General features: G+C 41.8%; 1 protein-coding gene across 2 annotated transcripts; it reads left to right on the top strand.

The window, feature by feature from the left end:
• The first annotated feature begins 29,250 nt into the window (after positions 1–29,250).
• On the top strand, positions 29,251–44,106 carry GMFB (glia maturation factor beta). 2 transcript variants are annotated; one of them, XM_015143719.3, is made up of 7 exons: positions 29,251–29,351; positions 34,527–34,623; positions 36,112–36,161; positions 37,168–37,217; positions 37,672–37,754; positions 38,770–38,843; positions 40,428–44,106. In XM_015143719.3, exons 1-7 carry the CDS (start codon positions 29,349–29,351, stop codon positions 40,497–40,499), a joined length of 429 nt encoding a protein of 142 aa, XP_014999205.1. In that variant the 5' UTR covers positions 29,251–29,348; the 3' UTR covers positions 40,500–44,106. The 2 variants fall into 2 exon arrangements, with proteins under 2 accessions (XP_014999205.1, XP_077797161.1); XM_077941035.1 differs by lacking the exon at positions 29,251–29,351 and adding an exon at positions 29,428–29,661.
• The last annotated feature ends 13,150 nt before the right edge of the window (positions 44,107–57,256 follow it).

The raw sequence follows: 57,256 nt of genomic DNA, 5'->3' as shown, positions 1-57,256 counted from the left end.
ACCATCACCAAGTCGTGAGCACCATCGGACCGCTTTCGCTTGCTGTTCTGTCCTATTTTTCCTTAGAATTCGGGGGCTAAATACCGGGCACCTGTCGGCCAGTTAAAAGCGACTAGCGTGGCCGTGGTACTAAAGACATGGGTATCAGGCATTATGGGAAAGGGCTCTCTAACTACCCCTGTGACCATGAGCAGAACTCTGAAAGTCATGTTGCCCAATCCAGACTGGCCCATCTATGGTATCTATCCTGACCCTTGCCTCGTGGGTCCTAATGCCTGTCAGACAAACTTCGCATTGCCTCTTCTCCAAGGCTAGTCCTGCTTCTAAAAACCATTCCCTGTCTCTGGTGATTTTCTAGTTTCTCCTATAAGAATGATTTCTAGTATAAACTTCAGGACTCTGTTACCTTCTTTAGGCACCCAGGCTTGCCAATCAGAAAGACATAATTTTTGCCCAAAGCCCCATTGTAGGTGGGACTATCTGGAATTTTAGGATCCCTCCTCAGACAAGCAGGCCTAACAAAAGCTATTCCTAAAGCTAGGATATGGGGAGCCTCCAAAATTGTATACTTCGTATTCATATAAGTGAGGACAAAAGGCATCACTCTTCCAACATCAGAGATTCCTTCCCTCCCTCAGGGTATGGCCCTCCACTTCATTTTTGGGGCATAACATCTTTTTTTTTTTTTTTTTGAGACGGAGTCTTGCTCTGTCACCCAGGCTGGAGTGCAGTGGCAGGATCTCAGCTCACTGCAAGCTCCGCCTCCCGGGTTTACGCCGTTCTCCTGCCTCAGCCTCCCGAGTAGCTGGGACTACAGGCGCCCGCCACCTCGCCCGGCTAGTTTTTTTTTTGTATTTTTTAGTAGAGGCGGGGTTTCACCGTGTTAGCCGGGATCGTCTCTCGATCTCCTGGCCTCGTGATCCGCCCGTCTCGGCCTCCCAAAGTGCTGGGATTACAGGCTTGAGCCACCGCGCCCGGCCGGGCATAACATCTTTATAGGACACGGGTAAAGTCCCAATACTAACAGGAGAATGCTTAGGACTCTAACAGGTTTTCGAGAATGCGTTGGTAAGGGCCACTAAATGCGATTTTTCTTGGTCCTCCTTGTGGTCTAGGGTTCTTGGGCAGGGGAAGAAATAAACAAAGCAAAACCACAGGCGGTTTTGTCTTTCAGATGGGAAACACTCAGGCATCAACAGGTGCACCCTTGAAATGCATCCTAAGCCACTGGGACCAATATGACCCGAAAACCCCGAAAAAAAAAGTGGCTCGTTTTTTTTTCTGCACTACGGCTTGGCCCCAATATTCTTTCTCTGATGGGGAAAAATGGCCATATGAGGGAAGTATAAATTACAATACTATCCTGCAGCTTGACCTTTTCTGTAAGAAGGAAGGCAAATGGAGTGAAATACCTTATGTCCAAACTTTCTTTTCATTGAAGGAGAACACAGCTATGCAAAGCTTGCAATTTACATCCCACAGGAGGACCTCTCAGCTTACCCCCATATCCTAGCATCTCTATAGCTCTCATTCCTGTTAATGATAAGCCTCCTCCAGTCTCCCCCACCCACAAGGAAATAAGCAAAAAAATCTCCAAAGGACCACAAAACCCCCCCCCCCCCCGCTATCGGTTATGTCCCCTTCAAGCTGTAGGGGCAGGGGAATTTGGCCCAACCATGTACGTGTCCCTTTCTCCCTCTCTGATTTAAAGCAGACCAAGGCAGACCTGGGGAAGTTTTCAGATGATCCTGATAGGTACATAGATGTCCTGCAGGGTCTAGGGCAAACCTTCGATCTCACTTGGAGAGATGTCATGCTATTGTTAAGTCAAACCCTGGCCTTTAATGAAAAGAATGTGGTTTTAGCTGCAGCCCGAGAGTTTGGAGATACCTGGTGTCTTTTTTTTTTTTTTTTTTTGAGACGCAGTCTCGCTCTGTTGCCCAGGCTGGAGTGCAGTGGCCAGATCTCGGCTCACTGCAAGCTCCGCCTCCCGGGTTCACGCCATTCTCCTGCCTCAGCCTCCCGAGTAGCTGGGACTACAGGCGCCCACAACCGCGCCCGGCTAATTTTTTGTATTTTTAGTAGAGACGGGGTTTCACCATGGTCTCGATCTCCTGACCTTGTGATCCGCCCGCCTCGGCCTCCCAAAGTGCTGGGATTACAGGCGTGAGCCACTGCGCCCGGCCTTACCTGGTGTCTTAAGTAAATGATAGAATGACAGCTGAAGAAAGGGACAAATTCCCTACCAGTCAGCAAGCCGTCCCCAGTATGGATACCCACTGGGACCTCAACTCAGATCATGGGGACTGGAGTCGTAAACGGCTGTTAACCTGTGTTCTAGAAGGACTAAGGAGAATTAGGAAAAAGCCCATGAATTATTCAATGATATCTGTCATAACTCAGGGAAAGGAAGAAAATCCTTCTGCCTTCCTTGAGCAGCTATGGGAGGCCTTAAGAAAACATACTCCCCTGTCACCCAACTCACTAGAGGGTCAATTGATCCTAAAAGATAAGTTTATTACCCAAGCAGCCGCAGATATCAGGAGAAAGCTCCAAAAGCAAGCCCTGGGCCCTGAACAAAATCTGGAGGCATTATTAAACCTAGCAACCTCGGTGTTCTATAATAGGGACCAAGAGGAACAGGCCCAAAAGGAAAGGCAAGATCAGGAAAAGGCCGCAGCCTTAGTCATGGCGCTCAGACGAACAAACCTTGGTGGTTCAGAGAGGACAGAAAATGGAGCAGGCCAATCACCGGGTCGGGCTTGTTATCAGTGTGGTTTGCAAGGACACTTTTAAAAAGACAAGATACAAGCTGCCCCCTTGTCCATGTCTGCTATGCCGAGGCAATCACTGGAAGGTGCACTGCCCTACAGTGCAATGGTTCTCTGGGTCAGAAACCCCCAACCAGATGATCCAACAACAGGACTGAGGGTGCCTGGGGCAAGCGCCAGCTCATGTCATCACCCTCACTGAGCCCCGAGTACGTTTAACCATTGAAGGCCAGGAAATTGACTTCCTCCTGGACACTGGCGCGGCCTTCTCAGTGTTAATCTCCTGTCCCGGATGACTGTCCTCAAGGTCTATTACCATCTGAGGAATCCTGGGACAGCCTGTAACCAGGTATTTCTCCCACCACCTCAGTTGTAATTGGGAGACTTTGCTCTTTCCACATGCCTTTCTTGTTATGCCTGAAAGTCCCACACCCTTATTAGGGAGGGACATATTAGCCAAAGCTTGAGCTATTATCTACATGAATATGGGGAACAAGTTACCCATTTGTTGTCCCCTACTGGAAGAGGGAATCAACCGTGAAGTCTGGGCACTGGAGGGAACAAACTCAAGCTCCGGCCTTAAGCCTTCCCATAGGATGAAACTTTTCTTTGTATGTCACAGAGAGCAGGGATAGCTCTTGGAGTCCTTACTCAGACTCGCAGGACAACCCCACAACCAGTGGCATACATAAGCAAGGAAACTGATGTGGTAGCAAAAGGCTGGCCTCACTGTTTAAGGGTAGTTGCGACAGTGTCCGTCTTACTGTCAGAGGCAATCAAAATAGTACAAGGAAATGATCTCGATCTCTGGACTACTCATGATGTAAATGGCATACTAGGTGCCAAAGGAAGTTTAGGGGACTGGTGCTTCAAATACGCATGTGCATGGCCCTCAACCCTGCCACTTTTCTCCCAGAGGATGGGGAACCAATCAAGCATGTCTGCCAACAAATTATAGCAGACTTATGCCACTTGAGATGATCTCTTAGAAGTCCCCTTAGCTAATCCTGACCTTAAGCTATCTACCGATGGAAGTTGATTTGTGGAGAATGGGATACAAAGGGCAGGTTATGCTGTAGTTAGTGATGTAACCGTACTTGAAAGTAAGCTTCTTTCCCCAGGGCCAAGTGCCCAGTTACCAGAACTAGTGGTGCTTACCCAAGCCTTAGAACTGGGAAAAGGAAAAAGAATAAATGTGTGTACAGATAGCAAGTATGCTTATCTTGTCCTACATGCCCATGCTGCAGTATGGAAAGAAAGGGAGTTCCTAACCTCTGGGGGAACCCCCACTAAATACCACAAGGAAATCACGGAGTTATTGCACTCGGTGCAAAAACCCAAGGAGGTGGCAGTCTTACACTGCCAAAGCCATCAGAAAGGGGAAGGAGAGGGGAGAACAGCAGCATAAGCAGCTAGCAGAGGCAGGGAAAGACCAGCAGAAAGGAAAGAGACAGAGACAAAGAGGGAGTCAGAAAGAGGGAGGCAAAGAAGTCAGAGAAAGAGATGGAAGTAGTAAAGAAAAAAGTATACCCTATTCCCTTAAAAGCCAGGGTAAATTTAAAACCTATAATTGATCATTGAAGATCTTCTACATGACCCTATAACACTCCAATACCCCCTTGTCAGTGTGAACAAGGGCATAGCCCAGAAGCACTGAGGCCACTGACAACCCATAGCCTTCTTACCAAAAATCCTTAACCCAGCATGTTTCCTAACAGGGGATCTAAATCTTAATTACCATATAAAGGTTTGACCACTTCTAGGAGGAACTCCCTTCAGGACAGGACGATAGATGCTTCCTCCTAGGCGATTAAGGAGAAAAAAAAACAAGACACAATGGGTATTTAGTAAGTGATAAGGGAACACTTGTAGAAGCAGTTAGGAAAATTGCCTAATAATTGGTCTGCTCAAATGTGGGAGTTGTTTGCACTCAGCCAAATCTTAAAGTACTTACAGAATCAGGAAGGAGCCATCTATACCAATTCTAAGTTAATATGTACTGAATGAAGTTTTATTAATAGCAAAGAAAAATTAAAATCCCAAACTTACAAGGTTTTCAACTAAAGTAAAGTTTGCTAAAAGTTAACAGTGTAACATATATTATCACACTACCACACACTCTCAAAGGGTTTCTCAGTTTGCAAGAAATAACAAAATGTATCCAGTAAGGATAGTAACATAGACTCTTTGGAAGGAGTGACTCTCCAAAACCACCTAGGCCTAGACCTCCTCACTGCTGAAAAAGGAGGATTTTGCACCTTCTTAGGGGAAGGTTGCTTTTACACTAACCAGTCAGGGATAGTACGAGATGCCGCCCAGCATTTACAGGAAAAGCCTTCTGAAATCAGACAATGCCTTTCAAACTCTTTTTTTTTTTTTTTTTGAGACAGAGTCTCGCTCTGTCGCCCAGGCTGGAGTGCAGTGGCCGGATCTCAGCTCACTGCAAGCTCCGCCTCCCGGGTTTACGCCATTCTCCTGCCTCAGCCTCCCAAGTAGCTGGGACTACAGGCGCCCGCCACCTCGCCCGGCTAGTTTTTTGTATTTTTAGTAGAGACGGGGTTTCACCATGTTAGCCAGGATGGTCTCGATCTCCTGACCTTGTGATCCGCCCGTCTCAAACTCTTATACAAACCTCTGGAGTTGGGCAACATGGCTTCTCCCCTTTCTAAGTCCCGTAACAGCCATTTTGCTATTACTCACCTTTGGGCCCTGTATTTTTAACCTCCTTGTCAAATTTGTTTATTCTAGAATCGAGGCCATCAAGCTACAGATGGTCTTACAAATGGAACCCCAAATGAGCTCAACTAACAACTTCTACCGAGGACCCCTGGACCCACCCGCTGGCCCTTTCACTGGCCTAAAGAGTTCCCCTCTGGAGGACACTATAACAGCAGTGGCCCTTTTTCACCCCATCCAGCAGGATGTAGCTAGAGCAGTCATTGCCCAATTCCTAACAGCAGTTGGGTTGTCCTGTTTAGAGGGGGGATTGAGAGGTGAAGCAGGCTGGACTTCTGGGTCAGGTGGGGACTTGGAGAACTTTGCTGTCTAGCTAGAGGATTGTAAACGTACCAATCAGCACTCTGTGTCTAGCTAAAGGTTTGTAAACATACCAATCGGCACTCTGTAAAATGGACCAATCGGCAGGATGTGGGCGGGGCCAAATAAGGGAATAAAAGCTGGCCACCCAAGCCAGCAGCGACAACCCGCTCTTGTCCCCTTCCACACTGTGGAGGCTTTGTTCTTTTGCTCTTCACAGTAAATCTTGCAGCTGCTCACTTTTTGTGTCTGTACTACCTTTATGAGCTGTAACATTCACAGTGAGGGTCTGCAGATTCATTCCTGAAGTCAGTGAGACCATGAACCCACCGGGAGGAACAAACAACTCCAGACACGCCACCTTTAAGGGCTGTAACACTAACTGCGAAGGTCTGTGGCTTCACTCCTGAAGTCAGCAAGACCATGAACCCCCATCAGAATGAAGAAACTCTGGATGCATCTGAACATCTGAAGGAACAAACGCCAGACACACCATCTTTTAGAACTGTAACACCACAAGGGTCTGCGGCTTCATTCTTGAAGTCAGTGAGACCAAGAACCCACCGGAAAGAACCAATTCTGGACACAGAACTATGGTTTAAAAAAAAAAAAATGTGTGTTTTAAAGACTTTGTAGAGATACTGCTCTCCAGAAATGTACCAATTTGTATTCCACTCTTTCATCCACAGTTTTGCCATCATTTGATATTATCACTTAACAAAAATATTGGCCAATCTGAAAGGTAGTTTTATGATAACAATGAAGAAAAATACCCAAAGTTTTTATAATGAAATGAAAATGTAGGAATTTCCAAGTTAAAGTGGCATTAAACACATACATTTAATTTTTCTTCCTCCTCAAGTCCACTAAAACTACAGTAAAGAGATTAAAAACATAAATCTACAAAAACAAGAACAGGAAATATAGCAACATATTGGGATGATGAATAGGGATAATTCACTAACCAATACATGAAAGCCAAATCCCAAACCCTCTGTGGAGAAAACTGAGACCCAAACTGATTTACTTTGAATAATTCTCAAAAAGAACAAGACCTAATACAAACTTAACTAGAGTCTTTATCATTTCCCACTGGGATATCTGCTATGGCCACTGAAATTTGTCTCTCTAGTTCCAGCATAGATTTTCCAATGTATTCTTCACAGTGATACACAAAAATGATTTTTCCACAGCATGTACTTTACTCCATTCCCAAAACCCCTGATTGTCATGTTTTATTTCCTTGAGGACAAAGTTCCCAAGGTCCTTGTTTGGTATACTTGCTTCTTCATGACTCAACTTCTAATTTTCCCTCATTTACTCAGAAAATGTTTGAGTGTCAGATATGTGCCAGACACTCTAGAATACAATTAGGGATACAATAATAATCAGAAAATGACATATCCCTGTTTTTATGGAGCTTAGTATCTGAGGGAAGAGATAAATGTTAACCAAAGAATCGTGAACAAAATATAAAGACAGAATTATGACAAGTGTTTTTTAAAAGAGAAACATGGGCAGCCAGGCATGATGGCTCACGCCAGTAATCCCAGCACTTTGCGACACTGAGGCAGGCTGATCACTTGAAGCCAGAGTTCGAGACCAGCCTGGGGAACATGGCAAAAACCCTGTCTCTACTAAAAATACAAAAATTAGCTGGGTGTGGTGGTGCACACCTGTAGTTACAACTACTTGGGTGGCTGAGGCTCGAGAACTGCTTGAACCTGGGAGGTGGAGGTTGGAGTGAGCTGAGACTCGCTGCACCACTGCACTCCAGCCTGGGCGACAGAGTGAGACTCTGTCTCAGAGAGAGAGAGAGAGAAATATGGAGCTCTGAGAGCATATAATGGGGAGAATGAGGAGGATGTAATGTAGAACAAGGAAACCTTCCCTGAAGAACAGATAGTTGAGATGAGGTCTGATGGAGAGAGGCAAAGGAACAGGAGGGGAGGAAGAGCATTTAGGGCAAAAGCTGCAGCACATGCAAAGGTCCTGAGGTGAGAAACTGAAAGACTAGTATGGCTAAAGCATAGTGAGTGAGAAGGAACAGGGTATGTGATGAAGATGGAGAGATAGGTAGGGCCCAGACCATACAGGAGTCATGCCATTTTGACTACATAAATTTATACTAAGAACAATGAGAATCCAGTGACAAGATTGAAGGGTTCATGTGTGGCAATTTATTTGCATTTTGTAGCAATCACTTTGGCTATTGTATAAAAAACTAATTGGAAAGAGGCTGAGGCAGATATGAGTGAATATAGGGACATCAATTAATAGATTCTTTCAAAAGGTCAGGCAAGAAATATTACTAACTCTGATTGGCAAAGTCATCAGGACTTGCAGCAAAGTGAATTATTAATTAGAAATGGTTTCATTTGTGAGTTACAGAAAACAATAATAGTATCTTAATGAAAATAAAAGTGTGTTTCTCTCTCAAGTGAAAGTCCACAAGTAGGCAATACAGGGCCAGTATAGTGCTCCACAGTGCAAGGGACCCAGGCTTCTATTTTGCTCTACCACGCGCAGCTCCCATTCCTAAGATCACCTCATGATCCAAGATGGCTGCTCCAGCTCCAGCCATCAGGTTCATATTCCTGTTAGCAGGGAGGTGGAAGGGGAGGGAAAATAAGACACCATTTCCATTTAAGGATGATACTCTAGGGACACACCGTATATCCGAACTCCACATCTTACCCGCATTTAACTGCAAGCGAGGCTGGAAAACACAGTCTTTGTTCAAGATGGTCATGTGCGTGGCTACACTAGAGAGTCCTATTACTGATAGATGGAGGAAAAAATTTAAAAGGGAAATAGGAGTCTCTGTCATAGAAGTATATAAGATTTCATGCTTGATTGGACATGGCATATGGGATAGAGGCAGGAGTTGAGGTTTCTGGCTTCTTTCCCAAGATGTCCCAATGGATGTCTATCTTTCACTAAAACTGGATTCTAAATCTCCAGTGTCTCACCATTCATCCTTGTTCCCCTTCCTGCATCCTCTCCTCCTTATTACAAACACTAACTTTAGCCCAACTGAATTACCAGTCTTCTAAAACACTAGAGATATTGCAGATGTAGATTTTCAAGGCCTGAAACTCATACCATTTGGGGGACCCATTCCAAGAAGGTGAACATAAAATTACAATTACAAAATTAAGCATAAGGCCTTGGAAAGGCCCCAGGCAAATGAGGGGCCCCCAAACTTAAATAAACTTCATTCACACTAGGATATTTTAAGCTGCATCTTTACTTTATCACCAAGATTAAACATTTTAAGATGGATTTTTAGGTGCATCCTGACTTCAGAGAAGTTAAAATTTGGGGGGTGGGGATGGGAAGAGGACACCAATCTTTAACTTAGTGAATTAAGCCATTTGTGGATCCCAGAATTGGCCATGCATATTTCTTCCCATGTCTGGAAAGCCCTTCTTCTTTCCTCCCCTTCCTTCTCCTGGCTACCTTTTAGTTACCTTTAAGGACTCAGTTCTGAAGCTCCCTTCTCCAGCAAGCCTTCCTGGATGCTTCCAAACCCTTGAGGAGATGCCTCTCCCAGAGGACCCAGTATGTAACTGTATGGGAGCCCTCTTATTTCTGGGTGAGCATCTGCTCATTAGTGTATTTAGCCTGCTAGGTACCCAGTTCTATGAGCACAGGAATGACACCTAATTGATGTTTGTGCCACCGGTACCTAGCATATGTTGGGTAGTCACATTACCGAATTAATAAATGAAATAAGCTTTTCTCCATGAGATTACTTGGAAGCACAAAGTATCTATATTAGGTTGTTTTTTTTTTTTTTTTTTTTTAAAGTTTGACTCAGATGAACAGGAAGAATGGCTGTTCTTTGTTATCTATAACTGATCTAATTTAGCTTGAAACCCCACTCTAGACCCAGCATGGTGGCTCATGCCTGTAATGCCAGCACTTTGGGAGATCAAGGCAGGGAGATGGCTTGAGCCCAGGAATTGAGATCAGCGTGAGCAACATAGTGGGACCCTGTCTCTACAAAAAATTAAAAAGCCTGTAGTCCCAGTTACTTGGGAGGCTGAGGCAGGAGAATGGCGTAAACCCGGGAGGCGGAGCTTGCAGTGAGCTGAGATCTGGCCACTGCACTCCAGCCCGGGCAACAGAGCGAGACTCCGTCTCAAAAAAAAAAAAAAAAATTAAAAAGTTAACTGGGTGAGGCAGGAGGATTGCTTGAGCAAGGGAGGTTGAGGCTGCAGTGAGCCATGATTGTGCTGCTACACTCCAGCCTGAGTGACACAGCAAGATGCTGTCTCAAAAAGAAGAAAAAAAAAAAAAAGCAAAGCAAGACCCTGTCTCAAAAAAGAAGTAAAAGAAAGAAGCCCCACCCTACTATTAGATGGGGTAAAAAGAGAAGACAATGTGAGCTTAAATTTATCAATAAAAAGTATCTTACGCCTGGCATGGTGGCTCACATCTGTAATCCCAGCACTTTGGGAGGCCGAGGCGGGCAGAGAACTGAGGTCAGGAGTTCGAGACCAGCCTGGCCAACATGGCAAAACCCTGTCTCTACTAAAAATACAAAAATTAGCCCAGCGTGATGGCAGGCGCCTGTAATCCTAGCTATTTGGGAGGCTGAGGCAGGAGAATTGCTTGAACCTGGGAGGTGGAGATTGCAGTGGGCTGAAATTATGTAACTGCTCTCCAGCCTGGCCAATAGAGTGAGATTCCGGCTCAAAAAAAAAAAAAAAAAAAACTATCTTAGACTCTTCAAGTTTAATTGTGCCTTTTAGGAAGCTGGTCTCCTTTAGGAAAATGTTTAGTCTCTTCTCTCTCTTATGATTCTTCCCAAGACAATATCTGATTGTACAAGGTGTTCATATGACCTGATGGTGGAGGTCAGGAAAATGAGACCTCAGCTCTGCATGACACCTGTAGGTTCTCACTAAGGTGAAGCGGGTTTCATCTGGCTTTTTATGGTACCAGGCCAGCCCTCGATGCAGAGATCCAGGGTTCCAGCCATTTACCTCTGGTTGTAAAACCCTCATAAGCTATGGCTCCTTAGCTCTACTAGTTCACCAGACTGCTCACCATCTCCAGTGTTACTTACAGGGGCAGTATGTAAACATGTAGATTCTCGCATACGTCACATGCAGGCTACTGAGAAGCAGTGATCTCAGGATGCCCAATCAGGCTACCTCTTCTACTGAAGGCCATTGCTCTAGCACCATGGTGAAGGTGGTGCGAAGCCAAATGCAAGGCCTTTCCTCCTTTCCTAGAGGGAAAGTGGACTACCAGCTCCAATCTCTTCAGTTTCTCCAGTACCCTATTTCTTTTTTTCTTTTTTTCTTTTTTTGGAGATGGAGGCTCGTTCTGTCACCCAGGCTGGTGTGCAGTGGGGCAATCTTGGCTCACTGCAACCTCCACCTCCTGGGTTCAAGTGATTCTCCTGCCTCAGCCTCCCAAGTAGCTGGGACTACAGGCACCCACCATCATGCCCGGCTAATTTTTGTATTTTTAGTAGAAACGGGGTTTCACCACGTTGGCCAGGCTAGTCTCAAACTCCTGACCTCAAGTGATCTGCCTGCCTTGGCCTCCCAAAGTGCTGGGATTACAGGTGTGAGCCACTGCACCTGGCCCCAATACCCCACCTATTTGGATGCTTCCACTACAACCACCTGCTTCCCTGAGATTCTAGCTTGGAGGGATGTGGGGACAAAACTGTCTTTATTTTATTTTAATTTTTGAGACAAGGTCTCACTCTTTCTTTTTTTTTTTTTTTTTTTTTTTTTTGAGACAGAGTCTCGCTTAGTCGCCCAGGCTGGAGTGCAATGGCGCGATCTCGGCTCACTGCAAGCTCCGCCTCCCGGGTTCACGCCATTCTCCTGCCTCAGCCTCCCCAGTAGCTGGGACTACAGGCGCCCGCCGCCTCGCCCGGCTAATTTTTTGCATTTTTAGTAGAGACGGGGTTTCACCGTGTTAGCCAGGATGGTCTCGATCTCCTGACCTCGTGATCCGCCTGCCTCGGCCTCCCAAAGTGCTGGGATTACAGGCGTGAGCCACCGCGCCCGGCCAGGTCTCACTCTTTCACCCAGGCTGGATACAGTGGCGTGATCATGGCTCACTGCAGCCTCAACCTTCTGGGCTCAAGTGATTCTCCTGCCACTGCCTCTCAAAGTGCTGGGATTACAGAGGTGATTACCACGCCCAGCCAAGTGACTTTATTTTAAATGCTAATCTGCCATGTAACTTCTGACTAACCCTGAGTCGGGAATGCCTTCCAAATGGGTCTGGTTGATGTATTACTCTTTATGTAGAAACATTGCTGGAAAACCCAGACCCCAAGAGCGAGTTCTTGGATCTCGTGTAGGAAAGATTTTGAGGTGAGTCAGAGAGAACAGTGAAATAAGCAAGTTTTTTGGAAACTACTCTGTTACAAAGTAGGAGTCTTCAGCAGAAGGAACATTCCATCCTTTGTTAGTGCCTCTATACTTATACCAAACTACAAGGATCAATAATAAACTTGAAACATGCAGATATGCTCACTAAAGTAGGGGCTATTGGTGTTACAGATGACCATTAATCCTTCAACCTAAGGCTCCTAGTTAATGGTATCTTTAAATAAAGTAGGCTGCACTCTTAGGACATCTGGACATTTGGAAGGTTTGGTGGGAGATGTATGGTTATAAATACTCTGCATTTATAAGTGGTGGTCGCTTGGGATGTGACTATTTTGAGACCAGAAGTATTAACCTTATAGGTGCCTTGTGAGTGCTTAGTTACTCACTCAAGATGGAGTCCCTCTGTTCATGCTTTATTAAACCAGAGGCCTGAAAAGCAGGGGTTTCTCTAACAGGAACACCTATTCATTGTAAGTTTCCTCCAAAACAACCCGCGTTGTTGCAGATATCACAGGCTCTGCTCTGACACCCATAGCCACCTATACATTCCTTCAAGAACACATATGCTCTTTTCCCAAGATATAAGCCCTGGGTCTGGGGTGTTGTAGTGCAGAGATCTAATTGTCTTGCGGCTGCCCAAGACAACATTTCTATCTGTAAGTTTCCCTAATAAATCACACAAAACAAACAAACTCGATTTGTCTGCCTCCTTTGGTTTCTCTGCTCCTTCGGCTTTTGGGAGCTGCTTTACCTATACGGCCATTTCACGGAACAAGGCAGAAACCAGAATGGGTGGATATGATGCAGCACCTGCTCTAGCCCTTTCTCCTCCCCACACTCAGCAGATCACAAGCAGAAGACTTTCCTTCCCTCCCACCCAGCAGGTACTTTCCTTGTGTCATAGCCTCACTTTCCCTGCCGTATGGCATACATTAAATACCACTCTTACTGTTGCCAAGGTCTCGATTTTGAAATGTTAACTGAACTTTAAAAGTTTATAAAGCCTTTCCTTCTTGGTAGTGTCGGGCTTTTTCAAGATGACTGTGTTTCTCAAGATCCAAACATCTTATTTTAGAAGTCAAAAGCCGCTTTTTTTTTTTTTTTTTTTTTTTTTTTTGAGACAGTCTTGCTCTGTCACCCAGGCTGGAGTACAGTGGCATGATCTCAGCTCACTGCAATCTCTGCCTCCTGGGTTCAAGAGATTCTCCTCCCTCAGCCTCCCAAGTAGCTGGGACTACAGGCGCCCGCCACCATGTCCAGCTAATTTTTGTATTTTTAGTAGAGACGGGGTTTCACCATATTGACCAGGCTGGTCTGGAACTCCTAACCTTGTGATCCGCCCACCTCAGCCTCCCAAAGTGCTGGGATTACAGTGATGAACCACCACGCCCAGCCTAGCTTTTTCTTTTTAATTTCTGACATCACAGTTCTATTTATCCTTTGATGCTGACAGATACTTCTGACTGACCAAGGAGAAGGTCTCATAAGAGAAATACAAATATATATATATATATATTTTGAGACGGAGTCTCTCTCTGTCACCCAGGCTGGAGTGCAGTGGTACGATCTCGGCTCACCACAACTTCTGCCTCTCAGGTTCAAGCGATTCTCCTGCCTCAGCTTCCCAAGTAGCTGGGGCTACAGGTGCGAGCCACCATGCCCGGCTAATTTTTGTATTTTTTGTAGAGGTGGGGTTTTACCATGTTGGCCAGGCTGGTGTCAAACTCCTGACCTCAGGTGATCCACCCGCCTTGGCCTTCCAAAATGCTGGGATTACAGGTGTGAGTCACCAGGCCCAGCTAAGAAATGCAAAAATATTAACATGTTTTTGAAAGTTATAATCCGCCTTATGTATTTGTCTTGGAGCTGCCAACCCTTTCATTCATATTGTCTTTCTATAGTCCATATGCTTTCCTGGAAGGTCAGATTTATCTCAATTTGGAAATATAAATAGGTAGGAATATAAATAATAAGTGTCCTAATTTTGAGTTTCAAACTTGAGAAACTGGCAAACGGAACTGAATGTGCAATTTTGATATGAGGTCATAGATAACAGGAATTGTGAAAAATCTTATAGTACTTTGGCAGAACCTAACAGCTTAACTCTTTATAGCCCATTGAACTTCCAAGTTCCTGAAACTCTCATGGTTTCAGATGTTGGGCTTCTATTGTGTATACATACTAAGTGGTAGGAGGCTACCTAAAGCCTGCTCCAACTGAGCTGACACTGATGATTAATGTGGTATTTAGTCTATGGCCCAAAGCTTAGGACATTCATCTAGAACAGTGGTTCTCAACTGGAAGTGTTCCTCCCTACCACTTCAACATTTGGCAATGTCTGGAGACATTTTTGTTTGTCACAACCAAGAAGTTGCTACTGGCCTCTAGTGGGTAGAGGTCAGGAATGCTGCTAAACATTCTACAATGCACAGTGCCGCCTACTCACAACAAAAAATTATCCAATTATCCAACGTCAATGTTGCTGAGGTTGAGAAACCCTGGTACAGAAAATTCTATTGACCCTGGGCACTTCTCACCAAATCACTGTTTCCACCTTGGTCCAGGCCATGTCTTTTCCTGGGTTACCACAGTAGCCTCCTGAATAGTGTCCCTCTTTCGCCTCTGCTCTCCACAGTCTATTCTTTTTCTTTCTAAAAAGTACTTATTTAAGGCCAGGCATGGTGGCTCATGCCTGTAATCACAGCACTTTGGGAGGCCGAGGTGGGTGGATCATGAGGTGGGTGGATCATGAGGTCAGGAGTTCGAGACCAGCCGGGACAATATGGTGAAACCCCGTCTCTACTAAAAATACAAAAATTAGCCAGTCGTGGTGGTGCGTGCCTGTAATCCCAGCTACTCAGGAGGCTGAAGCCAGAGAATCGCTTGAACCTGGGAGGCGGAGCTCGCAGTGAGCTGAGATCACGCCACTGCACTCCAGCCTGGGTGACAGAGCAAGACTCCGTCTCAAAAAAACAACAAAAATACTTATTTAAAATTTAATTTTTCATTTATATACAGTAATGTTCACCATGTTTGGTGTACAGATCTATGAGTTTTCACAGATGTATAGAGGTCGTGTAACTGTAATCACAATCAAGATACAGAAGGGCAGCTCAGTTTTCAGTCTCTACTCTGCTGAGTCAGCTTCTCTGATTCAGCCTGCTTAGGTCAGAATCAGACAGTAAAGGAGAAAAAAATAACTAGAAAATTTGGGTGTCATTCTAGTCATTCTGCAAGTTTTTACTTCCTGTGGTGCAAGTCCTGAAGTTAAGATCTAATATTATGTGCTATCTTCATATCTGGTAAAATTGGGAAAGGCTTAACCTCAAGTTCCTTTCCCTACTCTGCTCCCATGGATAAAGTCCCTAGCCAAACAGCCATCCTTATCAGGAGGACCAGGCACAGTGCCTGTTTATCCCTGAGTAGTGGGTTTCAGTTCCCTGCCAGCCCACGGGATTATTCAAACAAGCCCATCACATCCTACTGCAGGAACCAAAGAGCTGCAGGGGAGGGAAAAATAGCTTCCCTTTACCTTCTAGGTTCTTTGGCTGGCCTCAAATTAAATTGACATGCAACAGATTAACAGGTTAACAGATTAATATGACATTATTAAATATCATATTTAATAATGGATGTATGCATGGAATCCCACAAAATATGAGACTCGAAGAAGAGTCAGATGATTGAAGCTTATATAGCGTCCTGAGCTACAGAAAGGAATAGTGGGTTGGGGCTTCTGAGGGGTGATGTTGATATAAGTTATGGAAAAGTGAGGGGAGGAAATTTTGCTGAATAAAAGTTGTCTTGTTATACAGATAAAAAGTCCCTTGCGCAATAAAAGTTGTCTTAAAGCAGCCTTCAAAAAAATAGGTGATAATCTGTCTGAGCATGGGTCAACCTCTAGTCTCCTCCCCTGTAATCCAAGTTTATCTTCCCTGGTTGATATGGTTAATAAGATTCCCAGAAAGGGGATTCATGACAATCAAATTCCCTTTGGAGGATTCATCTTCAGGCAGATTGGGGGATGCTCAGAGAAAGCCTCTGCCTGCAACGCTTGTTCCCCACGTGTCCTCAGTTCAAAGTAATCAGCATACCAAGGCATCATATTTGGGGGTGGCATTCCCTGAACTCCTTTGGAGTATCCCGCCCTCTTGAGTATCCCACACACTTCAAAGCCTGCCTTCCACAGCTCCTGATTGTTCATTCTGTTCCCAAGTGCAGCACTCTTGGACCATGCTGTGTCCTCGTCCCCCGTGCTGGAAGTACATAAGACCAATAAACTGCTGTTGATCTCACCTGTCCAGCGTCAGGTAGGGTGTGTTCAGCCATCCCCATAACCATAGGATGGGCAAAGTCCTTGTGATCACTTAAGGAGGCCCTACATGATCCAGCCCTCCAATCCCAATATGACCTCATGTCCTACAGCTCATCTCCAGCTCATTCCGCTCCAGTCATTTGACTACCTTCTTATTCTCTAAAATATACATGCTTCTGCCTCATGGCCTTTGCAGTGCAGTTCCCTCTGCATAGGACGTTCCTCCAGATATCCACATGGCTAATTACCCCAGTTTCAAAATCTCTCTCTTTTAAAAAATTTTTTTTTTTAATTTTTGAGACAGGATCTTTCTCTGTCACTCAGGCTGGAGTGCAGTGGCACAGTCTTGGCTCACTGCAAGCAGCCTCGACCTCCTGGGGCCAAGCAGTTCTCCCACCTCAGCCTTCTGAGTAGCTGGAACTACTATGCTCAGATAATTCTGTTCTTTTTTTGTAGGGACAGAGTCTAACAATGTTGCCCAGGCTGATCTCAAACACCTGGACTCAAGGGATCCTGCTGCCCTGGCCTCCCTAAGTGCTGGGATTACAGGTATGAACCATTGCACCCAGTCCCCCCTTTTTTATTCTCAGTTTCAAATATTTGCTCAGACATAACCTTCCTGGTGAGGACTACAACTATCCTATTTAAAATCACAAATCCCTCCTTCTTTGCACTCCCAACCTCCCTTTTCCTATTTTTTCTCCCATAGCACTAATCACCTTCTAACATACAATATTGTTTACTATGCTCTTGTCTATCACTTCCTCATTTCCACTAGAATGTTACTTCCAGGAGAAAAGGACTTTGGACCTTAGCATCCAGGATGGATACATAATGGGCCCTCAAAAACTATTTGTTGGCCAGGCGCGGTGGCTCATGCCTGCAATCCCAGCACTTTGGGAGGCCAAGGCAAGTTGATCACTTGAGCTCACGAGTTAGAGACCAGCCTAAGCAACATGGTGAAACCCTGTCTCTACTAAAAATACAAAAAAATTAGCCGGGAGTGGTGGCACACGCCTATAATCTCAGCTACTCAGGAGGTTGAGGTGGGAGGATCACTTGAGTCCAGGAGGCGAAGGTTGCAGTGAGCTGAGATCACGCCACTGCACTCCAGCCTGTGCAACAAAGCCAGACCTTGTCTCAAAACAAAACAAAATCAAAATCAAAAACAAAACAAAACAAAAAAACTATTTGTTGAACTAATGAATGTGTGGGAATATGTAAAGAAAACTGAAAAGAAAAGAAAATTTCAGGACTTTCCAAATTTATTATGCCAAAGGGAAAAACTCAGCCCTGGAAACTGAGTCACATAACATGCTGTTTTTCTTCTTTAGTGCATGACTGTTGCTTCCTAACCTTTGTGTTGGATTGTTATATATTAACCAGAATCCCTATTCTGCATTCAAACCTAGACTAAATGACGTTGGAGATAGACACCTTTGTGATTGTTACCTCTTTCCAATAGAATGTTAAGGAACCCCTTTAGAGAGTAATCAGTAGTAGCCAATCAAATCTTATGTCTGTATGCTAGCCTTTTTATGGAACATGTTATAATTCTGTTCAGCACATCCTTTTTTGCCTAAGCAAACAATCTTCACTTTCCCCCACATAGGAGCACTAATCACCATTCTTCGGTGTCTGTGTGCCCATGGCCAGCCTGCTACCCTCACATCTTGCGCTTGAATAAACTCTTAACCAGATCCTGATCTTTCAAATTATTTTAGGTTGATAATACAAACATACAAGCAAGGCTGCTAATTCAGAGAATGAAGAACTTAGAAAAATCCAAGCCAGAAATGATTAATCTAATTCTGATCTTTCCCCAGTTTTTAATGAGAATACTCCTTTCTTTCTACCCTGATCTTGTCTTACATCAAATCTTTTCGTAGATAAAGCACATTTCGGTGACCTTGACGTAGCTTAATACTGTTGGATTCTTGAGTTTGTTACAGAGGTGACCTAGGGCTCTTTCCATGGCAGAAAAGTGCTGGAAAACATTCTGGAACTTGCTCCTTACCCTACAATAACCCAAGCCAGAATGACATTCCCTAACCTCATTGTAAATAGAAATATTGTTTTTCTGATTAAATATATTCTATAGACTGAGTTCAAATAGTCTATATTCATTTCACACCTCTCATACACTAAATCACATTTTCATCAATTTGGCCTCCTTGTCAGTATATCAGTCTCTGAAACCTGTTTCGGGTCTGTATGAGACCAGACATTTTATAGCTTATACTGTTAGGAAAACTTTTTTTTTTTTTTGAGATGGAGTCTTGCTCTGTCGCCCAGGCTGGGGTACAGTGGTGCGATCTCGGCTCACTGCAAGCTCCACCTCCTGGGTTCATGCCATTCTCCTACTTTAGCCTCCTGAGTAGCTGGGACTACAGGCGCCCGCTACTGCACCTGGCTAATTTTTTGTATTTTTAGTAGAGATGGGGTTTCACTGTATTAGCCAGGATGGTCTTGATCTCCTGACCTCATGATCCGCCCACCTCGGCCTCCCAAAGTATTGGGATTACAGGCATGAGCCACGGCACCTGGCCTGGAAAACATTTAAAAAAAAAAAGAAAAAAAACAACCAAAAAACTGAAGGAAAAGGGTGTTTGAGCCAAGGGGAAACTTCCCCTTTGCCCTCTGAAGTTTTGCTGAAAAATCAACTGACAAAAGGCAAATTAATTGGAGATAGGCTATATAAACGTATTTAGTATTGCCTAGTAAAAAAAACTCTACCAGCTCTTTTCAGAGGTTGAGTCAGGAAATTCTCTGTCTTGTGCTGCCTCTATTATGCCTGAGCATAAACTCCAATGAAGCCTTGTCTGAGGAAACTATTTTGGCCTCATGTCAATTCCTATTGCATTGAAAGCCCCAAAACTCGTGGTCAGTAACATATTCTTTGGGGACTCATCCAAGATCACAGGATGTGGAGAGCCTTTCTCTATCTGAGAGGGTGACTTGTGAGGTGACAGGACTGCTGGAAAAGATCCCCTTATGGCTGACAAGCGGCTGCCTGAAGTTTTGATTCAGTGTCACCACGATGGGTGAGTCTTTCTCCTGCCTCCTGGAACTCCTTGCCTTCCCCACACAGACAATGCCTTTCTCCCTTACCTTTTCTCCCTCTGTCTTCTTTCCTCTTCCTGTCTTTTCTGTCACTCAGGGTGCTTTGCCTCTCCTCTCCTAATCCTTAGTGGTTTGGGTTGCTTGAATAAACATCTGTGAGGGACAGGTTGAAACGGCCTCCCTATTTTACTGGTCTGGGTCACCTGAATAGACATCCATGCAGGAAGGATAAAAACAGTTGACTATCCAGGTCTGATCAACTCAGCAGGCACTGGGACAGGTCACACCTCTCCCCTGGCCTAAGTTGTTGTGAGTTCAAATCCCAAGAAAAAAATTCTCTTTCTCTGTTTTCCTCTCTCCCTCTCTGGCATCCTGAACTTTGATCTTGTAACTATTTGAAACCCCTCATTATGTCACTTCCCTAGGCTTGTTATCTTTTAGAATGTCTGCCTGTACAAATGTGTAGTCCTACTGGTTTGGGGACACTGCCTGAAACAGTGCTGGGGACACCTATCTAGCCTTCAGGAAGGCACCAGGGATGCCTGGGTGCAACTGCCAGTATTGATTCTCTGCATAATAGGAAAAGTTCAGAGCTCAAATGGTTAACCTGCAACTATAGAGATAAGTAAAATTAACTCCATAAATTTAAATTCAAGAGGCTTTTGCCTATGGTTCCATAAAACAGAAAAGATGATTTTCTTTCATAGGCACCTTGGCCCCCACAGGTATGGCACAGAGAGCAGGGTCACCTGAGTCATTCAGAGAAAGATAACCCAAACCTCTGGCATGCCAGTAAAAGGGTAAGGATTCCTGACTAGCCAGGCCTCTGGCCTCCCTCTCTCTGTGCAAACCAGTTAAGTGAATAGTGAAAATCACCATTTGTCTTCTCTGCAAGGTTTTAATTAATGGGAACAGGGATTTGTGTGACAAGTTTTAGATTGTAGTGAATCTGGTGTTCTTTGTGCTATGAATTTGTCTTTCTATGTCATTCTGTCAAGGAGAAGGATACCACAGGATAGAACGCAGGCTTAGAACTTAGAAAAGCCCGCTGCTTTCAGCACCCTGGCAAACTGGTTAGTTACAAACTTTGCTGTGGATCCCTGAACCAAAAAGTGGATGAAGTTTCTCTCTCATCTCGTTTTATGTCCTTGGGAGCAGGACCTTGTGACCATGTGGGGGTACTCTCTTGTGGTCTCTTCCATCCAGAGGGCAGGAATTTTTGGGTTCATGTCAGGAGGCCAGTCTGAAAGGACCGGGAGTTTGAGATGAGTCAGCACACTCTTGGTCCAAAAGTGTCAAGCCCTGGGGTGAGTTTTGTCTTAAAATGTCCCATCCATATGGGACTTTTGTCATCTTTTGCTATCTTAAGCTCATTTCTGAGAGTGAATTGTTGGGGACCATGAAGATGCCTCCTTTACCGTCTCTCTAGAAATACCTTTTGCTTATATGATTTAAAAAAAAAAAAACAAAAACTGAAAGATTACCATCTGGGCTCTAAAAGGCTTTTGGATTGAGCCTCTATCGGAACTAAGTATACCATTCAGAGAAAAAGGACTTCAGAGATCGCGTATTCTCAACAATTTTTCAAAAAGATTTAAATTAAAAGAAGAATACATAATAATGTCATGATTAGCCTTAAAAATCATGTCAACCAGTGGCCGGGCACGGTGACTCACGCCTGTAATCCCAGCACTTTGGGAGGCTGAGGGGGACGGATCACGAGTTCAGGAGATCGAGACCATCCTGGCTAATATGGTGAAACCCCGTCTCTACTAAAAAATACAAAAATATTAGCTGGGCGTGGTGGCGGGTGCCTGTAGTCCCAGCTACTGGGGAGGCTGAGGCAGGAGAATGGCGTGAACCAGGGAGGCGGAGCTTGCCGTAAGCCGAGATCGTGCCACTGCACTCCAGCCTGGGGGACAGAGCAAGACTCTGTTCAAAAACAACAACAACAAAAAATCCTGTCAAGCAGTTAAAATCCTATGTAGGCTTGAAAATGATTGCTCTAGGCTCCTTCAGAGAAGAGCATGGTAACTACCCCATGCGTTAGCTCAGTAGCTAAGGCTTTCCCCCTTCACAGGGGCCGCTTGGGCTCAATTCCCAGGGAATGAGTCCTTTCTGGTTTGTTATTTGTCTGATCTTTGCTATTTATTGATTCTTTTCCCCTCCATAAACAACTTCTGACTTTGTGTCTTGAATTTTCCTTTCTCTAAGCTACCTTTGGGGTGATTCTAGATAATGTAAAAAACCACTTGACATCTCTTTGAAGACTCCTCATACACTCATGGTTAAGTCATAGCTTTAGTTAAGGCTTATTGGTTTCACTAGGGAAAATACCTTTGCAGGGACTGGAGAAGGGGGAGTAGGGGCTGGGAGACATATACATATATATAAAAGGTTTAAAAGACAGAGATGACCGGGCACAGTGGCTCACACCTGTAATCCCAGCACTTTGGGAGGCCAAGGTGGGTGGATCACTTGAGGCCAGGAGTTCCAGACCAGCCTGACCAACATGGCAAAACCCCATCTCTACAAAAATACAGAAACTTAGCCGGGTGTGGTGATGTGCACCTGTAATCTCAGCTACTCAGGAGGCTGAGGCAGGAGAATCGCTTGAACCCAGGCGGCAGAGATTGCAGTGAGCCAAGATCACGCCACTGTACTCCAGCCTGGGCGACAGAGTGAGACTCCTTCTCAAAAAATATAAGTATATTTTTAAATCTTTGTTATCTAGGACAAACAGCTGATACCTCTGGCATTTTTTGTTTTGTTTTTTAAGACAGAGTCTCACTCTGTCACCCAGTCTGGAATGCAATAGCATGATCTCTGCTCACTGCAATCTAAGTCTCCTGGGTTCAAGTGATTCTTCTGCCTCATTTTCCTGAGTAGCTGGGACTAAATGTGCACGCCACCATGTCCAGGTAATTTTTGTATTTTTAGTAGAGACAGGGTGTTGCCACGTTGGCCAGGCTGGTCTCCAACTCCTGGGCTCAAGTGATGGGCCCGTCTGGGCTTCCCAAAGTGCTGGGATTACAGTCATCAGCCACCACACCTGGCCAAGTTTTTTGTTTTGTTTTGTTCTTAAGAGTTCTATGGTTAAAAGTCAGCTTAATTTTATAAGGCTTTTAGGCTTTTTTCTCTTCTTGGGTCTTGTTTTTTGGAAAAAACAATGTAGTTTTTCTTTTCAGTTGACTGAATCGTTTCTCCATTTACTTCTGTCTTCTTGCCACCCTGTATATCCACATGAGAGGACCTAAGGTAATTTCTGACAGCCTGGGACTCCTTGGGAAAAACATGAGAGGTGCCACAGACCCTGTTTTGGGAGAAAATTTTTTGTCTTCGTGGAACCTCAAGAATTGTAAACAGACAGGTTCCTCTTAAAATCGAAGGCTTTGCTCTGTTTTGCATTGTGTTACCTGATCTGTTTTACCGTTGGGGGCATCAAAAATTATTTTGCTTTATGAGAAAACTTTTGTATGTAATAGGTAGGAAATACACTTTTAGGGATGGCTAATGACAGTTGCTTACAGTGAACAATTATTATTACAGGGTAATACCCCTTTCTTTGCACATTTCGATGAGAAAAACAGGCTCTTGTGCACCTGAAAGGTATGGAATGTGACATGGCCTGATTGCAGAGCTGGCTGATAGGTATTTGGTTGTCCAGCAGCTTCAGAAAATGTCCTTACAATGAAATACACTGTGGGCTGGGTATGGTGGCTTACGCCTGTAATCCCAGCACTTTGGGAGGCTGAGGTGGGTGGATCACTTGAGGTCAGGAGTTGACGAGCCTAGCCTACATGGTGAAACCTCACCTCTACTAAAAATACAAAAAAGTTAGCCGAGCATGGTGGTATGTGCCTGTAATCCCAGTTACTAGGGAGGTTGAGGCAGGAGAATTGCTTGAACCTGGGAAGTGGAGGTTGCAGTGATCCAAGATTGTGCCACTGCACTCCAGCCTGGGAACAGAGGGAGACTCCATCTCAAAACAAACAAACAAAACAAAACAAAACAAAAAACAATGAAATACGCTGTGAAAGCATTACACTATCACATCCTGTAGTGGTTTCTTCTTTTTGAGAACCCAAAATTTGGTATAAAAATGAGCTCCTTGGTTTCTGGGGTTCTGTTCTGCCTTTCAGCTGTGCTCACCTATTAGTCTTAGAAACTGCATGCTTTCTTGGCCCTGTTCCTTAAAAGGCTCCACTCTAAATCCAGTAATCCAACTTTCAAAATTTACATCTTTAAGGAAATCTCGATGTGTAAGAATGTCTGCTTTTCTTGGCCATCTTAACTTTTACTCATGCCATTTTTTCTTGGTTTGAGTAAAAGGTGAATTCTGTATCTTGTTTCACCTAAGAATTGTCTTTTGAAAAATGCAAATTTAGGGTTGCCTAGCTGACAATTGTTTAAGGCAGAAAACAGGTAATCAAGAGACTGATAGTCTAAAATGGGAAAGAAAAACTTAAACTGGCAAATGAAAAATGTATAACCCTACTAGACCTGCGTCTGTCTGTGTCTGTGCTTATATGTGGTGTGTGTAATGTTTATATAAAAGAGCTCTAATCAATTGGCTTAAAGAAAATTTAGTGCTTAAATAAAATGTTTGGTCAAAAAAATAAAAGCTTTAATGCATTTTAGTCCACATTATTTTAGTAATCGATGGTAAATACAGACAGTTTTGCAAATTATTAATAAAATAAAAACATCTTCAAAATTTAGGCATTTGGTCTAAATTAGGCAGATCAGACACTGTCTTTACTAGATGCTTTAAAGTCATGAACTCCTTCTATTGTTACAGGTAGTTAGACCGGCATGGGTGGGGCAGGAGAGGGCTCTCCCCCACCCACTAGGAACTTGGAGTGATGGTTTGACAATTATCACATTGCCTCTTAAAAGTGATAAATTGGGCGCTGATGCCAGGGAGAGACTATTTCCTAATGGTCCACACTGTTCCACTAAAGTGTTAATTGAATGCAGGCGCCAGGGAGAAACAACTTCTTAGGCATGCCCATTACAAGACAAAATGGCGGCCAGGCGCGGGCAGCTCACGCCGGTAATCCCAGCACTTTGGGAGGCCAAGGCAGGCGGATCAGGAGGTCAGGAGATTGAGACCATCCTCGCCAACATGGTGGAACCCTGTCTCTACTAAAAGTACAAAAATTAACTGGGTGTGGTGGTGCATGCCGTAATCACAACTACTCCAGAGGCTGAGGCAGGAGAACTGCTTGAACCAGGCAGTTGGAGGTTGCAGTGAGCTGAGATGGCGCCACTGCACTTCTGCCTGGCAACAGAGCCAGACTCCATCTCAAAAAAAAAAAAAAAGAAAAACGAGACAAAATGTTAGAGTATTACTTTGTATTACTTTGGGAGGAGGGGGGACTCCACCGGAAAAAAGAAGAAAGCCTCAGATGGGCATGCATACAACATCCTAAACACACCATGTGTGTGCACTTCCCGGGGTAAGGGGAACACTGCGGGTGTAGACAGCCCACCCTAAAGGAAGAATCGTGGGAAAGGAGCCAGCCTATAAAGGCCCTAGGATCAAAGTTAGATGCTGCCCTTGGTTTCTCAAGGTGCCTGCTTGGCCCTTTTCCAAGTTGTACGTGCCTTCTTTTCTTTCCTTTTCTCACTGTTCTAAAGGTTTTTAATAAAATTTCACTCCTGCTCTGAAACTTGCCTTGGTCTCTACTTCTGCCTCTGCCCCTCAGTTGAATTCTTTCTTCTGGTCTTGGCCTCCCAAAGTGCTGCAAGTACAGGCTTGAGCCACCTCACTTGGCCTGTTATCTTGTTTTGATCCTTTTCAAAAGGCAGTTTATAATCAGCTATAAGACTGATGGATACTCTTAAATATGGTTCTCCGATAACTTTGGAGACTGGGTCATTAGAATAGAGGGAAAAACTTCCAAGGCTCTCATGGAGAGCTAAGGTGTCAAATATCAAGAACAGAAGTTAATTACGTGGACGGAACTAATAAAAGATTAAAACAATCATTTTATGAGTTTTTGCTTGAACTGTTGCTGATCCTTTTTGTTTTGTGGAGTCAAGAAAACTTTTTTTTTCTTTTGAGCTTTTTACGGCTTTTAACAATTGAGTAAGGTATAATCCTGTGAACAAAAATTGGAGCACTTTTTTTTTTTTTTTTTTTTGGAGATGGAGTCTCACTCTGTCGCCCAGGCTGGAGTGCAATGGCACAATCTTGGCTCACTGCAAGCTCCGCCTCCCGGGTTCACGCCATTCTCCTGCCTCAGCCTCCCCAGTAGCTGGGACTACAGGCACCCGCCACCACGCCCAAGCATATTTCTTTCTATCTGACTTCTCCAGAATTTGGAAACTATTCCTGAGTATTCTTAACTTATGGCAATATAGTTATTTGCATAATTGCAATAAGAATCTGTTTCTTTGATAACAGAACACAATTGGAAACACTGGTTGTTTTACCAAGGTTTTCACTGAAATGACATGCTTTCAAATATAAATAGACTAGGGAATCAAAGTTGACGTATAGAGCCCATAGGAGTCCGTTAGGAAAACTGGCCTCATAGTCTATGCAGTCCCTATACAGAGTTCCCAATCTGTGGTATGTACAGAATGTCACCTTCTTTTTATTTTTTATTATATTTATTTTGAGACAGGGGATCTTACTCTGTCACCCAGTTACTGCAACCTCTGCATCCCAGGCTCATGCAGTTCTCCCACTTCAGTCTCCTGAGTAGCTGGGACCACAGGTGCACACCACCATGCTCCACTATTTTTTTTTTGTAATTTTTGTAGAGACAAGGTTTCACCATGTTGCCCATGCTGGTCCCGAATTCCTGGGCTCAAGTGATCTGTCTGCTTCGGCCTCCCAAAGTGCTGGGATTACAAGTGTGAGTCACTGCACCCATCCAATAATGTCACTTTCTAACAGGCCCAGAAGCTCCAAGTAATCTTAGGATGTCCAGAGGAGAGGAATGCACCCAGTTTATACAGGTATTTGCAGCCCAGCCTGCTCAAGGCTTTAAAAAGTCTCATCTGAGATTCCTCATGGAAAAAGTTCCAACAAAGTCAATTTAAAAGAGAGCCTGTATGGCAAATAATTATTCTTGCTGCACTTTATACAAATAATAAGGCCAAGTATAATAAAACTAAAACTTATTTTACAAATTGGTCCTACCTTGATTTGTCTCTGATAAAAATGAGAGACTGAAGAGAGAAATATTATAATACACCTGCCGGTAGACTCTAGTCTTGTCTGTTGTTTTTGAGTATTTTTAAAATACTATTTTCTGCTGGGTGTGTGTAGGGAAAGAAAGAGAGATTAGACTGTTACTGTGTCTATGTAGAAAGGGAAGACATAAGAAACTCCATTTTGACCTGTACCTTGAACAATTGCTTTGCTGAGATGCTGTTAATTTGTAACTTTGCCCCAGCCACTTTGCCCCAAATTTGAGTTCACAAAAACATGTGTTGTATGGAATCAAGGTTTAAGGGGATCTAGGGCTGTGCAGGATGTGCCTTGTTAACAAAATGTTTACAAGCAGTATGCTTGGTAAAAGTCATCGCCATTCTCTAGTCTCAATAAACCAGGGGCATAATGCACTGCAAAAAGCCACAGGGACCTCTGCCCTGGAAAGCCGGTTATTGTCCAAGGTTTCCCCCATGTGATAGCCTGAAATATGGCCTCGTGGGATGAGAAAGACCTGACCGTCCCCAAGCCTGACACCAGTAAAGGGTCTGTGCTGAGGTGGATTAGTGAAAGGGGAAAGCCTCTTGCAGTTGAGATAGAGGAAGGCCACTGTCTTCTGCCTGCCCCTGGGAACTGAATGTCTTGGTATAAAACCCGATTGTACATTTGTTCAATTCTGAGATAGGAGAAAAACCGCCCTATGGCGGGATGTGAGACATATTGGCAGCAATGCTGCTTTGTTACTCTTTACTCCACTGAGATGTTTGGGTGGAGAGAAGTATAAATCTGGCCTATGTGCACATCCAGGCATAGTACCTTCTCTTGAACTTATTCGTGACACAGATTCCTTTGCTCACATGTTTTCTTGCTGACCTTCTCCCCACTATCACCCTGCTCTCCTGATGCATTCCTCTTGCTGATATAGTGAAAATAGTAATCCATAAATACTGAGGAAACTCAGAGACCGGTGCTGGTGCAGGTCCTTGGTATGCTGAGTGCCGGTGTCCTGGGCCCAGTGTTCTTTCTCTATACTTTGTGTCTTATTTCTTTTCTCAGTCTCTCGTCCCACCTGGTGAGATATACCCACAGGTGTGGAGGGGCAGGCCACCCCATCAGTGTGGTGGCTCATGCCTCTAATCTGGTTGTTGCACTAAGTCTGCTTCTGGTACAGAGACTTCTTGATGTTTACTTAGGCAGTGGCCCATAAGAGTGTTCATTGAAGCACCAATCATCATTCATTCATACTTTAATAAATAACTTGTACGGAGAAAAGAGGCTGGGCATGGTGGCTGACACCTGTGATCCCAGCGCTTTGGGAGGCGCGCAGGAAGACTGTTTGTGGCCAGGTGTTCAAGATCAGCTTGGGCAATATAGGGAGACTCTATCTCTACAAAAAAATTTTAAAAACAGCCGGGTGTGTGGTGGCACACGGCTGTAGTCCCAGCTACTCAGGAGGCTGAGGTAGGAGGATTGCTTGAGTCCAGGAGTTTGAGGCTGCTGTGAGCTATAATTGTGCCACCACACTCCAGCCTGGGCAACAGAACAAGACGAGAGAGAGAGAGAGAGAGAGAGAGAGAGAGAGAGAGAGAAGAAATGTGTGTGAGAGAAAGAGAGAAAGGGGGAGGGAGAGAGAGAGAGAATGGGAGAAGGAATGGCGGGAGAAAGAGAGAGAGTGGGAGAGGGAAGGAGAGGGAGAGAGAGAGATATTAACTAAGTCCTGGAAGGCAGCAATGGTCAGAGGTGGGGTTCTGGAGAGGGTGGGAGGAAAGGAGTTGTGCCTAGATTTGAGGGAGATCAAATTTGGAAGGTAGGCTGCGGTCAGTACACACATTTACCATTGAAAACATTGATGTCACCAGGAACATGCTCTCAGAGCTTGAAGACTGTTACTAAGGTCCGGAGAACTGGCATGACTTTTTTTTTTTTTTTTTTTGAGACGGAGTCTTGCTCTGTCACCCAGGCTGGAGTGCAGTGGCCGGATCTCGGCTCACTGCAAGCTCCGCCCATGACTTTTAAGTATGCACCTTGGATTTGTTTCTCACTTGCAGCCAGGCAGAGCATCCTCCTGTAGAGGGCGCAGGGAGAAAAAAAAAAAAAAAAAAAAAAAATCAGGCGCTCGCATTCTGGCTAATTTTTTTTTTTTTTTTTTTTTTTTTTTTTTTGAGACGGAGTCTGGCTCTGTCGCCCGGGCTGGAGTGCAGTGGCCGGATCTCAGCTCACAGCAAGCTCCGCCCCCCGGGTTTATGCCATTCTCCTGCCTCAGCCTCCCGAGTAGCTGGGACTACAGGCGCCCGCCGCCTCGCCCGGCTAGTTTTTTGTATTTTTTAGTAGAGACGGGGTTTCACCGTGTTCGCCAGGATGGTCTCGATCTCCTGACCTCGTGATCCGCCCGTCTCGGCCTCCCAAAGTGCTGGGATTACAGGCTTGAGCCACCGCGCCCGGCCGCGCATTCTGGCTAATTTTGAGCCGCGCCTCCTGCCGTCCGTCGTCACGTGCCGGCCCGCTGAGGCCGCGTTGATAGGTGGGGGCGACTGGGCCAGGCGCCGGGGCAGGAAGGGAGGCGGCCGCCGTGCCATTCTTAAAGGCGCCTGAGTGAAGGCGACAGGCTGCTGACGGCCGGAAGGAAAATGGTGAGTTGCCGCTGGGAGGGCGGGGGCCGGAGGGCTGGGCGAGCCGACCTGCTGGGCTTTCCGGGTTTCCGGAGCCGGCGGCGGCGGGCAGCGCCCGGGAGGGCTCGGCAGCCGCTTCCGCCCCAGCGGCTGGCCACTGCCCACAGCCAGAGTACTTGGCTTCCGCCGCCGCGCCTCAGGGCAGCATCCTCCAGCCAGGCCCGGGGTGGACCCGCCCAGGGGGCCATGGGACTAGGGTGCTTCCGCGAGCAGGGGGGTTGGGGAGGCCCCTCGAAGGCCCTTCGGGATGGAGGGCTTCAGCTTCTGAGCTGTAGGTTGGAGGGAAAGGAGTCTGCCCCATCGGAGGGCTCCCCCAAATCCCGCTTTCCCTGCCAGGGCCGTGGCCAGGTTCCAGGGGTTGGTGGGCCTCGAGCATCTTCCACCTGGCGGCGTTTTGGGGGAGGACTCGAATTCTGATTGAATTCTCTCGGCCTCACCTTAGCTTCTTTCTGTCTGCTCCTTTCCCTAGCCTCCTACAGAGGATTTCTCCTTATCTTTGCTTTCTTGTGGCAGTTGGAAACCTTTCGACCCAAAGCTTTGGCACTGGGCTTAAAGTAATTGTCAAAAGCTTTAGTTTTGTTGGTTCTGGGGGCTCTGGCTTCTGTTCTTACATGGGATGGACCCCAAGCATAAAAATAAAGTGGAGAATTAAATAAATCGCCATCAAGGATCTTTTGGATGCATCCCATTAGGTTTTTTAATATGCGTAAATTTCATTAGAAACAACAAAACACTGCTCTCTCTGCCCATCCACTCAATTCTGAACCCACTTTCATCGAATAGATCTTGTCATGGTCACTGAATCGAATGGATTCTTTTCAGTTTTCATCTTCTCTGACCTTTCAGCTGCATTCCAGAGTGTTACACTCTCTTGTTTTTGAAGCATTCCCTTCCTTCATTCTTCCCCCTTGGCTTCTGGGATACAGAGCTCCTCCTACTTCTCCTGTTGGTCCGTCTATTTCCCTTGCAGACCATTCTCCTTTCCCTGGACAATGCTCGAAGGAGTCCCTGGTTTCATCCTAATCCTTCATTTTCCATTATGTATTCTTTATCCTAAACTATGGCTTCAGTTAACACCTATATTCAGATGACTTGTGAATTTACAGCTCAGAAGACCTTGCTTCTGAGATCCAATCCAGATCTGTATGTACTTTTTTGTTTGTTTGTTTTTCTGAGACAGAGTTTCACTCTTGTTGCCCAGGCTGGAGTGCAATGGCGCGATCTCGGCCGTTGCAACCTCCGCCTCCCGGGTTCAAGCGATTGTCCTATCTCAGCCTCCCAAGTAGCTGGGATTACAGGCATGTGCCACCACGCCCAGCTAATTTTGTTTTGTTTTTGTTTGTTTTTTTGAGATGGAGTCTCGCTCTGTCGCCCATGCTAGAATATAGTGGCGCGATCTCGGTTCACTGCAAACTCCTCCTGGGTTCACGCCATTCTCCCGCCTCAGCTCCCAAGTAACTGGGACTACAGGCTCCCGCCACCACGCCCGGCTAATTTTGTTTTTGTATTTTTAGTAGAGACAGGGTTTCACCTTGTTAGCCAGGATGGTCTCGATCTCCTGACCTCGTGATCCGCCCACCTCGGCCTCCCAAAGTGCTGGGATTACAGGTGTAAACCACCTCGCCCGGCCCTAATTTTGTATTTTTAGTAGAAACGGGGTTTCACCATGTTGGCCAAGCTGGTCTGGAACTCCTGACCTCAAGTGATCCACCTGCCTTGTCCTCCCAAAGTGTTGAGATTACAGATGTGAGCCACCGCACCCGGCCCCAGATCTATATATTAATATTTCAAGATTTAGTTACCATTCCCTGGGAAGCTTTTCCTCCACTTGGGCGCTTCAAAGCCACCTCAGTTTGTCCAAAGTAGGACTCATGCCCTTTCTCCTCAAACCTGGTCTTCTGTGTGTTATACAAGACAATTTGTTATACAAGCCAGAAGCCTAGGAGTTATCTTGGTAACCCTTTTTTTTTTTTTTTTTTTTTTTTTTTTTTTTTTTTTTTTTTTTTTTTTTGCTTACTCACACCCCACCCCCAGCCCCAGTATCCAATCTGTCACCACCTCCTTTGTAGTGGTTAAGAGAGTGAGTTAAGATAGGCTGCCTGGGTTGAATCCTGGCTCCACTAGCTATGTAATTGGGGAAAGATACTTAACCTCTGTAAACCTTAGTTTCTTGCAAAATGGGAGTAATAATAGTATCTGTTTGGTGAGATTGTTTTGAGCATAAAGGGAAATCTATGTAAAGGATATAACAGTGTTACTCTCATAGGGTTTGATACATGTTAACTATTATTAGGACTAAATGGGGATTTTTTGCTATTGAGTTGTTTGAGATCCTTACATATTCTGGTTATTAATCCCTTGTTGAGTGGAGAATTTGCAGATATTTTCTCCCATTCTGTAGGTTGTCTCTTCACTCTGTTTGTTTTCTTTCCTCTCAGAAGCTTTTTAGCTTGATATGATCTCATTTGTCTGCTTTGCTTTAATTGTCTGTGCTTTTGAGGTTTTACTCAAAAAAATCTGCTCAGACCAGTGTTCTGAAGCAATTGCCCAGTGTTTTTTTTCTAGTGGTTTTGTGGTTTCAGGTCTTACATTTAAGTCTTTAACCCATTTTGATTTGATTTTTATGTATGCTGAGAGTTGCAGTCTGTTTGTTTCTGTTTTTTTGTTTTTGTTTTTGAGATGGAGTCTCGCTCTGTCTCCAGGCTGGAGTGCAGTGGTACGATCTCCACTCACTGCAACCTCCGCCTCCCGGTTTCAAGCGATTCTCTGGCCTCAGCCTCCCAAGTAGCTGGGATTACAGGCGCCAGCCACCACACCCAGCTAATTTTTGTATTTTTAGTAGACACGGGGTTTCACCATGTTAGCCAGGCTGGTCTCGAACTCCTGACCTCATGATCTGCCCGCCTCGACCTCCGAGCCCAGCCTGAGGTCTTTTTTTCCCAGCACCATTTATTGGAGAGAGTGTCCTTTCCCCAGTGTTTGTTTTTGGTATCTCTGTCCAAAATCAGTTGGCTATAAATGTGTGGATTTACTTCTGAGTTCTCTATTCTGTTTCATTGGCCTGTGTGTGTGGTTTTATGCCAGGAGCATGCTGTTTTGGTAACTACTGTTTTGTAGTATATTTTGAAGTACTGCAATGCTTCCAGCTTTGTTCTTTTTGCTCAGGATTACTTTGGTTATTCCCAGTCTTTTGTGTTTTCTTAAAAATTTTAGGATCTTTTCTCTCTTTCTGTTAAGAATGTCATTGCTATTTTGATGGGGATTGCCTTGAATCTGTAGATCACTTTGGGTTAGTATGGACATTTTAACAATATTATGTCTTGTAATCCATGAGCTTGGAATATCTTTCCATTTTTGTATGTTCTCTTCAATTTCTTTCATCAGTGTTTTATAATTTTCATTGTAGAGATCTGTCACTTCTTTGGTTAAATTTATTCCTAGCTCTTTTATAGCTATTGTAAATGAGATTGCTTTCTTGATTTCTTTTTCAGATTGTTTCCTGTTGTTGTATATAAATGCTACTGATTTTTGTATGTTGATTTTGTATCCTAAACTTTACTGAATTCATTTATCAGCTCTAACAGTTTTTTTTTTTAATGGAATCTTTAGCTTTTTCTAAATATAAGATCATGTTTTCGTAAACAAGGATAATTTGACTTCTTTTTTTCTAACTTGGATGTCTTTTATTTCTTTCTCATCCCTAACTGCTCTGGCTAGGACTCCCAGTACTATGTTGAATAAAAGTGGTACAATTGGGCATCCTTGTCTTACTCCAGAACTTAGAGGAAAGGCTTTCAGTTTTTCCCCATTTAGTGTGCTGTGCAGTCAGCTGTGGCTTTGTCATATATGGACTTTATTGTTTTGAGGTGTGTTCTTTCTATACCCAATTTGTTTAGGGTTTTTATCATGAAAGGATGTTGAATTTTGTCAAATGCTTTTTCAGCATCTCTTGAAATGATATGATTTTTCTTATTCTGTTAATGTAATATATCACATTTATTGATTTGCCCATGTTAAACCATTCTTACATCCCTGGGACAAATTCCACTTGATTATGGTGAATGATCTTTTTAATGTGTTGTTGAATCTGGTTTTCTAGTGTTTTGTTAAGGATTTTTGTATCTATGTTCATCAAGGATATTTACCTATAGTTTTCTTTTTTTGTTGTATACTTCTCTGGTTGTGTTATCAGGGTAATGGTGTTCTTGTAGAATGAGCTTGGAGGTATGTTCTCCCCTTCAGTTTTTTTGAATAGTTGAGTAGAAGTGGTGTTTTAAATCTTTGGTAGAATTCAGCAGTGAAGCTGTCAGATACCGAGTTTTTCTTTGATGGGAGACTTTATTGCTGTTTCAGTCTCGTTACTCATTATTGGTTTGTTCAGGTTTTCTATTTCTTCATGGTTCAGTCTTGGTAGATTGTGTGTGTCCAAGAATTTATCCATTGCTTCCAGGTTTTCCATTTTGTTGGAGTGTAGTGTTCATAATGGTCTCTAATGATTCTTTGTATTTCTGTGGTATCAATTGCAATGTTTCTTTTTGTCTCTGCTTTTATTTCTTATGCACATTCTTAGTAGCTCCTTTTTATATCTCCATAATCATTTAATTATAATATAAAATATTATTGGTCTTTACTCTTATGGGGTTTTTAACACTTACGTTGCTTGAATTGTTTTTTTCCCCTGTAATTGTGAGGACAAAAAATAATTTATTAATTCTAAGTATAATCAGATTATTTTCTTGTTCTTCCTTCACTGTATAAAAATAGTATGCTTGACTTCCTTTCTAACAGCAGACAGTGATTCTTGACTTTCCTCATATTCTTCTCTTCCTCTCCAATTCTGATGACATTGCACATTATTATGTGTCTGGTTTTTGAGACATTCATTAGCCAAAGAGAAAGTTAAAGTGTACCTTACATATATGAGATGAACAGATGTGTAGGATTAAGCAGTGTAGATCCAAAGGTTGGTTGATTTTAAAGTTTTTTTAAGTGTTCATGTATTTCACTTTAATGCTTTCACTTAATTGACATTTGTGAATGTCAGTATGCATTATAAAGGTATTAGGTTTCATAACTTTAACATGTACTTATATTGAAGTCATGGCATTTTATATGTGTTTTTTTTTTCTTTTATAGAGCGAGTCTTTGGTTGTTTGTGATGTTGCTGAAGATTTAGTGGAAAAGCTGAGAAAGTTTCGTTTTCGCAAAGAAACGAACAATGCTGCTATTATAAGTAAGCTAAAAGTGATTGCCTCAAAGTTACATGGTCTTAATTTGTTTTCAATCTTGTAGCTACATTGCATGAACTGCACCGTTAGAAAGCAATGTTACTTCCTCTATTTCATTTCCCCACCACCACCTTTAGATCACTTTAAAAAATAAGTAACAGCTAATTCTAATGTCACAGAACAGAGGTGGATTGTCCCACCTCCCCCATAGTCCTTTTCTCAGCTGCTTGTACAGCTCTGGAGAAGGCGGTCGTCTTGGTCTTTGGGAAATGAGGATTCCCATTTGCAGTGACCTATCCAACCCATCCTTCTTGGGGGACTAAAAATAGCGTGGCCATTCATCCTCAAAAGAAACCTTTGCCTACACCTAAAATGACAAAGTTCAGCATTGTGTGCAGAGTGACTTTGGGCATTATTCCAGTTGTAGACTTGAACTCCGGTTTCAGGAAGAGTACTTTTAAGTGGCACTGGCACTGTCTTCTGAAAATGGAAAGAGTGATTTGCATATTGCTTCTCCCACTGTGAGCTATATCTGACATTATGCAGATTTCCCTTGTATTCATAGGCAGTATTTAATATGTAGGTAGTGATTTAGAAAGATGAGGAAAGGATGAGGGGGTGAAAATGTAAAACTCTAGAGACCATGCTTAACAGAGATGCATCTGGCAGATCTGATATAATCAGAGGTCATGACAACTTGTCATGAATTCTGATTTCATTACAAATAAATACTACAATGTCGACATATGGTTCTTAAAAGTGAAAAAAAAAACAGTGAAAATGTGTGTTAGTGCTATTTTACTGTAAAAGCTGAAACTATTTGAGATTATATTATATCTCACAAGATTTACTATGAAATTCGTGCAAAACCAAACACAGTCAACTTTGCCAGACCAACAGGAAAGAATAGAGGCATAGAGTATCTAAACTTATTTTGATTTAGCTTTGGATTACATTAGATATATTTGAATATATCTATCACTTCTATTTGGTTATTCACTTTCTCAGAATAATGATACTGTGCCATGAAATCCTGACCTTGGAGAAGCCAGGAATTTTGAGGTTTCTCTATTTTAATCCCTGATTAGGCACTTTTTCCCTTGCAGTTCTGACCATGTTGCATATCATGGTCTCAGTTACAGTTACCCTTTCAGGCTTGCAGTTCTGACCATGTTGCATATAGACCTTATTATCTAGAAGTTGCATTTGAGTTACAAAGTTCTTCATATACACAGGAAATGTAAGAAACTGACATAAAGTTCTAAATAAGCAAATTAGGTACTGGGAATTATGGGTAAAAGCTTTTAAAAGCTGACTGCTTGAAAAGCAAAGCTAGCTAATAAACCGTATACTAAAACTGTGAATGAGTTTTATGCTTGTGTTTCTTGATGTTTTAATTTTAGATGTCTGAAAAAAAGGCTGAGATTGTGTGGGTTGGGTGGATCAAGGTCACATTAGAATTCCAGCTTATTCATAATTGATTTTTATTTTAGTGAAGATTGACAAGGATAAACGCCTGGTGGTACTGGATGAGGAGCTTGAGGTTTGTTCAATGAACTAAATACAATTTTCTAGTTAAGTAATTATTATTTCTCAAAAGATGCTATATTAGTTACATGTGCTTCTAAAACGAGTTTTGAACCTCCTTTAAATACATGCTCATTATGCATAAAAGCATGTGCTAATTGTGTAGTATGTTATATTGCTAATTTAACTACCTTCTTTAAAAGCATTAGTGAAGTCCGGTGTAATAAGTGGTATAAGGGCCGGGTGCGGTGGCTCAAGCCTGTAATCCCAGCACTTTGGGAGGCCGAGACTGGCGGATCACGAGGTCAGGAGATTGAGACAATCCTGGCTAACACGGTGAAACCCCATGTCTACTAAAAATACAAAAAACTAGCCGGGCGAGGTGGCGGCGCCTGTAGTCCCAGCTACTCGGGAGGCTGAGGCAGGAGAATGGCGTAAACCCAGGAAGCGGAGCTTGCAGTGAGCTGAGATCCGGCCACTGCACTCCAGCCTGGGCGACAGAGCGAGACTCCGTCTCAAAAAAAAAAAAAAAAAAATAAGTGGTATAAGTTGGGGTTGTATACCGAGTAAGAAGTGAATCAACTTTATAAGTTGCTTCTAAGTTGCTTGACTAGTACATAAAACCTGAAACCCTACAATTTAAATATCTAGTTTGTCAAATTAAGTAACTAGAGTAAAAAGAATTGAGTTCTTTCTTTTGAAATCAGACATTGTTTCTTGCTGCTAAGATACTGGCTTATGTCATTCTGTATTTCCTGACAGCTGGAACATAAGCATACAATCTGTGCCTCCCAGCCCCATATTTAGTTAATAAATGGAGCTAGACCAAGTGGGCAGAAGGAGGCTTTGATTGGATTGAGAATTTAGTAACCCGAGTTTATGTATAATTTAGTAAGATAAAATTTTATTTTGTAGCATGTGGTAATAAATGTATAACTGTTAGTAGAATGGGTGCTTGGTGTATCTCTTAAGGACTTATGGGTAAGAAAATGTTTAAAAGTTGCTTTTCTCTGTGGTGCCAGGGCATTTCACCAGATGAACTTAAAGATGAACTACCTGAACGACAACCTCGATATCCTTTTCTTCGTGCTTTAAAAGATTTATTCTTTAGTGGTCAGACCTGTTTGTGAACTCATTTGTTAAAAATCTGAAAGTATCCTTCTGTGTCATGATCACAGCCAAATTAAAATATGTATGCGTATACTAGACTAGGAAAAACGAAAAGTTGGTTTATTCATGGGATGAATAATTTTCTTTTTTAAACTATTTCCTTTATTATAACATGTGTACAATAAAAATTGAGAAGAAAATAATCTGTATTAAACCAGTACTTTAAAAAGTTATTTTTTTGAGAGATTATGTGATTTTATAACTTATCCTTGGGACCCATTTAATTTTGTGGAAAGATAGTAATAAAGATGTGGCCTAAAAGAATAGGACAGAAACTTGCAGCTCAGTAGCTCCCCAGGTGTTGGTAAATACCTGTCTCAGAGCAGTAACTTTAGTTTCTTTAACTTGAGAAAAACCTTCATTGTGTATAGTTATAAATATCAACATGATGATGGAAGAGTTTCATATCCTCTGTGCTTTATTTTCTCCAGTCCTGTTGGTAAGTGAATTTCTTTAAATAACATATATTTGGCTTAGATCCGATTAAGCCATTTTATACTAGACAAATTTTATGCTGTTTTTAAAGATGGACAGTGTCGAATAACCTAAATTGAGGAGGGTCTGTGTCTGTGTATGTCCATGTGCCTGTGTGCATGCATCCCTAGAAAGAATGAAGCATCATCTCTTAGAACTTATTTTCTTAGGATAAATTTCTAGACATGTAATTGTTGACTCAAATCACACATATATTTTAAGGATTTTGAAACGTGATGACATTTTAATATATCAGAAGTATTTTCTTTTTATATTTTAATCTTATAAAAATGTGAACTTCACATATAATTGTATGTATTTGTGTTTCTTTTAAATAGTAGTTAACAGTGATATGCTTATAATATTGAGAATGGTCCTAGAGTAATTTACATTGGGTATTAAAATAGGTTACTGGTATTTAAGGAATTCATTATCACCAGAACTTCTGTCACCACTGTTCAGGCCCACAATAAAAGCTGCACTCACTGAGCTATTCTCCAAACTTTATAATTTGCATCATTTACTTAGCACTCAAAATACACTGCAGTATATTTTTAACTTAATATATCAGCAGAGAGAAGCTTTTGTCAGAGCAGATCTCCCTGCCCTACTGGTCCACTACCATCCCAAAACCTCGTGTATTTTAGTCATCCATAAAATTTATCTTGATATTTAGTGTCAAAGTTAAGATAGTGCAGAAAGTTTTTAATTGTTTGCAAGGCTCTGAAAGTCAGGATCTACAAATGTCTAGAATCTTTATTTTTGCCAACCTGTAGACTTGTTCTTGTTTATTTATAACTTAACTATCTCTTTCTGTAGGCAGTGTGCAATGTAAGACTCAAAATGCAACCCATACACATTCTGTAAACTCAATAGCAAAGGAAATCCTAAATGTGTCATTTTAAAAAAATGAAAATAATGATAACCCATAACTTTCTCAAAATCTGTGTCTCATTTCTGCACTAATCTCTCTTTTCCAGGATGTAAGCCTGAACAACAGATGATGTATGCTGGGAGTAAGAATAAGCTAGTCCAGACGGCTGAACTAACCAAGGTGGTATTTATAGTTGACTTGTTGAGACAATATTTTCCTTTAGACTATAAAGCAATAGCTAAAATAGTCTAAAGGAGTATTTTTTATGCAGGTGAAGGTTATTTAGACCAGATTAGTAAGTTAGCCAAAGCTTTTTGTTAACTGGAAATAGAACAAGATAGAAGCATTTGAACCAAAGTGTATTTTTTGAGTAAGTTGATTGGAAGAAATCACATTCAAAATATAGGCAGTTTTAGAAAGCCACTGTAACTGTTAAATCTATTGAAAGTTATTTTATCTGCCATAAGATAATTTCTAATAGATAAAGGTCAACATTGAAGTTTCTCAGAACCCTTTACCATAGTCTAAAATGAACCGCGTTCTGTGCTGGAATTCAGTATTATGCAGTTACTTGTATTTTTCCAAATATAAAATTGTTAAGAATATTAATAAAGTTAGAACATTCTGTTTTATATGAGAACTTGCTTTAAGATTTAATATGTCCCTATTTTATGGTATTTTTGAAAGTTAAAGGTAAGAGAGGTACTTGGCTCTCAGACTTTATTTAACTTCCACATATTAGTTTGAGTTAAAAAGGTATATGCACGTAAGGTTTTGAAATAGAATATTATATTGCTAAAACTGTGTCAGACAATATTTCAAGTTTTATTTTAAGAACAGCATCAGTATTTTCCCTTTGGGTGCTTAATAATCAACTCTGGAATGCCTTTAAGTGCCCTCTGCTGTTTCCCCTTAGCCCATGTGATTGTTACCACTGCTTTATAGACATTACTTTTTCCTAATTTGTAACACAGGAGCACTGGAGTTGCTCTAACGGTTTGGGCAGTTAAGAAGGAGCTGTTACCAGCCTTGAGTCCGTTCTAATCCTGGGAATGCCCTACAGTGCTGAAGTTGAGACAGTACAGTTTACAAGTTACTTTTACAGATAATCTCATTGAATCCTTACAACAGCCCTGTGAGGTATTCTGTAGATAGGAAAACAGACCTAGCGGATGAATGACTTGCTCAGGATCTATCTAGGACTTAGGATTCACATCTGGCTCCAAATCCCGTCCTTTCTGCTGTAATACATTGCTTTTCTATAGGCATTATACTTTCTGGGCCTGATTCAGATTCTTGATAGAGATTTGTGACTGATCTCCATCCGATATTTCCATTTGACATTCAGACTCCGGAATACCAGCGTATGTTCCTCAGTTCCTCACTAGATTGATTTTAGTTGTGTATACTTGGGATGTCTTCCAGGAAATAAGATTTACAGAACTGCTCTTTTAGACTATTTGTAGATTTGTGCTTTTGAGAGAGTTTTGGTTTAATGCTGTCTTGATGGCTGTACTTTGATAACTGAGTACTTAGCATTTAAAAGAAGTGAAGTACTACCTAAAAGGTATATCTGATTTATACAGGTTAAGTCATAAACAATGAAAGCAAGCAGAATTTGGTGTTTAATACTCAAATATATAACCAAAAATAATTTGGGATATAATACTCAAATATAAAATTTTTTTTAATATATAAAAAATCCTCAGATATTTGCCTTTTGTTTTGGAATGTCAAAGTATGACCTAATTTTTTTTTTTAAAGGTGTTTGAAATAAGAAATACTGAAGACCTAACTGAAGAATGGTTACGTGAGAAACTTGGATTTTTCCACTAATGTGAACTTCTGTGTTTCTAAAGTATTTATGTATTAACCTGACCGTACTGGAACCAGACATAAATACTTATTTATGCCTAAAAATGCACTGTTACTTACAGTTTGTTTCCTGCAGTAAAGAAAAATTCTTCATTTGTGCAAAGTTTGAACAAAGAGGAAATCATCTTCATAGTAATGAAACTTTGTAAAGTGTTTCCTTATATTGGTAATTGTTAGGTGGACTACTTTTCTCCAGGGACTTTTTGCACTCTTGTGACTAATTTCTATAACTTACGGTTCAGCATTTGTTACTATTTACAGACACCATTGGAAAGTGGATATATTAGATTGTGAGAGACAACAGTTGCCTCCTTTTGACAAATACTGGATATTAGCAGTTTATTTATGAAAATAGCATATTATCACTTGTCAAATCATTGAAATTCATTTGGGGTCAAAGACTTGAGTGACCCAGTATTGAGCCATGAAATAATTTCGTGTAACCTGCATTACAAGTACGTTCATGAATTCTGTATCTTCTTTGGTTTCCTGTGTCTTTTTAATCAAGTCTAGAAACTGTGTTCATCAATCACTCAGTTTTAAGGTTGGGGAGTTAGATTTTAAGATAGAATTATGACTGTTAGCTTTTCTCCTTATGGAAAATAGCATCTTAGTCTTAGAAATCAGTGGTTTGTAATAATCAAGGGCTTCATTCCTTTTATGTCATTTCTAGACAGTTTTGAATCTAGGTTAATAACACTTTATTTATAAAGCACCTCTTAATGTCCTGTGAACACTAATTATTTTAAATGTGTTAATGCTGTGCCTTTGATTTGTTAGCTTTAAAGTTAGTTTAAGACTTTTACACTGCCAGTATTCCAGATTTGGTGAAAATAATACTTTTTTAAAGGGTCCAAATAAAATAATTTTCTAATGTGTATATCTGAAATTTGTAATAAAATCAACTTCATATTTTAAAAATTCCAACTATCTGCTTGCATTGATGAATATATGGCAGTCGAGAGTTATAATTTTGGGTATACTCGTGATTAGTTTTGTGCCATAGGAAAAAATTATCTTAAAACTTTGGCCATAGTTAATAACATTAACACTTCAATAGCAATCACATCTTATATCCTAAATGTCAGAAGATATTCTGAACTGGATCCCTGAATAGTTAACTAAACCAGTCTTGTTAGATGATGGTACTCTTGGCATAAAGCAAGGATTCTGATATTTGGCATACTTGTAAAAACAAATACATAAGTAACCACTGAACATGAATTTGATAATAGGTCTAGAAACTCTAAAGACTAACCAAACTTGGTGCGTGTATTCTTATATTAAGAATATCTTAGTCATCTCAAAACTAGCAAAATTTAAATTTTGGCATGTTTTCCATTCATATGTTCTTTGCATTTTATTTTTGAGGTTTCTGTGAGAAGTAAAGATAGTTGGAATTTTCGCGATATTGAATAGAACATCTTCTGTTCCCAACACTGTTTGGCTTCACTAATTTAGAAGTCAGGAAGCAATAGAAAGTTGGAGATGAGGAAGTGCTAGAGTAGGTGTTTGTTTTGGTTCTTGGAGGGAAAGGATTCTTTTTTCCAATATCCAGAGAGAGAGAAAGCTCACCCAGGAAGTTTAAGAATTCTTTAAACAGGTATTTTGATGTTGGTGAATAACATGTATATAATTCTGTGGAAATGCAAATGTAATCCAAGTGAGTGGAGAGTGTTTTTAATGTTTTTGAATGAAGGAAATGAGGTTTTGTTTCACCTGATTTGCAGCAATAAGAGAAACTAGTGCTGCAAGAATGTATTTTTTAATGAAGTTCCTTATTTTGTCTTGCATGTTTTAGTTTTGTTTGTTTTTAAATTTGGAGGTCCTCCATAATGTCAGATAATGTTGACCTGCCATACACTAGAACTCTTAGTTCCCCTACTCTCTTTAACAGGAGCAAAGAGCTGTGATAAACCATGCTTTTTTGAGCTTGTCTGACTCCTAATTAATAATATGTTTTTTTCAAGACAACAGATTGAGGTTAGAGGATCAGTAGGACATTTTTATTCCATCTGTTCTATGGGGAGATTTTACAAATCCCATGCTCTAAAGTGTTCTCAAACATTTGTATAGATTTCCCTTTCATCTTACTAAATTTTGCACTGTTCTTTTCGAGTATGTTTCCTATTTAGTGTCTCTTTTTCTGCCATTTCCCAAATAATAACTCCATATTTCATAATTGCAGTTTTTACATTCCGTATCTTTCTAGTACAACCATTCCCATTCAGCCTTAAATCTTAATCCATTTTGGCAGCAGCTTTTTTCCTGGGACCCTCCTTTGTGGTCTTCTAAGTCAGTTTTGAAATTGTTGGCCCTGCATAAGTTCTGCATAGCATCTAATGTCAAAATAGAACCAACTGGTAATCACAGTATTATTTAGTATGGTTTCCATGACAACAAAAAACATATGAAGAAAACTTCTCAGGTTACTATGCTGAAATTCCAAAATGTCTGAGTTTTGAATAGTGATCACTTTGTTCTGGTACTGATGCAATTATATTAGGAAAAAAGTTGGTTGACTGTTTGTGTTTAATTGACTTCTAAAATAAATGTTCAAATTGTCTAGTTCTAAAAGTTTACTAAATGCCTAGTGCAGTTAAACATACTCTTGTTTAAGAGCGTGTTGCTAAATTTTTTACTGTCATTACTAAATCTGTGTAGCAAAATGTGTGTCAGCACTTTTCCCTCCCTTTTTATCTCCTATTTTCAGGAGTCAAATGTAGCCGTAAACTGTATCCTTGTCTGACACGTTAGCTAAAAATTTCCAGTTAGGGGAGTTTATTGCCAAATTAAATTTGGCCGTTTCCCCCCAACCCATATAGATATTAAGGAAGGTGTACTTAAAAAAGTGTTTGGACTACTTTTAAAACCTGAGCAATGTCATTAATCCATATGTGGACTAGTGATGAATAGATATTTTCATAAGAGTTTAAATGCTGATATTTGGTGGAAGTAGAGAGTAACTCGTATTCTATCAATTCAAGTATTCTTACTATGGTTGCTTTCCCTATTTGTTCAATAGACTGATAATACTGGAATCTATAGAGTTTGAGCCATTACAACTTTTGTGAGGATGTGTTTCAAACATTTCTGGACAAATCTTATTTTGTATTTCTGGAAGAATGTAATAATCTTCTAGACCGCTCAAAACCAATGGTCCCAAGCTGAATATTCTTGAGAAATTTGTTTTTATTATGCCATTTGACATTTCAAATCAGTGCTCATATACAGTAAGCTTGTGATAGAAATTGTATTTTCTTGCTTTTTGGAGTATAATTCATATAAATATAATTACTTGAATATTGTTTGAGATCATTAACATGCCAGGGCAGTTCCCACTGATTTAGATGGTCCAATATAATCTCATTCAGGAGGCTTGAAACATTAATGGTTTAGTCTTGTGAATTTTAACAGTTCTCTGTCATCATTTAACAAAACCAACAACTGGCACAGCTTCTTAAGCTGTGGTTTCAGTCTCTGCTAGTTCATATTGCATGTTTATTTTGGACAGTCTTTTGTTAAGCATGGTGCTTGTACTGGTTTAAATAAAATGTTAACATTAAAAGACTTCCAGCTTTTCTTTTTTTACTCACCTCTTTCCCCCTGTGGAGTTACTGGTGTCTACCTGGCTATATTTGTGTGAGCCATAAACTTTATCTGGCCAAACTGAGAGGCAAAATAAACAAGAGTCATTTGGCAGCTTCGTGGAAGGAGAAGATAAGTTATAAAAATTTTTAAAACTTGGTCTGATGCTAAAATGTAGAAAATGTCAGTAAACAATAGTAGGGACAGAGAGAGCTATTTCAAACGATGAATGCTTGCTTTCAAAGAATTAGAAGTTAGGAGAGCTGCATACTTCCTAAGAAATCAAATTGAAGGGTTTTTTTTTAATATAGTTTATCACTATGTATTAAACACCCATTGACAACCCGTCCTACCTTTATTACCAACTGTACTATATGGTATGTATTTAATAGGTGTCTACTGAATGAATACAAATCACTAATAACATAGTTTTTAGAGTTTGCCATGTACTTCCTGTGATTGGGTATGTTGTAAGTCACAATTTGTTATGATTATGAAAGGAGTAGTTTATGCCTTCCTGTCTTTAAGAATTTCACGAGGAGAATTGGCCCAAGCATGGGAACATTTATATCTTCCTTATTTATCAGATTTGGCCACTAACCTACTCAAACAGCCAGCTCTTAAATTTCACTAAATAATACCTATTGTCTTTTTGTCCTTTTCACTTTTCAGCAGGAAGAAGCATTTGTAAGCACTTAGCCTCTGAGTATGGGCGCATTCTTGTAACCACCCAATGGGTTGTCCTTGCCTGCTGCCCAGACAGAGCCAATTTATTAAGACAGGAGAACTGCAATAAAGAATTTTTAATTCACACAGAGCTGGCTATATGGAAGACCTGACTTTTATTACCCAAATCGGTGTCCCCAAAAATTCTGGGATTGGAGTTTTTAAGGATAATTTGGTGGGTAGGGGGTTGGGAAGTGAGGAGTGCTGATTGGTCGGATCAGAGATGAAATTGTAGGGGGTCAAGTGGGTTTTTCTTGCTGTCTTCTGTTCCTAGGTGGGATCACAGAACTGGTTGAGCCAGATTACCGGCTCAAAATAGGCTCAGCCCTGTGGTGCGTCAGAACACAGGGTCTGCAGAATATCTCAAGCACTGAACCTTATGTTTTACAACAGTGATTTTTATCCCCAGGAACAATTTGGGGAGGTTCCAGAATCATGCAGCCTCAGCTGCGGTGACTCCTAAATTATTATTTCTAATCTTGTAGCTAATTTATTAGTCCTACAAAGGCAGACTGGTCCCCAGGCAAGAAGGGAGGCTTATTTCAGGAAAGGGCTGTTATCATCTTTCTTTCAAAGTTAAACTATAAACTAAATTCTTCCCAAAGTTAGTTCGGCCCATGCCCAGGAATAAACCAGGACAGCTTGGAGGTTAGAAGCAGGATGGAGTCGATTAGATCAGGCCTCTTTCACTGTCCTAATTTTCTCATTGTTAGAATTTTTGCAAAGGCAGTTTTGCACTCATTTGCATGAGGGTGCACCCTGAGTGGATACCGTATCCTTGTATAGTGTAGTTTTAGCTGTGTTGGGGAGCCAATTAAAGATGTTGCTGCTGAGCACTAGGGAGTTTTCACAGATAATCCTCTGATCTTCTACTTGAGATCTGCCCCCAGGCTGTGTGAAAGCTCCCTGCTGAGGTTGCTGCCCTCTTTTAATTATAGGAAAGAAAGAATGCCTTGGTTGCATATCCAAATGCCACCATGCAAATCAGACAAAGCAGGAGGAGCATGTATGTGTGACTTCCAAAGTCACTGTTACTAAATTAAATATAGATTCTCTTACTCTAGAATTTAAGGCTCTTCACATTTCGGCCCATTTCTTACATGCACTGCACAGTTGTCTTAGTCCGTTTTGTGCTGCTGTTTAACAATACTTGACACTGGGTAATGTATAAAGAACAGAAATTTATTTGTCAAAGTTCTGGAGGCTGGAAAGTCTAACATCAAGCTACTGGCATCTGGCAAAGGCCTTCTTGGTACATCCTCACAAGAAAGGGGTGAACCCCCTCGAAAGTCCTTTCTGTGATGGCGTCAATCCGGTCATGAGGGTTTTTCCCATAAAGCTCCATCGCCCAACACTGTTGCATGGGGGATTAAGTTTCCAACACATGAATTTTGGAGGACACCTTCAGACCATAGCAACAGCTAAGCCTAAATATGCCCACAGCCCTTTGTTAGGTGGAAATGCCCCTGCACCTGGCTGTACTTTCCTGTTCTAAGCCTCCTCCCAACCCTCAGTACACATAGGATTCTATTGACATTTTCAGCCCCAGCTAGTTGAACCCAAGGACAGCCAGCCTCTATGATGTTGCCAGACTGGTATCAAACAACAAGTTGGGCCAATCACTTTCTTGAGTGAGGCAGATAGCAGTGCGAGCTGACTGACTTTGAAAGGATACCAATAGATGGAGAAGAGGGAAAGAAGATACCAGCTGGGATAGTGTAGAATAAAGCAGGCCTGGCCAGATGCAATGGCTCATGTCTGTAATCCCAACAGTTTGGGAAGCCCAAGCGGGAAGACTGCTTGAGCTCAGGAGTTTGAGACCAGCCTGGCCAACGTGGCAAAACCCCATGTCTATTAAAAATACAAAAAAAATTAGCCAGGTGTGGTGATGCATGCCTGTACTCCCAGCTACTAGAGTGGTTGACACAGGAGAGTCACCTGAACCCAGGAGGCAGAGGCTTCAGTGAGCCAAGATCATGCCACTGCACTCCAATCTGGGCAACAGAGTGAGACCCTGTCTCAAAAAAAGAATAAAGCAGGCATGCAGAGAACAGCTGGATCATGTTAAAGATGAAGGCCCAAACTGAGGAGCCCCACTCCTACCTTTTAGGTTTCTAGAGCCTCCTTTGATCCAAGGCCACTCTTCATTGTCCCCTTTTTCTGAGGCCTGGTTGGTCAGCTTTTTCTGGGTTTCTCTGCATGTCCGTCCTTACTGGAAGCCTTCCATTACATGTAAACCTGGGCATGTCTGTTCACTTGTGTACAAAAGTGCCTAACTACGATGCTGCCTCTGGTTTCATCTGTCACTGTTCCCTACATTTACACTAAGCCTAAACAAGTGTGATGGTTAATTTTAGATGGCATCTGAATGGAGTAGTGGAGGAAGATCCACCCTCAGTGTGGGTAAGCACCATCCAGTCTGCTGGGGCCCTGGGAAGAACAAAAACAGAAAAGGCAAATACGCCAGTCTATCTGGTGGAGCTGGTATGCACCCTTCCTCTCTCGTACTTGGCCAAGAATTCCAGGTTCCCTGGACTTTGGACTCTTAAGACTTACACCAGTGCCTTCCTGGGTTCTCAGGCCTTCAGCCTCAGACTGCGAGTTACACCACTGGCTTCGCAGGTTCTGAGGCCTTCAGACTTCGCTGGAGCCACGCCATCAGCATCCCAGGGTCCAACTTGCAGAAAGCCTATCTTAGGACTTTTCAGCCTCCATAATTGTGTGAGCCAATTCACCTAATCAATCCTATCGATCGATCTATCAATCAATCATCTATTAATCAATCATCTATCTATCCTGTTGGTTTTGTGTCTCTGGAGAACCCTGACTAATACAACCTTTTATATTAACATGTCCTGAGCCTCATCTTCCTCAGATGCACTTTTCTCCCCATGCTGCTACCACTGCCTACCATAATCAACAGCCTTCAGAAATCACCCCAAATGCCATTTAAACCATGAAGTCTGTTGTTTGTTGAACTAAATATAGTGCCTTCTTTAAAAAAGCAATAACAAAAAGAAAACTTTTAAACAACGAATGTCATTAGAGAAAAATCAGAAAATGCAAATAAGCAAAAAGAAGAAAAAATTGTATCACCCAGAGAACTCCATTGTGGTTTTGATTATTTTTCCCTGTCTTTGGAGGAATTCTCTGGTCTCATAACCTTTTTGGTCATCCTTAAGTATTATGGGATTAGACTCATTTTCTTTTCAGGTAACAAAAATTCCAGTCTAGTCTGTTAAAACTTCAGTATCTTACTTTCTTTAAAGCTCTCTCCCTTGCCCCATCCTCTCCTCCAGCCCACTTTCTTTAAAAACATGCTTCATGTTGGGAATCCACAGTGGAGAATGAGATGTGGTCTATCCCTCATTATTGCTGCTCCTTGCTCTCCCATTGCTAGTTGTCTCTGGTTTCTCTGGGGTTAGAGGAGGAGGGGCAACCTAAATGAACAGAAAAAAAAGACTTATTAGCCTGGTACAGATGTCATCTGGAGTTGGTGCCTCTGAATGTGGCCAACGTCAAATACTAACAGATTTCTTCCGTGGGGTGCTCTTGTGGGTTCCATGCTGATTCCCTTATTGGGAATTTTGGCTGCAAGTTCCTTGCTTGGGTCATGCCTCCTCTGGTTAGTAGCTTTACAACTACCCCTGCCAGCTCTTGGCTTCTAGCAGTTGCCTCTCTGTTATAGTCTCCTTGTTTCTCCAGGCTGCCATCTTGGCCAGAGTCCCTTGTTCAACTACTTTCCACTGTCTTAGTTCATTCAGGCTGCTATAATAAAATACCTTAATCTGGGTAGTTTATTTAAAAATTATGGCTCACAGCCCAGGCACGGTGGCTCACACCTATAATCCCAGCATGTTGGGAGGCTGAGGCAGGCGAATCACCTGAGTTCAGGAATTCAAGACCAGCCTGGCCAACATGGTGAAACACTATCTCTACTAAAAATACAAAAATTAGCTGGGCGTGGTGGTGGGCACCTATAATCCCAGCTACTCGGGAGGCTGAGGCAGGAGAATTGCTTGAACTCCAGAGGTGGAGGTTGCAGTGAGCTGAGATTGCGCCACTCCACTCCAGCATGGGCAACAGAGCGAGACTCCATCTCAAACAACAATGACAACAACAGTAGCAGCAGCAGCAATTATGGCTAACAGTTCTGGGGGCTGGGAAGTTCAAGATCAAGCTGCTAGCAGATTTGGTGTCTGTTGAGGACCCATTCCTCATAGAGGGCATCTTCTGGATTCTCACATGGTAAAAAAGACAAACAGGCTCTGTCAAGCTTTTCCCCCCCACCCCCCAATAAGGGCACTAATCCCATTTATGAGGATAGAGCCCTCATTACCTAATCAGTTCCTAGATGCCCTCCCCACCCTGAGTATATGGCACTGGGAATTAAGTTTTAACCTTTGAATTCTGGGAGGATACACACATTCTGCCCCTGCCCCCTCAAATTCATGTCCTTCTCACATGCAAAACATTTATTCCATGCCAATACCTCCAAAATTTTAACCTCTTCTAGCATCAACTTTAAAGTCTTAGGTCTCTTCTGGATATTATCTCAACTAGATACTGATGAAATTCAAGGTGGGATTCATTCAAAGGCAATTCTCCTCCAGCTGTGAGCCTGTGAAATCAAGTCATGTGCTTTCAAAGTCAATGGTGAATCAGGCAAAGGATAAACATCGCTATTCTAAAACAGAGCAATGGGAAGGAAGAAAGGAGTAACAGGTCCTAGTAAGTCCAAAATGCAACTGGGCAAACATTAAATTTTTAGGCCTCAAAATACCCTTCTTGGACCCCATGTCCCACTTTCAAGACATACTGGGGTAGGGTTTGGGCTTCTAAAACTCTGATGGCCCTGCCCCCATGGCTTTGCTGGGAGAAGCCAATGCAGCAACTGTCCTGGGTTTGAGTCACATGCCTGTGGCTCTACCAGTCTGAGGTCTCAGGGGTGACCCTGCTGCCATGACTCCACTAGACATTGCCCTAGCAGGGACTCTCTACAGTGGCCTCACCCCTGGGGCGATTATATTTCTGGGCCTCAAGGCTCTTTGGGCGTCCTTTGAAATCTAGGTGCAGGTAGTCATGCCCCATAGCTTGTATACTCTGGACACCCACGGAGATGGCCCTGCGTGGAAGCCTCCATGGTTTACTGTCTGTGCCTTTCAGAGGGATGGTCTGAGTTTCAGCCACTTGAGCCACAGCTGGAATGGCCATAGAGTGCTGCACCAGAATATGGGGAATAGAGCCCTATAATTCTTCTGTCCCAATGGCCCTGGCCTTCTGGGTGTGTGATGGATAAGGCAACTTCAAAGGTCTCCAAGATGTTTATGGGGTCTTTCTTTCATTATCTTGATGAAAGCACCTGGATCCCTTCTATCCATACAAATCTTATCAAACATATACTCAGCCTTGGCATTCTCTCCCATGCTTTTTTCTTTCTTTCTTTCTTTTTTTTTTTTTTTTGAGACAGAGTTTCGCTCTGTCACCCAGGCTGGAGTGCAGTGGCCGGATCTCAGCTCACTGCAAGCTCCACCTCCCGGGTTCACACCATTCTCCTGCCTCAGCCTCCCGAGTAGCTGGGACTACAGGCATCCGCCACCTCGCCCAGCTAGTTTTTTGTATTTTTTTAGTAGAGATGGGGTTTCACCGTGTTAGCCAGGATGCTCTTGATCTCCTGACCTCATGATCTGCCCGTCTCAGCCTCCCAAAGTGCTGGGATTACAGGCTTGAGCCACTGTGCCCGGCCACTTTTTTCATTCTTTATAACAGGGCCAGGCTGAGAAATTTCCAAATCTTTGAGTTGTGCTTCCTTTTCAATGATGGATTCCATCTTTAAATCACTTCTGTCTTCTCACATTTTACTACAAGCACTCAAGAGAATCTATGCCAGTCCTTCAATACTATGCTTAGAGATTTCTTCTGTCAAATGTCCTATTTCATCACTCACAAGTGCTACCTTACACAAAATTACCAGAACACGAACACAGTCCAGCCATGTTCTTTGCCACTTTATAACAAGATAGCCTTTCCTTCAGTACCCAGCAACATGTTCCTTATTTCTTTCTGAGACCTAATCAGAATGGTCTTTCCCATTCTTATTTCTGTAAACATTCTAATTATAACCACTTAGGTAATCTCTAAGAAGACTGAGGCTTTCTCTACCACTCTTCTCATCTTCTAAGCCCTAACCAGAATTCATCCTTAAGGCTACTTTCATGACAAAGTACTTCAGAACACTTCTAGTCTCTACCCATTACCCAATTCCAAAGCTGCTTCCACATTTTAAGGTATTTGTTATAGCAACACCCCACTTCTGGTACTAACTTGTGTCTTAGTCTCTTTGGGCTGCTATAACAAAAAACCTTAGACTGGACAATTGATAAACAACAGAAATTTATTACTCATGGTTCCAGAAACTGGGAAGTCCAAGATCAAGTTGCCAGCAGATCCAGTGACTGGTGAGATCCTATTTCTCATAGATGGCACCCTCCTATGTGTCTTCATATGGCAGAGGGTACAAGGGGCCCCAAAGAGTACACCTCTTAATACTATCACAGTGGGTATTAGGTGCCAATATATAAGTTGAGGGGTACACATATATTCAGACCATAGCACCCAGGATCCATATCTGCCCCATAAAAAACATGCATCTTTGCCTTCTGCCATCAGGGAGAGTACAGCTTGCTGTCTCTGCAATTAGGGTCAGCTCTCAGGTCTGACTCCTATCTCCTGATCTCATTTTGTCCTGTTTTCTTACAAACACACTATACCTGAGCCATGTTCAGTTTATTTTGCCTTTGCTAGTTGTATCTTCTTACTTGGAAGATTGCCCACTCTCCCCTCATGCTTCCCCCCATATTCCTGTAGCTGGCTTCTTCATTCTGAACTGAGCTTAAAGGTTGCCTCTCATAGGGGATTTTCCTGAACATCCATCCTAAGGTAGCAATACATTTACCGTCACATCACATCTACATGAGGACAGCATTTACCTTCATCTAGTATTCTAATTTCTGTAATTGGTCTGATTGAGGGCTCTTAAACAGAATAGTGTAACAACATTGTTTTAGTTGTTTTTCAAAAGCTGCTATTTCTATTCTCTGTCAAACCTCTCTTTTCACTCTGGTTACAGCCTTCTTCATGATGTAATATTTCCATAATATTCCAGTCATTTGGTTTTTAAAAGTGCCTTTTCTGTTACTAAGATTCACTTCTGTTCATTTAAAAAATTCAGTCTCATATTTGATTCAAACCTCTTTCCTCAGCACAGGCTAAACTTGTGGCTCTGGGTGAAGGGGCTGGGGAAGCCCATGTCCTCATGCCCTGCTCTCTTATACTGCCAGGTTCTTATCCCCTTGGTGTTGGGGAGGAGCGGAAGGAAACAGGTTAAAGATTATGTAAGCATACACACGTTGCTGGAAGGATGGTTGCTATTCTTTTGGATGCTATTTCTTTCTAACACTAGCCATAAGTTCCGAAAGTGGGGCAAGTATCCAAATGATGGGTCTTTCCTAGCGATTATTTTTTGGATCAATCTCTGGATGGCTCTTCAGGGTTTTTCTCTATACATGATTATTCTTTCTACAATTTTTGTTTTACTTGGATTAATAATTTTTTTCTCATTTTAGTTTTCTATGTATTCATTGCTATTTCTTTCCAAATACTACAAAATATTTTACAAATCCCTACCAAGTTTTACCAACACTTCAATGCATATGATCATCTGTGAGTTCATTTTTTCAACTTGGAGCTTTGCTTTCTCACCTTCCATCCTCCTTCTAAAATCTGGACGAATTGCTGTCTAGGCAAGAGATACAGTTGTCGTCCTGAAGGTTCCTTCACTTGCTTTCTTAGTTCGAGCCCCTTGGTTGGATTCCATGTATTCTTTACCATATTAACTAATTCTGCTGAAGCTCTTGGTACATGAGAAGTGAGCTTTTGTATTTCTGAAATGTTTTTCCTTCATACTCAGAAGCGGTTGGTGGTTTGGCTGGTGTGCTGGATATTTTTGTTTTGCCTGTCTAGAACCACTTTCTGCCCTTCTCCACTCTGGTTTCTCCTCCCAGGAGACTGAGCTTTAGCAACTCTGTTATCTGGTTATCTTGCCCTCTGGCGGCTGCTTGAGTTCAGCCAATCTCTAGGGCAGAGGGAGAGTGAGGACAAGATAATTATTCCATCAATCACTCCCTTAGGGCCTCCTTGGCTAACCACAGCTCTCTATTGAAAGTCACTCCTCCACTCAAGACAGTCTTCTTTCATGGTCTGTTCCTTCTGAATCCTGGGAGATGCTACTTCCCATCTTTTCTTGGGCCTAGTGATGGTAACAGCTCTGCTCTTGCTAGCCTTTGAGTTCGGCAGTATTTTATTCCCACTTTTTGGGATAGCCCTTTATCAAATCCTCCTCAGATTATCCTAATTTGAGTGAGTGTATCATCTCTTCCCTGGATATTAAATTCTAGAGTGGAAATCATTTTCCCTTGGAATTGTTAAAGGTATTGCTCTTCCTGCTTAGCTTGCCATATGCTATTAAGAAATCTGATGCCAGAAATCTTACTCCAATTCTTTTTGTTGTTGTTGTTGTTGTTTGTTTTTTTAAAGACAAGCTCTCACTTTGTTGCCCAGGCTGGAGTGCCGTGGTGCAATCATGGCTCACTGCAGACTTGACCTCCCCAGGCTCAAGCAATCCTCCCACCTCAGCCTCCTGAGTAGCTGACACTACAGGTGCACACCACCAGAGCTGGTTAATTCTTCTAATTTTTGTAGAGACAGAGTTTCACCATGTTGTCCAGGCTGGTCTCGAACTCCTGGGCTCACACAATCTGCCTTCCTCCACCCTGCAAAGTGCTGGGATTACAGGCATGAGCCACCGTGCCCAGCCCAGTGCTTTTGTAAATTGCCTTTTTTTCTTCTCTCTGGAAGCTTCTGACATCTCCTTATTTCTAGTATTCTGAAATGTCTCTGATGAGACTTGGTGTGGATCTGGTTTTATTCATTGTGCTAGATATTTGATGGACCATTGGAATCTGAAGATTGATATATTTCAGTTCAAGAAATTTTTTTCTATTATTTACTTGTTAACTTCCATGTTACTGCTCTCTCTTTCTAGAGCTCTTATTGGTTTGGATTTTGGACCACTGGATTTGATTCTCTGATTTTCTTATCTTTTCTATTGTTGAACTCTTTTGTTCTTATTCTGAGAGATTTTCTTTAACTTTCTCTACTAATCTCCCTGTTTATTTAAACATTTTAGTTATTTTTTAAAGTCATATAATTTTTATTGATAAGAACTAACAGTGTTAAACTGAGCAAAGAAAATACTTAAAATTTCTTTATAGCCATAAAATATTTTTAAAAATGCTTATCTAAATTTAAAGAAAGAAAATTTATCTTGGAATAGGCAATTAACAGAATCTCAAAACTTAAATACTTTATAAATACATCTTAAAAGATACTACTATATGTCCTGAAATTCCTTTCTTTTTATAAAAATACAAATATTTTAAATTATTAACAAATTTTTAGTTTAAAATTATTAAAATAGTTTTTCTACTTGATTTAAATTGTATAAGAGATGATAGAAAGACACTTATACAAATAAAGCAGTTTTTGCTACATATCTTTACATTAGATTTATTAGTATGTCAACAACTATATAATAAAAACTTTCCCAAGTCTGCCTATGCAAAATGAGGAAAATGCTCAAACATTCTAACTCTCTGAGATATTTTATATAGCAGGTACAACATGCCAGTAAATTTCTACCAAATCAAATCAAATTTTAAATAAAATATTTGCATTTTTATGTAGCAACATATACTAGAAAATATATATATCAACTTGATGGAATTACAATAGTTGATATAATTTAAGGGAAAATTATTTCAACAAAATTTATGATATGTAAAAACTTAAAAAGAAATTATTTTTCTTCTTTGCCTCTGCACATTGCATGATTTTTTAAAACAAAGACATGAATTAACATTTCTATCCATTAATTAGAAGCACTATTTATAAGACACTTCAAATAAAGGTCCATTTATACAAGTACAATCAAATATAATATAAAATAATAGAACTTTGATGTGAATAAAGTAAAATTTCTTCAGCAAAGAATTTTTTAAGGGCAAGAATTGTTAAAAAAACATTTAATTTTAAAATAGTAAATGAAAATATAAACTGCCAAGGCAAATAAAAGATTGTGCATTAGTACACTGGTATTAAAAAACATAAAATCCATATCATATTTTTAAAATCCTGAGAAAAACAATACTTCATTGCTTCTCAGAGGTATAGTCATAAATGCAACGATTTACCTCCACATAAAGAGAGAGGATGGGAGGGAGCAAAGAAAAAAGAAAAGGAAAGGAAAAAAGAAGAAGCATTTAAAAAATCTCTTTGCTGAAAATTTGTTCCTAAAGATGAACGTGCAGGTACAGAAGTTTATATGCTAAGTAAGAAAGTCATCACAGTTTAAATTTACAAAATCTTTTGCTTGTGCCTGGATTGTGTCTTTTCCATAGCATCCTGTCTGAATTCACATATGCAATATATTCTTTCGCTGGGTTTAGCATTTACTTATGATTTCCGCTTGGGCAAAGTGTCTTATGTTTTGTTTGTTTTGGTCTCTTCCTTCCATGTTGGACGTGCTTTTCCTCAAACATCTGGTTATGCTTGGCAATCCATTTGGATTTGAGCTCCGTGGACTAAATCGAAAGGTTAATTAGAATCTCTGTGTGAGTCTCTGTTGGGTAGTCTGCTTTTTTGTAGGGTGATCGGCCAAGAACCTGACTTTGCGATGGCGACCCCTAACTACCAGCATGAGGCCTCTGTCCATCTTCATGTCGGATTAGAGCATATATTCGCTAGCATTGGGAATGAACAGGAAGACGAAGAGAGCAGAGAGTTTCCCAGCGCAATATAGGGACTTTCATTTAATCACCCTGTTTTCAGTCTTGAATCTCATCTCCACCCATCTCTATACCTGGTGTATTTCATTTCAGAACCTCTCTAGTTTAATTTCTCCAGAGAATACATTTGGAGAACGTAGGGAGGGGTCAGTTACTGGACTTTTTTATTAGTTGGCTTCAGCCAATGGGAGGTGGAAGTGGGAGGAAGGGAGATGTCGCGATATTCCCCACCTTGTTCCTTTCTCTGACATAGGTTGCATTTCTTCGGTGGTTCCAGCTCTCCCTACCCTGACCAGACCCACTGTGGTTCCAGTTTCCTATGGGTGACCTTGGCTCCTGAGTTCTAATCATTCTGTCTCTTCCTAGGAATGGTGGTTACTTATTACTGTTCATCTGTCTTTGGGGTCTCAGCTCTTCCGTTACTTGCTAATTCTCTGTGTTAAATTCCATGTTTTTAATTAATAGAGTAGTTTCTGTTTCTCTTATGGGATTCTGACTGATATGGGACAAATCCTGTATATATCGATAATACTTCATATTTTGCCAAAAGTATCAAAGTTTTCAATGATAGGTCAATTCCCAAACTCAAATGGATAGTGGCTCTAAAGACCTAACTAACTCTTCAGGCTATAAATAAGCGTGAAGCTAGCCTGTACTCCCTGGCTGGTGTCACCCTTGGGTTGGAAATGATGTTTTTCTTTTTTTTTTTTTTTTAAACAATGTTTTGCTTTTGTTTTAGATTTTTGTTTCTTGTTTGTTTGTTTTAGATATGCTAGTGCAGTGGTGACATCATGGCTCACTGCAGCCTTGACCTCCTGGGCTCAAGTGATCCTCCCACTTCAGCCTCTGGGGTAGCTGGGACTACAGGTGCATGCCACCACACCTGGCTAATTTTTTGTATTTTTTTTGTAGAGACAGAGTTTCACCATGTTGCCAGGCTGGTCTCGAACTCCTGGGTTCAAGTAAACTGCCCACCTCAGCCTCTCGAAGTGTTGGGATTACAGGCATGAGCCACCATGCCCAGCCAGATGTTGCTTTTTTAAATCCAGTATTGATTTCAGGTAATATGTCAGATCCCTGAACATTAACGTGATACTTTGCCCACCCAACATATTTTCCGATCTTAGAGTGTTTTTTTAAGCCTGTTATTCAAGGATGTTAGTCATCCTAATTTACCCTGGAAAATTGTCATTGCCTAATGTCTGGGGTGAACACTTTCTAACTTGTTCTGTTTTTACTGAAGGAAAGGGGGAAAACCGTGGTTTCTTTCTGTTTTTAAATAGCTGCCATTTATTGAGTGCTTATTACATACCAGCCACTGTGGTAAGTGCTTTGCATACATTATTTCTTTTAATCCTTGTAGCAATCCCACTGCCTGTCACAGTCACATAGTAGAAGCTCCATAAATGTATTTTTTAACATTTTAGTTTGAAAAAATTAATCATATTTCTAAGAATAGTATAATGAACTCCCCTGTATCCCCCACCTAGATTCACTGTT

The sequence above is a fragment of the Macaca mulatta genome, chromosome 7 (assembly GCF_049350105.2).
Source record: "Macaca mulatta isolate MMU2019108-1 chromosome 7, T2T-MMU8v2.0, whole genome shotgun sequence".
NCBI classification, from domain to species: domain Eukaryota; kingdom Metazoa; phylum Chordata; class Mammalia; order Primates; family Cercopithecidae; genus Macaca; species Macaca mulatta.
Note: the sequence above shows the minus strand (reverse complement) of the source record. Positions and strands in the feature narration are given on the sequence as shown.

Bases quoted from the DNA above. Each gene is read 5' to 3' on its own strand.
- GMFB (XM_015143719.3), top strand. The intron at 37,755-38,769 runs GTAAGTGAATTT...TCTCTTTTCCAG, and splicing joins TATTTTCTCCAGTCCTGTTG to GATGTAAGCCTGAACAACAG. The intron at 38,844-40,427 runs GTGGTATTTATA...TTTTTTTTAAAG, and splicing joins AGACGGCTGAACTAACCAAG to GTGTTTGAAATAAGAAATAC.